Source organism: Octopus sinensis, linkage group LG1 (assembly GCF_006345805.1).
Source record: "Octopus sinensis linkage group LG1, ASM634580v1, whole genome shotgun sequence".
In the NCBI taxonomy this organism is placed as follows: Eukaryota; Metazoa; Mollusca; class Cephalopoda; order Octopoda; family Octopodidae; genus Octopus; species Octopus sinensis.
Window position 1 is genome coordinate 41,366,480 of NC_042997.1, and position 72,089 is coordinate 41,438,568.

Consider the following 72,089-nt stretch of genomic DNA (forward strand, 5'->3'; position numbering starts at 1 on the left):
TATAAAGAATGCTTTATTCCAAAATTGCAACTTGTATTATCTGCAGTAAAACCTGAAACTCTTTCCCAGTCAAGTTGCAAATTGCCCAAAATCTTTCTCAAACGTCTAAACATGCCATCTACACTTTCATCAGCATTCTCAAAAAAGTCAATAATGTTATTATTCTCTGCACCATGTTCCATATTGAAATATTGAACACAAATGGGAAACATTTCCCTGGGTTTTTTTTTGTGGCTAGAAATATCAATTTGAAGGCAAAACTATAGAGGAGAATCATGTTGTTTCGAATCTTTCAATGCTACCTCTAATGCTTTTTTGATGTAACACATTCGTAACTATGGCCTCCGATTTGGTCCGACCACAAGATATCTTTCCAGGTACTTTGGAATCCTGGTAAAATTTTGAATTTAATTTCAAGCTACAATCAAGAGAGTTGTAGGAATGATTGTGTTTAACTGCATGATATATATTTGAGCTACTTCTCAAGCAATTACATTATCTTCTTCTTTTGTATTGGTTTTCACGAAAAATTTATCAATTAAAGATTTGGAAAGTGAAGCACTGCGGTTACTTTTATGCCTATCAGAAGTCTTGTGTTGTTTGATAGCTACAACAGCCATACAGCCAATTTTAAAGGTCCTATTACGAGTAATGCATTTTGCCTCTTGTTGATTAATAAGTTGCTGCCAACCATTCATACTCCTTTTCCAGTTTTTGTTATACGAGCACAATCTCTTCTTTATCGCTGAGGGTTCCCCGTCACTACAAAATATTAAGCAGTCGCTGCTGTCCCGCCTTACTAATGCATTAAAACCTTATGAAAGAAAATAGTTGATTTAGCATTGAAATAAAATATATGTTCCAAAGCAAGGTCGAGAGTCGATGATGAATCATATACGCACACAGACGCCATTAGAAGATATTTAAAATATGTGACTATAGCTTAGGCTATGGTAGGTCTATTTAGCTTCTGAAAAAAGCAAATTCTGCTAGCGCATAAACCCCAGAATTTCTTATAACTTCAAACTCCTATATTCTCTAGCCTACTTCTTTGCCATTTAATGGGTGTGTGTGTGTGTGTGTGTGTGCAAGAGAGCTAGCATCCAACTGAATGAGCGACAAGCACTGGGCCTCACAGGCTTGCGATGATGTCACTAGCTATATTGAATTTGAAAATAATAATTACTCATTGTAATTTTTCACCAACCATGACTATATGAAGTTAAAAGATAGTATGTGGCCCGACAAACATGTATGTAAAGTGTGCACAACTTGGAATGTGAACTGAAACTGAAATGGTAGCACTTGAAAAGTTGGTACATTCTTGTAACAGTGTCAAAATGATCATGTCTGGAAAACACACTTTCAATTAATATTGTAAGAATCCTGTAAAACTTTTAGTCCATGGTGTCCTAGCATCACTCTTCCCACAAGAACACTGCATTTGTATATTCTCTTTATTCCGTGACGGTCAGGAGTAGAATAGGTATCATTTGCAGAATAATGGATGTCACTGGCAAAATAAACACCTTCACCATATGCTGTGGCTAAGAAGAGAAAAAAAGATATATATGTGTGTGTGTGTATATATATATATATGCTAATATTTATATAAAATGAATGGTAGAACTGAAAGTCCTAAAAGTTTATGATTACATAAATATCATCATTTCATGTCTGTTTTTGGACGGTTTGACTGAAAACTGGTAAGCTGGGGAGCTGCACCAGGTTCCAATCTGATCTGACATGGTTCATACAGCTGGATGCCCTTACTAACGCCGACCAGTCTAAAAGTATAGTGGGTGCTTTTTATGTGCCACCGGTACAGGTGCCAATTATGACACACTGGCATTGGCCACAACTACGATCTTACTTGGATGACAGATCTTCTCAAGCATGGTATATTGCCAAAGGTATCGGTCACTTCTCACTGCCTCCCTGAGGCAAAATGTAATTGACAAGGATGAGATTTGAACTCATGGGCGGAGACCCCAATGGATTAGCAGCCAATTACCTTCACTGCTCAACCAAGGCACTGGTATTTATAATAACAAAGGTTCCAGTTGATCTGATCAATGGAACAGCCTGCCAGTGAAATTAATCTGCAAGTGGCTGAGCACTCCACAGACATGTGTGCCCTTAACACAGTTCTCAGGGAGATTCAACATAACACAATCAATATTTATATATATATCTCAAGGACAGGTCATTAAGAATGAAATGTCTGGTTTTCTTATGCACCAAGTTTGACAGTCATTAACTCTAATGTTTTATCCTGACAATTCTCTGTTTTGCAACATTGAAGAGTTACTTATTCACTTTCTGAAATGCAGTTCATGGTGTTTGATTATATTGTAAGTTTTCTCTTGTAAATCAATTTTTGTGAAGCCATGGACAGATTAAAAATTTGAGTTGTTTATGAATACGAGTTCTGTCATGGAACCAAATTATCTCAGACAGCTTGAAACATCAATGGAGTGTTTGGTAAAGATGTGGCAAATGAGTGCACTGTACATTTGAGAAGTTCCGGTCTGGTGACTTTACCCTTGAAAATCAGCCCCATGGTAGACCGGAGACCAAGGTGGATAATGATGAGCTGGAAACCAGTGGAAATGGATACATCTCAAACTACGCGTGAGTTAGTAGCAAGGTTTGATGTTTCAATTCCAACTGCTTTGGTCCATTTGAAACAAATTGGCAAGGTAAATAAGCTGGACAAGTGGGTAACACACAAACTGAATGAGCATCAAATGACACGTCGTCTTGAAACTTGCTGTTCTTTACTGTTCACGGCATAAAAGCAAACCATTTTTGCATTGTATTGTTACGTGTGATGAAAAATGGATTCTTTTGAACAATAGCAATGTTCTGCATGGTGGTGGTATAGAGACGAGGTGCCAAAACACAACCCAAGAAAGAAATATTCACCAAAAATAGGTAATGGAATCTGTTTGGTGGTCCAGCGCTGGTGTCATCCACTACAGCTTCATGAGTCAATTACAGTGGATGTATACAATATTGCCAATATTTACCATTGAACTTGTTTGGATGGCATTTTGTGGAACATCACTCTTCTACTCTCCCCATATTCATATTCACCATACACATTAAAATCTAATTCCAAATGATGATAAAATAGTTAGTGAGAGAAGATCATTTGAGATATCTAAATGGAGTGACCACTGCTGGTTTATCAGATTTCTATACAGTTATTAAATGTCCCTTAACCAATTTCTAGGCCGTAGCAGACATTGAATATTTCAATGAGAGTTAACAACACTGTATTGATTATCTCAGTATATCTATAATTGACACACTCAGAATGGTGATTGCTAGGCCTGGTGTTCGCTTGTTGATATTTCTGTCCAGTTCTGCCGACCTACCACTACACCTAGTCCTTCTTCCCCAAAACATTACCCCTCTGGAATTCTGCCCCTTCTCTTATCTTTCCTGCAATATTTTCATTTACAAAGGTTCAAGAGGACCATTAATGGATGGGGACAGACCCTTCCTCCCAATCCAAATAAAAGTGTTGGTTCCACAATAATAAAATACACCTGGTTTACTCTAGAGCAGAAGATGTTAGGAAGGGGACCTGGCAGTAGAAACGATGCCAAACATGGAATGTGTGGGCAACATGGCATCCTCTCTGTGTGAGAAAGGATTCTAAACAGCAATCAATGTGGAGAGTGACTGCCCAGCTCAAGACAATAGGAAGGGCGGGTAGATGATGATGATGATGTTGATTATAATATACTTACCATTTTTACCACAATAGCTACGGTTGAATCCTGATTTATTTATTCCATCAACAGATCCTTCAGCAGTACCATGCCAAAGGCCATCAACTTCATTTGTAATCTTTGGATTTTCTACCTCAAACTTTCTTTTCAATGCTTGGTATCCATGGTATAATGTTTTATTTTGAATTCTCTCAATCTGTAGAAAGGAAAATTCACTTCTTTGACAAGGAAATAACGTTTGTGGTGAAAAACCCTGACCCTATCTGCTTTTATTTTCTTTTTTATTTGATACCAATTTTGATTCAACTGTAAATTTTGGTAAGGCACAATAGTTTAGCTGCAAAATGGTGTTGCATGTACAATTCAATGCAAGAAGTTAAAGCAGAGGTATTTTTGTTGAGCAAAGATTTCTTGTGAATATCCAAAAACACTTAGAACAATCCCAAAATAAGTTCATACATCTTCATCATCATCGTTTAATATCCACCTTCTATGCTGGCATGGGTGGGATGGTTTGACAGGATCTGGCCAGCCAGAGGCCTGCACCAGACTTCTGTGTCTGTTTTAGCAGGCTTTTTACAGCTGGATGCCCTTCCAAATGCCAACCACTTTACAGTGTGGAGTGATGCTTTTTAAATGGCACCAGCACAGACAGGGTCACCAAGTAACTTGCAAAACAAGGATCCTTTGAGAAGGGAGGGGGCATTGGAGGAGGAGATCTTGTGTCAGATGTTGAAAAGTTATAGTGAGACAAGACAGAGAGAGGTAAAGGTTGAGGACAGAAGCAGGTATGCTGCCGCAAAGAAGATGCAACGAGAATTAAATCTTTTATACAAACAAAATGTCTCTTAACATTTTGTTTTAACAATAAACCATCAAATATTATTTATAAACAGAAATAAAAATACAAACTTTGATTATACGATACGAAGGCAAATCCTGATGGAAAGTGGCCTTGATGTCATCATATTCTGGTCCATTTTTGACTGGAACAATTTTAATTAATTCCTCGTTTTCCATTGTTGACCATGTATTAGGGATCAATTCTAGAGTCCAAACAGAAATCAAATATTTCAGAACAAAATTAAAATTATGAACCCTTTTTCTATTGAAAGTTTTAAAAAAATAAACAGGAATATTTTGATTAATTTTCAGGTTTAGACAAGAAATACTGCCAACCAGGATGGTGTGAATCAGCCCTGCTTTACCTGCTAGAAATAATAACACAAATACTTTTAAATCAGATCTCAATGTTGGATGTTCAAGAACCAAATAAAGGGCAGATTTTCAATCCTGAGATCATTCTGATTCCAAAAGGATATAATATTTCTATGTTGAGCATTTGTAGACTGAAGTATAGAGGTTCCAGACATTCAGACAGAATATCACTTTTATTATAATAGCTAAAAAAAAAAGCCCACCAAAAAATAAACGAGAATGTCTTTATAGTAAAAATATGCACGTACCGTCCTTTAGGTTCTGTTTTCTCTTCATTTTAAAATCACTCCCTCTGAGTTGAAAACTCATTTTCTGAAAATCGTATCTTCTGTTGTTCCAATCAAGGAATTTCTTTTGCAGTGAGTATGCTTTCTCAAGCTTGGCATTTTCTTTGTCACTAAACATTCTTACGTTTTCTGGATTATTTTCATCAAAGTAAGACCATTGTACCATTGCTTTAAGAAGAGTTTCCTCGTCAGTTTCTTTGAATTCCATTAATAATGATTGGACAGAGATTTTAGCATCTTTTACATGAGAATGTCTGCCATAAATTGTAATTGTTTCACTGATAGAAATCTGGATTTTATGTATTCTACTAATATTCCTTAAACTCAGCTTCTGAAAAAAAAAATATATATGTATATAAATAGAGAGAGAGAGAGAGAGCTCACCACTGCCGCTAACACCTGTTACTAAGAATCACTATCACAGTGGGTTCCACTTCATTTGTTAATTTTCCTTTTGAAGGTTTTTGCAGTTCTAATGTGAAAAATAATTTAATGTCCACACTCGACTCTGAGTAAGTCTATGTGAAAATAAGTACGTATGTACTAACTTGTGTTCACAATTACTAATGCTAGGGTGCCACTCCCCCCACGCCATACACATTTATGCACATGAATTTCAAAATCCAACTGAAGAACTAGGAAGGAATTCAATATGAAAAGGGACTTCACCCAAGAGCCAGAGTAGCAAGATTTTACTTACTTAGAAGGGAAGGTGAAAGATGGCTAATATGAGTAGAAGACTGTGTGGAGTAACCTGGGGTAGATATAGTCTCTTGTGTAGGTAATAGTGAAGTGAGTTTATTAAGAGCTGCCAGAGACACAGCAGAACATAGGGAAACCAAAAAGCTAAATGATATCAAAAACTAGAAAAAGAAGAAAGATTATTTGACAGCCAATGGAAGGCTTAGCATGGTGACTCCCAAGGATAGTTGCAAGAAGTAATAATAGTGAGACATAATTATGGTTGAAGAAATGAAGGCTGAAAAGGAATGTATTAGAGAGCTGAAGAGAATGGAAAGCATGGTACCATTGGCTGAGGGTAATAAGCTCACTATGCATGCAAGACTGCAGGAGCTCCAATGAATCCTGTGATAAAAAATGGTGTAGACCCAAAGTGCTGATACTGCAACAATGGGATTGAAACAGTGGACCACCTAATCTCTGGGTGTAATGATTTAGCACCTGTAGAGTATAAATCAAGACATGACAGTGTCGACCAATATCTACTTTGGATAATGTATCAGTATCATAAAATCAAAATTGCTGACAAATGGTACAAGCACCACCCTGAGGCTGTTAGAGAGGGAGAAAATGTAACGATTCTTTGGGACTTCCCAGTATGTACAGATGTGACCATCAAAGCTAATAAACCAGAAATTATTGTGAAAGACCAAAACAATAAAGTCTGTTTATTGATTGATGTGAGCGTACTTTGTGACTATGATATCTCAGCAAAAGAATTTGATAAGCTCAGAAAATATAACGATCTGCTGATTGAAATCAAAAAGATGTGGCATCTCAAGATGTCTACAACACCAGTGATTGTAGGAGCACTTGGAATGATCAAAAAAGGAACTGAAAATTATTTAAGAATGATCCGTGGATTACCATCCATGCAGGAAGTTCAAAGGATTGTCTTAACTGGTAACTGGTCACACGTATTGAGAAGAGCATCGTTGCTGTGAATTTTCTTTCCTTTTTCCCTTTTATTTTCTTTGTTTATTTTTTCCTTTTTTCTGTCTTTCTTCTCTTTTTTTCTCTATCACATGACTTTGTAAATGAACAATCTGCTGTGTTTATTTTAATGGCCTACCAATGTATACAGTACATTTCTCTGCCCTAGGTGTCAGGAAGACACTTAGCAAGAAATAGAAACAGAACTGAAAGATGATAATGAAAATAACGATAACAATAATAAGAGGACTAATAATAAAAAGAGAGCTAATATCGGTAGAAGACTGCATGGAGTTAGAATAGATATAGACTACTATGTAAGTTGTAGTAAAGAAAGTTTGGAAACCAACCAAAATACCAAACGAACTTAAAAATCAGAAAAAAGGAACAGAAATTATCTGACTGGCAGGAGAAGGCATTGCATGGTAGATTTCCAAAGATAGTTTCAGTAAATAGTAGTAGTGAGACATGGTTATGTTTGCTTAAAGGATGGCTGTATAGGGAGACAGAAAGTTTGTTAGTAGCAGCACAAAATCATGCATTAAGGACTAATTGGATAAAGGCCAAGATAGACAATAACCAAGTAGATTCCCAGTGTAGGTTATGCAAATCAAAAGAGAAAAGTGTTACTCATATAGTAAGTGAATGTAACATGATGGCAAAGAAAGAATACAAGAAAAGACAACCCAGAGAGAGCAATCCACAGGGTGTTATGTAGAAAGCTGAAATTTGACCATACTAATAAATCATATGTTCACGAACCTAGTAGAGTGCTAGATATAAAAAATATAAGATGTGAGACATTAACATTCAGATTGACAGAGGAACAGAATTTAGGCCTGATTCAGTAGTTATAGACAAAGAGAACAGAAAGTGCTATATAACTGATTTTATAGTCCCAAATGATGAAAAAATTAATATGAAAAGTATAGAAAAAATAGCAAAGTACTAGGACCTAGCCACTGAATTACAGAGACTATAGAAAGTGAGTGTAAAAGGTATACCAGTAGTTATACGTGCATTAGGAACTATCCCTAAAGATCTGAACAGATGGATAGAGGAAATAGACATAAAACCCTGTTTAGTACAGTGGCAGAAAACAGTGTTATTAGGGACAGCTAGGATACTTAGGAGGGTTCTTGGCATCTAAGGTTACTCTGTTGTAGCCTGATGTTAGGAATTTTTCTTTTCAACAGTCTAATCTGTTGTACGTATATGAATCATCATCATCATCGTTTAATGTCTGTTTTCCATGCTAGCATGGGTTGGATGGTTTGACTGGGGTCTGGGAAGCCAGAAGGCTGCGCCAGGCTCCAGTCTGATCTGGCAGTGTTTCTACAGCTGGATGCCCTTCCTAATGCCAACCACTCCGTGAGTGTAGTGGGTGCTTTTTACGTGCCACCAGCACAGATGCAGGCGGTTCTTCCTGTCCTTCCAAGCCTGTTTCTTTTCTCTAATAGCCCTGTCAACCACATTGTTCCACCACCTCGTCACCTTGGGTCGAGAGGGGACTTTGCACCAGCCACAGATCTGATCAGTGGCTCTCAGCAAGTTGTCCCGTAGAAACCTCCATTTGTTTTCCACATTATGTGATGCTATATCCCCTTCTATTTCATCAAAGGCCTTGAGTAATATGTCTCTAAATCTCTGCTCATTTACAGGATGTTTAAGTTTCCAGACCCTTCTCCTCGAGGCTGGTCTTTTTCTGGGCATCCATTAGCCCTAATCCTGAAGTCGCTAACTACTAATCTATGTTGAGGGGTACATTCTTTGTCTGGGAAGGTTTTGGCATTTATAAGCAGCCATCTTTCCCTTTTTCTGGCGAGGATATAGTTAATTTGGCTTGTGTGTCTGCCAGAACGATAGGTGACTAGGTGATGGGCAAGTTTCCTTAAGTTGGTATTGCAAACCATAAGAGCATTTGCATTGCAGAACTCCAGCAGCCTGGTTGCCTCTTCATTGTGGGAACCAAAACCATAGCCTCCATGTATGGCATGGAAGCCCCCTGCACATTGTCCAACATGTCCATTGAAATCACCAGCCACAAAGAGAAGGTCCCTGTCATTTGTCAACAAGGTAGTCTGCAATAGGGTGTCATAGAATCGGTCTTTCTGCCCCTCTGGTAGCCTCGGTTGAGGGGAATAGGCCGAGATTATGGTAGCTGACATATGGTGAAGCACTAATCTAATCTTAAGTAGTCTGTCACATACTTTGACCACCACGATTACCTTATCAACCCATTTCTCCGCAAGAAGTATACTCATGCCCCCAACCCCGTCAGTATTCCCTGCCCAGAAAATCTAATAATAGTAATATAAAGATTTTCTCATTGAAATTGGAAAATGTGTTATATCAATGTGGTTAGAATGACCCCAGCACAAGAAGTACAAATGTTTGTTTTAACTGATATGTTACATTTTGAGTAGAAAATTGTTGATGTGACAATGATAACCATCCGTGTAAATTTTGTTTTCCACATAATTTCATCTGATTTTGTAAATGAACAACCTGGTGTGTTTATTTTAATTGCCTATCAATGTACAAAGTGAGTTTTTTGCTCTAGGTGTCAAGAAGGCACTCAGCAAGAAATGGTAACAAAATTGAAAGAAAAGCAAATAATAATAATAAATAAATAACATGACCTGATGCTGTACCAGGCAGTGGCCCTCATGGCTTCTGATCTTAACTGATTCGAAGTGTTATCAGTACATTGTTTTGTCTTGGTATAAAAGATGGGCTACAGCAAATATTCTGCTCAATATCAGATTTACTTGTCAGTTGCTTGACCTTAACCAGTTGAGCTGGTCCCTTAGTGGCTGACGATATGTACATCTCTGATCATGAGCATAAGTAGTAGGGGAGCATCATAGCCATACGTTGAGCAGGATTCTTTAGAGTTTGAATAATTCATCCCTGAAAACATGGGTGTTTTGTTCATCATCCTTAACCCTTTCGTTACCAAACCGCCCAAAGCCGCCCGAAAAAATTTTGGTTAATGTGACCAAACCGCCCAAAGCCGCCTATATTTACCTATTCATATTTAAATGAGAATATCAGAGCAAATCTCTTTAGTACATTCGTGAAAACACGTATTATACTTCATAAACAATTCAACTACAGTTTTGTACAACAATCGAAGTGTAATTTTAATTCCCTGAATTTTGGGAGATTTTTTTCCGTAATTTGTTCCTATTGTGTTTTCAAAATTTGTAATTCTGACAAAAAATGGATACGAATTTCATTATATCAAGCAGCGAGTCAGAATTCGAAGGATTTTTTACTGAAGACCTTCATAAATCTAACTCTATGACTGAAAAAAAAAAGCATGTGGTATTTGATAATGAATCTGATGTTTCATTTTCCGAAAGTGGAAACAGTGAATCCGAGAGCTCCGACAGTGATAAAGAAAATGAATTGGCACCTGAATGGAGTGAAAATTTAAAAACTGTTTCTTTCGGTGATTTTTCTGAAGAAACTGGACCAAGCCACAGACTTTCCCAGAAGAGTAAAGCCTTAGACTATTTCTTTTTACTTTTTCGAATGAGCCTATTTGAAATCATTACGGCGGAAACAAACCGTTACGCTAAATGTAAACAAAGCGAAAGAAAGGATAGTTAGTGGTTTCCCATAACCTTAAATGAAATTAAGACTATTTTGCCATAAATATTATTATGGGTATCAGAAAGTTACCCAGAATAACAAATTCTATTGTAAAATTTTGTTGTATACCCAATTGAATATTAGCTAATAACCCATTTTCTATAGCGATGTTTGAACAAAATTTTAATAATTTTATATTTTGAATTTACCTGTATCTACCTGCAATTAGTCACTTTGTGACAAAAATTATAGTATAGAATTGGTTGAGAACATTTCATTAGATTATCTTCCAAAATTCACATTAATATATTGATAAATAAAAAAGTTATAGTTGTTTAATGAAACCAGACTAAATTTATGATTATGTTAGAAATTAATTGAAACACATAAGGGGTGTATTTTGGTCAGAAATATAGTAACGAAAGGGTTAAACAACCTTTATTCAGGAACCTTTTGAGCAGGATGGTCTACTCTAACTGAAGAAAAATCTAACTGGGGCCTGCTTGCAAGGTCATGCACTTTCTTACTATAAGATTGCCATGTTGCACACATGGTTGTGATGCTTGTGCCTAGTGTACCCTTATCAGATGGGCAGTCATGATGGGTATATTTGGATTTGTGTATTTGGTTCCCAGTGTCACTTTGATGGCATGCATTGCTCTCTCATCCAATAATAATATTTGTACTGAAAAACAAGATCGAGTGAGCTTCTGCCCTTTTGCTCATTGTGTGGTTTCCGTCCAAGCTGAGAAACCAACAATTTATGAGTCTCAATTGTGTTGACATCAACTGCCCACATTTTCAGGAGGTTTCTCTCCATCAAATATTGTTATATCCTTATGCCTCCAATATCGTTGTACAGTTGATATTGTCGATGATAGGTAAAGAATACACTGTAACAGTGTTATAACAATACAAAATAGAAACACTTAAGGAACCAACAATCAATATTTCCAACACACCAACTCAAACTCTAAACTGTATCTGGACTTTGAAGACCAAACTATGAACTCCTGACTATGTCAGACCACTACTATTAATATGTAGTGGTCCCATCTATTCTTGTCACTCGGTCTTTTACATTTGCCACAACATCCCCCCTTTTGAGATTTCGGGTTCCAAAGAAATAAAGAAATTTTATTTATTATTATTGTTTAGTATTTTTTTGCTTGGGCCTTATCTCAAGGTGTTTGGTCTGCTTCCATTTTCTCATGCTGGTTCTATGGGACTTGATTACTTTTGGTGCTGGGACATCGAATACATCAAAAAATATTTCTATAGGAATTTCTCTTCTTTAGCTGAATTACATGTCTCTTATGTTCCCAGCATGATCCTTTAATTAGATACATCATACTTCCTATTTATTTGGTTACAAGGCCATCCTTCCAGCCTTCTTTACCATTTCTGTAGGTTCTAAAATGCCATTTACCTCCTACTTCAAAATATTTTGTTGCATCTTTCATATTTCCTTTACATCTTATTTTCTCTGGGAAATAACTTATCAAAAATCGATTTTACTCTTCTTGTAAACATCAATTCTGTGGGTGACTTTCCTGAATTTGAACTTGGATTGGTGCTTACACTATATACCCTTAAGAATTTTGTTAGTGATTTGTCATTACTTAATTTGTTCCTAGCTTTTCTTAACGCACTTTTAAATGAGCCCACGAACCTTTCTATCTGTCCATTTGACCTGGAATGCAAGTATGCTTTATCGCATGCATTTTACAGAAGTTCTTGAATTCATACCTGAGATTTGCTTTCAATTATCAGAAACTAATGTGTCTAGAATACTGTATCATGCAAACAATTCATATAGGAACTTTATAGTTGTCTTAGTAGTTGGTTTATTGCCCCTGCATGCCTCTGGCCACTTTGTACAGTTGCCTACCACGATTTGATAGTAAGCACTGTTCTCCAGTCTGGCATAGTTGATATGTAACCCAGACCATGGGTTCTCAGTCTCTGGCCATGATTGGCATTTTATTGGCGACAAGTTCTCGCCAACTTTTTGGTATCTCAGTCCATAGTTGGCCAACAGACGTAGTTTTTTTGTCCTCGACATTACTGGGTGTCAGCTGTGGAATTGCTGCAATACACGTTTTTGTAATGCAGTTGGTACTACAACTCTTTACTATCGTTGCATATTGAGAAACTACTTGAATTTGTATTTTTATTCTGCTTCTATTTTAAAGCTTCTTTCATTTCTGTAATATACTCATTGTTTACTGATTTCATTCTTATATTCTGTGCAGTTGTTGGCAGTTCTTGGATAACATATATCAGTCATAATACTTGTAGGCACAGTTACGTCTCCTGATGATAGGTGTCTAAATAGCTCACCACTAGGTGGCACAGCATGTAACTCTGAGGTTCCGGCACTTAGTCCTTCCTCTTTCTCATTGAGATAGCAGAATGCGAGGATGTGACTACCTTTAGCTCTTGCATAAGGTACACAACAGCTAACAGACATTGAGAAGATCTGACGCTCAATGTCTAAATACACAGAAGATGAACATGGCCTTTCACTTGTAAACACCTTTCATGATTTATTCAACTTGTATATATTTGTGACCCGGAGTAAAAGTATTCAAAAGCTACACCTTGGTTCTGTGGATATTCATTGTACAGTTTTCTTTCTTTGAATGACATCTTCTATTCGAGCTTTCTGAACGGAGTCGTTATTAGATGAATACTTTCTATTTCATTTTCTGCCTGCGGTGTGGCTATTACAGTATCTTCTACTGGTTCCGTAATTTAGGGAATTAGTCTTGATAAACAGTGTGCAAGACTAATTTATTTTGATGGAACATACTGCATTTTGAAATTGCAGTTTAGTAATATTATACCCTAATGTTGTAGCCAGGTTGCTGTATGGGTAGGTAACCCTTTCATTGATCCATAAATTGATAGCAATGGTTGATGGTCTGTTTGTAAGGGGAAAACTTTTACCATGTAGAAACCTGCAAAATGTTTCCACAGTAAAAGTAATCGTTAGGGCTTCTTTTTCTAGTGGACTGTATTTTTTCTCTGCTGCTATCAGCTAACATGAAACAGGAATCACTGGTTTCCTAATTCCATCTTCATACTCATGTAGCAAATCTGCTCCAATTCCATACTCCAAAGCATTAGATGCTACAACAATGTCTATTTCAGGATGAAAATACAGTAGACACAATATCTGCGATTAGAATTTTTCAAATTTTTTCAATTGCATTTTGGTATTTTTAACCAACCAATTCCACTTTACTTCCTTTTTAATAAGTCATTCAATTGAGCTCTTAATCTGTGCATGTTAAGAATGTAGTTTTGGTAGTAGTTTGCCAGCCCAACAAACACTTATAACGTTGGTATATTTGTCGGAACAGGCACATTCTTTATTGCATCTGCCCTCGATGGATCAGGCCATCTACCATTTTTATCAATCCTTTGCCCTAAGTACTTAATTTGAGGCAAAAAGAATTTGCATTTTACTTCACTCAAATTGAACCTGTACTCTTTAATTTTCTTGAACACAGCTTTTATATGCTCAATATGCTGTTCACATGAATTACTTTTAATCAATATTTTGTCTAAATAAGGGACTGTAAATTCACAATCATATAACATAGCATCCATGATTTGCTGAAATATTGCCGGTGTAACCTTTAATCCAAAAGCTTACCAGGTATGTCTGTACAATCCTCTGTGTACATTTATTTTCAGATACTTTGAGCATTTGTCATTTACTTTAATATGTAAATAAGCGTCAGACAGATCCAATTTAGAGAAATTTTTTCCACCATTTAATTTTTGCGAAAATGTCCTCTGGTATCAAGAGTGGATGGTGGCATATCTTTAAGCAGTCCTTTAATCCTGTAGAGATAATTGGCACACAGTCTAATATTATCATTTTTCTTCTTAATGTACAACATGGGTGCTGCCCACTTAGAGTAATCCACTTTTTAGATGATTCCACTCTTTTCCAGTCTGTCTAACTCTTTATTTATGATTTCACTTGCTGCAGATGGTACTTTTCTGTTAGATTTAAATATAGGCACAGCGTTTTAACTTATTTAAAAGCAGGCTTTGGTCTTTTTATATAGACCTATGTCCACTGATAGTACTTGGGGAAACATCAATTCCTCACACGATTTATTTCTAACAGGACAACCATTTATGTTTTTGCAGTAGAGACTTATGGGAGGTACCATAGGTCAAATAACTCCAACCAATCTTTACCAAACTGATTGATTGTATTCTCCACAAAGAATATTTTGGCTTTGCATGTTTCTCCTTGAAATGTGATGCCTGTACACATTTCACCCATGAAATGTAGTTTATCGCCGTTTACTCAACCTCAGTTTCCCAATTTTTGCCCATGTATCCGCATTAATGATAGAAATATCCCTACCCGTATCCAGCTGTTGTTTAATGCTTATTTTTGTTTGTATGAATATTCTTGTTTTTGTGTTGCATTCACTTAAAACATTTTGCATCCAACTCTTGTAATCTTGTCCTACAGTGTGAGCTCTTGCCACCAAGTTTCTGACACCTACAGCATTTTTGGTTTTTAAACGGACACGCTTCCCTGAAGTGTAGGCCTTCACATCAGTAACATGGATTGGGGCCTGGCACTATTTTTTGGTTGTACTTTCCGGGTTGACACATCTGTATTTTTGCAGAATCTTTTCTTGAATTATTTTCATGCAGTGCTTCAGGTTTACCATTGTTTGACATTCTTCTGCAATGGTCTGTAGACCATTGCAGCCTTGGTTCGCTTGCTCCATTTTAGAAAACCTTGCCTGAATTCTCTATCTTCATTTGCCATAAGGCTTTCTATGAAGATAAGCGATTTAAACATATCCTCAGTGAGTTCCTAAAGTTTAGAATTTTCACACATATGGTTAACTTCTCTGGCATATGTAATAAAGTCATCACTTTTCATTAAGTTCCAACATTCCATTTGAGTGATAAATAATGATCTTTGATTATTACATGCAACCCTTGTTAAAATTTTCCTTGTACCTTCTATGGTATGCAGAAAACATAATACCCTCCTCTGGATTATAAGTGAATTCAGAAATTGAGTTTGCCATGATGTCTGCTGTAAACGAACTTACCGAATTTTAAACTTCCTTCACTGTAACTCAGTTAACCGTTGTTGTTGTTGTAATATTTGCTTCTGTAACTCCTGTAGTTGTTTTGGTTGCTTCTCTTGAAGCTGTATTACTGCTGCTAATAGCTTCTCCATAATTTAACAATTTGTATGATGCTCAAATTGACAAATAACCTCTGTGAGCTTTGAAAAATCCTCGTTGTGAGATGTTATATCTTTACGCCTCCAATATTGTTGATGATAGATAAAGACTACACCGTAACAGTGTTATAACAATACAAAATAGAAACAGCAGCAGTAAAAAAAACACAACGAACCAACAATCAGTATTTCCAACACACCAACTCAAACTCTAAACTGTATCTGGACTTCAAAGACCAAACTGTGAACTCCCGACTACGTCAGACAGATTCTATTTATATGAAGTGGTGCCATCTACTCTCGTCAGGGGTGTTGTACAACAAATATATATATGTACCTTAGGACTCTGGTTGAGACCCAGTTGGAAAATGAAAATAAAATTCAATCAGAAAATGATAACAACAATAATAATTAAATAAGAACCCTGTATTGTTGTGGACAACTTACTCGAGGTTCTGTCAAGTCCACATCAAATGGTATTTTCTCAGTTGTTAATAGAGAATTGTACTCCTTTTTAACAGTTTCTATAGCATTGTCAAGATTTTGGTATTTAGCTAAGAATTTCAATGTGACACCAACATCTTTTTGACCAGCAAAGACATTATCTTCTATTTCTTCATCTTCATCATCTGAAATAGAAGAAATATTCATTTTGTCAATGAAAAATAACCAAACAAGCAGCAGAAGATTTCTTATGGTGCAGCTTCAAGATTAAATAATAATTGTAGTGTTTCCTGTTTTTCTGTTCAGTGAAGAGCTATCGGTTCTTGAAATAATGAAGTTAACCTGAAAAAGATTATCACCTTATCCCTGTGGGGAATGATATCAACTGCTCTTTAATTATTGCTATATATTACTATCTAGTACATGTTTACAATATGACTATTTCAGACCACTGCTACCATCCTGAGACTCTGCGTAGTGAATGATGTCAAGTGTTGTTAAAATTATTTCTTCTTTTTTTGTATTCAAGTTTAAATTCTCTCTAATTCATCATCATCATCATTCGAAATCCAATGTCCATGCTGGCATGGATTAAATAGTTTGACCAGGGATGGTAAGCTGAGGGGCTGCACCAGAATCCAGTCTCATTTGGCATGGTTTCTACAGCTGGATGTCCTTCCTAACGCCAACCACTCCAAGAATTTGCATGACTCTGGTATCTACCACAACTGCAATTTTTCTCGGCTTGATGGGTCTTCTTTTCAATTATGACATAATGCCAAAGATCTCAGTCATTGCCTCCGTGAGGCCCAACACTTGAAAGGAGCTTTTCATATGCCTCAGGCCCCAGCCATTTTGTGTCCATAAGGCCCAATGTTTCAAAGGCGTTTTTTACATGTCACCAGCACGGGTGCCAGTTACAACTATGATTTTACTTGGCTTGAAGGGTCTTCTCAAGCAAAGCATATCGTCAAAGGTCTCAGTCACTAGTCATTGCCTCTGTCATTGCCTACATCTGAAGATCATGCTTCACCACCTTGTCCCATGTCTTCCTGAGTCTACCTCTTCCACAGGTTCCATCCACAGTTAGAGATCGGCACCTCTTTACACAGCTGTCTTTGTCCACATGCATCACATGACCATACCTGAGCAGGCATATATATGTCATCAACATCATTATCATCATTGCCGTTTGATGTCCACTTTCGGTGCTGGCATGGGTTAGATGGTTTGACTGACAACTGGCAAGCTGGGAGGCTGCACCAGGCACCAATCTGATTTGGTAAGGATTTTACAGCTGGATGCCCTTCCTAATGCCACCCACTGAGAATGTAGTACATGCTTTTTATGTGCCAGTCAGGTGGCACTGGTATGGGCCACATTTGGTTCATGCTTTTTACATGCCACTGGTACAGGTGGCACTGGTATCGGCCACGCAAAAGCTGATACAAGAATCTTCATTCATCACAATAATCATTTTGACCTATCTAGCATCAATCCCTCATGGGTGGGATACTGTACAACTGGTTTAGGTATATCCCTTGGTATAGATGTGTCTAAGGTGTCTGCAAGAGGTATCTCATTACAATAAACTCTGGTTCCATCCTTCTCTAGCAACCAGCACTTCTTTATACAGCTACCCTCATCCATACATTTCCCATGTGCATACAACTGCTGCGTTCTCTCTTGCATGTCATATCTGATGCCTCTTTTGCCAGTCTCTCTCAACATATACTTTGTTCACACATGCACACTGACATTGCACATAAAATGGAGTATATTGGCCTTCATTTCCCTCTAGTTTTCACATGTCCTCTGATTCAGGGCTATTGTTTCACTTTCATGTAGCATTACTGTTCACACACAAGCATTATACAATCTACCTTTGGTTCTGAGAAGAAGAGGACTTTTGTTACCAACAGAAGTAGAAGGTCTCTGAACATTCTCATGCTGGTTTTTTTTCTAGCAACTATACTTTCAGTACATCCACCTCCACTGCTAATTAATCTACCTAAAGAGCAGAAGCAATCTGCTACCTCTAGGTACACTGTATGGAATTTCTACATACACCTTTTCTATATATTGAAGCGACTACAGTCCTGTCTGTTTGCCTACTTTGGTCTTTGCTAAGTTGACTCAGAGGCCCTTTCACATTATGCAACAAACACAATAACAATTCAACATAAACAAGGAATAATATATAAACATATATGAAACACAATAATTTAAGCAAAATATAATTTAATTCAAAGACCTGGAAAGCATTTAAGGAAAGCAACCCATGTAGAGGGAGAAATCAACTTAGCTAAGTCGAACCAGAAAGTTGAACCAGAATATCCCATCAATATTGACTTTCTGCCACTCATTCAAACTGCTATATTCAAAGGTGCTGGACAAAAAGATAAGGTGGTGTGCTGGCAAAATGCGTAGCCGTATTTCGTCTGCCGTTACATTCTGAGTTCAAATTCAGCCGAGGTCGACTTTGCCTGTCATCCTTTCGGGGCTGATAAATTAAGTACCAGTTACACACTGGGGTTGATGTAATCGACTTAAACCATTTGTCTGTCCTTGTTTGTCCTCTCTGTGTTTAGCCCCTTGTGGGTAGTAAAGAAACATATATTCAAAGGTGCAACTGGACAAATTTACTATTATCCCAAGGATGAAATATTCCACATCCTCTACAAAATTGCACATTAGTGGTTCATGGATAGCTCATGTGATTCTTTTGCTAGTGTTCTCTTGTATGGGTGTTGCACAAAATCAGAGCAGAGTCCATCTCCTCTTCATTCAACTTGCGGATGCTTAATTTTGTCTTCTTTTGGTGCACATGATGGTTCCATCAGTTCTTCTTTTGTTTCACAAAGAACTGTGAACTTCAATTGAGTGAATCTGGGGTGTGAGGGTGGTGGTGGTGGTTGTGGTGGATTCTCCTTATATGTTTCTCTTGTCTGTACTGTGTCTCCTTGTCACATCTCTTCTGGAAACTTGGTGCATCCAAAGGCACCCACAAGTATTTCTAAGGTTGTATGTGACATGTCGTACCCCACATCATTTGGGTAATTAGTTTTAAGTTGTCGCAGTTAATTATTGTAGTCTTTACGGTTAAGCGTGACATGAGGCTCTGCCCTGCTGCACTAGAATTACTGCTTTGGGTTCTGAACTCATCGTGGGTCACAGCCCTAGAGTGGACTTGGGGTTTTCATTGATGGTTAAGATATATAAATCTATAATGGCCCTTCCTGAGTAAGGTTACCTTTGTGCTGTCCACTTACCCTATAAAGGTGACAACCGACGAGGGACCAATGTCACTGCTGATGGTGTCATTGCTGTCACTTTTGTGTCCCACTTGACAATGCAGTGCATTATGTATAGACCCAGGTGTAGGACTTGTGTGAAGAACAAGTTGAACAAAACAGGGTGAGCACACAGCCATGTTTTAGGCCATTGAAGATGTCAAAAGAGTTGGTGCAGTGAGTATTGCAAAAAACATATCCGGTTATGTTGTCGTGAAAGAGTCTTGTCAGTGGTCCTATCACCTCGCACCTGTCATCAAGGCTGGACTGGAACTACTGCTGGTACTTGGCTGATAGGAGTCTGGCCATGCTGAAGGCTGGTCTAATGAGCTCTCAGCCATTGTGGTGTTCGGGAACTACACAGATGTTGAGCTTGGCTCTTATTAGTTTGTGGTCAGTCGAGCACTCTGTCCCATGCATTCTCCTGGTGATGAGGATGTCACTGCTATCACGCTGTTTTGAATGCAGATGTGTCCGTGATGTTTTATACTTATCAGCCAGCAGGAAGATGATGTTGGTAATCAGCAGGTTGTGCTCGGCGAATTTGCTCGGCAACTGAAGACCATTGCTATTCATTTACACAACTCCATACTTCCATCTAACCCTTCTCCACCACTCTTTATCCTTGCCAACAACAGCATTGAAGTACCCTAGTATTATAAGCTTGTCAGTAGCAGGCATGTGATGTAGCACAGTGTCCCAGTCAGCACAGAACTGCTCTTTGATCTCTTCTGAGCATGAGATTGTAGGGTCATACCCACTCATGACAGGCACGAAGTGTTTGTGGCTGATAGGGAAGTAGAGTTTCATAGGCTTTTCATTTACACCTGTATGAAGGTTGGGAGACTGTTTCAGGAGACAGGACTTAATGGTTTCTCCAAATACATATATTCTCTTCTCATGTACAGTCTTTCCTTTCCAGAAGAAAGTGTAGCTGCTGCCTGATTCTGTCAGGGACCATTCCTCAGTCTAGATTGCTGCTAGGTCGATATTGTATCACCACAATTCTTTGGCTAAGAATGATCCTTGTAGCAATGGTTAGGTCTTTCTTTCTCCGTTTGAATTGACTGCAAATGGCTAAGTCTGTCAGCTGCGAGTAGTTGACCAGATCTGTTCAGGGAAAGCTTTCTTTAAGGCACTTTTTCTAGACCCTTATCTTACTAGGGTGTGCAGTGTGGTCCTAATAACGCTGCTCAGTCACTTAGGTTGCTGTTAAATTTTCTGATGTGTAATGCAATGACAGCGACCACTGGTCTGCTGGTCTCCTATGTGCAGGCTTGTGACTAGAACTCCGAGCACTTATCTCCACCTGCAGTCTTCATCAATGGTCTACCTCACCACAGGGTATGAGATTGACTGTTGGAAGGTTGAGAAGCACAGACACCTGTGCATGAAATTGTTGTAAGTTTGGAAGCCATTACACAAAGATAATTGCACTCTCTCATCAAGAAAAAAATACTTGAGTCAGTGGCATGGAACATCGCTATGGTTGGAGACCGTTTCTGCAGCAGGGGATGACCAGAGGCCCATAGTGATTCATCATGCAGCATGCACCCTACAAAACCTGCTGGTACTGTCAGTCCTATGGAATGTGATTAACCACCTCCCACAAGAGTTACTAACCCTCCCTGATATAAAGAAATTACACATATGTAAATACAAAAATATACAAATACAAAAATATAACAATATAATAGAATATGAAATAAGAATACAAAAATATCAAAAAGAAAAATGCTAAAACTATCAAAATATAAAAGGGGTGCATAAAAATATAAATATAAATGTATAAATATAGAAATATGAAAAAGAAGTTTTGAAAATACGCAATTCAGATATACTTTCATGCACGTGCACACACACACAAACCAGACATACATATATACACATTATTGAATGGCCATTGTCTACTCATGAGATCCTTCACCTTTTCGCAGGTTGAATTTCCCATCCTACAGGGTATCCAACAAATACCCAGCAAGCTCAGTGTAGTGGCCAGTTTAGTCACTGACCATCCGACCATGTGATACGTTGTACTGCGTTACATGTTACCAGTAGCAATTAAGTGTGACATGACATAATTTGAATATACATTTAAGATAAATAAAAAGAAAGTATTTACCTGATGATGCAGCTGAACTACCTGTTGTGTTTCCTTGGAAATATTCATCAAATTTCTGTTAGAAGTAAACAAATAATTTATCATCACTCAATCAAAAACATAATTTCATAATTAATTTCTGTTAATTTCAATGCAATGCTTTTATTCATTGCTTCTATCATGAATGTTGTTTTAAATTTACATTTCTATTCACTGTATTATAAAATAAACTCCTACGATGGACAGGGTTTGGAATATTCTGTCGTTCGGTGAGGAATTGTTACTTAAAGAATAAGAAAACATTATTCATGGAATTGTAATTGCTTTCGAGACTCCATGTTATGTCCAAGCTTCAGCTTAAGTCTTCATTATTTTCAAAACTGATTAAAACCAAAAGAAGAACATTTCTGTTGAAACAGACTGGCTTTGAGTAAATTCCAGTGAATTACTGGTATGTCAACAGTGCTTTACTTCAATGCTATATATACTGTCCTACAGAGTATATCTGCAGATGTGTACCCAACACTGGAGAAAGAAGAAAAGGAACTGGTCCAGCCAAACAATTTTTTCTGTCCCCAACACATATTGTATACAGAAAGTGTATGTATGACCCTCAGTTTATACACACCCGTCTTACTATACATACAGAATATAGTTGTATACAAACAACGTACTTACATTAGTCTATATGTACAAATATAGTCTATAGATGTTTACATTAGTCTGTATATACAGATGCTGTATATCAACACTAGACATTTCAAATAACAACTCTGACTATTACACACTTCTATGCACAATGAAAAGATATGAGAGATAAACTATTATGATTTGTTTCTTTGCTTTAATTTTTGCATTATTCTATTCATCTCCTGCTTGTGTTTGTATCATGTTGAAACAAACCCATCTTTAATTTAATTTAATTTAATCCACCATCATCAAAGTTTCTCTCCTAATGCCTCATTTCCTCATTTAATTATTAACGTCAATGTAAATATATATCTCTGTTATTGTAAATATATCTCACCTCTCCTCTATCTCCATTACTTCATCAGCTGTGGAAATGTGCAAATCCCATCATTTCATCTTTTCCTTACTCATGATGTGCCCATCCGCTCATGCTCTCATTACCTACATTTCTTCTGTACTGGAACCCCTCCCAACAATCCTTCTTCTGCCCTCCCCACTTCCTTCCCTTCATAGTTGCCTCTCATCCATATCACTGCAACACTAATGTCGTACTTTCTATACTTTGCACCAAAATGCAGAACCTATCAGTCCGTTAATTGATTAACTAATTAGTTATTTTCATATGTTCATTATTGTATTAACAATGCTTTTATAGCCCTCACTTGAGGCAGATGCAGCAAGTATAAGATAAATGAATAATGGCAGATAAAATGCATAGACAATTGATATGGCATGCCTGGTGGAAAACATTTGCTGAATCCTTCCTCCCAGATGCTGAATGTCATTCTCTTTCTCCCTCTTACCCCCTGCCCCAACCTCCTGAAGTTCCCTACAATTGGCTTTGTCAATGTAGACACATTGAAAGCTAGGTCTGTTGAGATGTTCTAACAGAGGTGTTTCGATGTGTGCTGCCTTCAAGAAGTAAGGTGGAGAGGAGCTTCGTCCATATACCTCACAGGCAAAATACATATCTATAAAATTCTCTGGGAAAGCATCAGCGATGGGGTAGGTGGAGTAGTCATACTTCTAGCTGAGAAATGGGTGGATAATGTAGCTGAGATAGTCAGAGTGTGTGTTTGGGTACTTGAGCTCGGAGTAGAGTTGTATGGCAACAGTTATTTCTGCCTATGCCATTCAAATTGGTCTGCCAAATGAACAGAAGGATTGCTTTTATGATATTCTTTGGCAGATCATCAACAACTTTGAATGATCGGATATTTAGAGATGTCCTAATTGAAACTTTTAACATGAACCAGGAAGAGATAGAGACATGTAAAATAGAGGACAGCTAGAAGTTCTTACGAGACAACTGGAAATGAAGGATCCAACACTTAACAATTGTAAGGAAGTTCAGGAGAGTGGAGTAGGGTGTAAGATGGAGAAGGAGAATGACATGCAGCATCTGGGAGGAAGGATTTGGCAAGCATTTCCCATCAGGCATGCCATATCAGTTGTCTATGCATTTTCAGTGAAGCATTTAATGAAAAGAAGGGGAGTTACAGACGTGTAACACAGAAGATACAGGGAAGTTCCCATGAATCAATTTACTGAGATCTGCAGACCAAGTTTTGTGGGTGGTGTCAAATCTGAATTAGACCTATGGTAGCATGGTGTTGGAACAGTGTAGTAGACAGGGCCATTAGAGTGAAGAAAGAGGCCTGGAAGTGTGATGGTAATATAGAGAAACATATGAGCAGGGAAACAAGGAGACAGGTATACTCAGCAGGAAGTAGAGAGTTTGTCAGTTCTTTCTATTGCGTGAGGGCTTGAGGTGTTTTGTATGTGAGGAAAAACCGTGATGTTGTAGGAGAGAATTATATTTGGAACAAGGGCAGTAAATGATCAGTTCTATTTCTTTTCTTTATTGTGGAATATTGGTTTTGGTAAATTCCAAGAATATCAACATCAAACAACAAATAAATCAACCAACCTTTACTATTTCTGTGTCTTGAGGATAAACCATGAAGTAAACATCTTTGATCTGGCTTGAATTTTGGTTTGAGTAGTTTTTCACTGCTTCAGACATTGTTCTGGGTAGATTTTCAATGGGGTACTTCAATGTTCCAGCTCCTAATATAGGAAATGCAAGGCTTTTTGCTCCCATTCTCTCAGCAGTTTCCAGACAAGTCGTTATTATTTGAGTCATGTTTGCCAAAATCTAAAAAAAATAATTGTTTAGTAATTGATAATGAACATTTTATGGAACTATTTCCAAATTCTTCTTACAGGGAGAAATCATTAAGTTGTAATAAATATATTCTTTGATTAAGAAATTTCCCACATATTCCGATATGAGCCTCGAAAGGAGAGTAAAAGGACTCGGGGGCAGTTTCTGAAGGACCCGTACGGTTTTACTAAGAAGCTGTTCACTGAACCGAAGAGTGGTAATTTATCGTGCACTAAAGAAGAATTGGATGCTCATATTAAGGAAACCTACAGTGATCCGCACCGTAACCAGCCGCTGCCACCTCTACATGGGCTAAATCATCTCTCAGGACCTGATATTGAATTCCAGATTGGGGACATCAGGGACAGAGAGGTGAATGACTTCGTAAGAAAGACTAGAGCAAAGAGTGCCCCAGGAGGTGATGGCTTCTCATATAAAGTCTCACAAGTACTGCAATCTTCTGAGAAAGAAGCTCTTTGTCCTACTCCGACAACTGTGGCGCGAGGAGACTATAGTAGAGGATTGGTGTAAGGCAGAAGGTATATACCTGCTGAAAGAGGCCAATGCAAAGACCATAAAACAGTTTAGGCCGATATCCTTATTGAATGTGGAAGGCAAGATCTTTATGGGAATTCTGTCGAGGAGAACAGTGACATATTTACAGAGTAATGGATATGTTGATGAATCTGTTCAAAAGGCCGGGATCCCTGGATGTGTTGAACACTGTTTTTCGATTTGGAAAGCGATCCAGGACGCCAAACAAAACAAGAAAAGTCTGAACGTGGTATGGTTCAGTGCCACATGAATTACTAATAACAGCCATGGACCACTTCCACATTCCTAACAAAGTGATCAAAATAATGAGGATGTACTATGACAGTTTCGAAATGAGGTTTACAACTGGAAATTTTACAACAGATTGGCACCGATTGGAGGTTGGCATTGCTGCTGGCTGTACAATATCTGTCACGTGGTTTATCTTAGTCATGGAGTTGATTTTGAAAGGTGTAGATTTTTCGTAACAAATCGCCCATGTACAATCGCCTAAGAAAGCCTTCATGGATGACGTGACACTTTAGCTACAGATAAACAAATCATGCAGAATGCCCTCTTGAGATTAGACGAACTTGTAAGGTGGTCAACGATGCGATTTAGAGCAAAAAAGTCACGTAGTCTGACATATGTTAAGGGAGAGGAGAAAGAATTTAAGTATCGAATATCTGAAGGAAGCATTCCAACAGTCAAGGAAGAGCCCGTCAAGAGCTTGGGACGAGTATACGCTGGAACATTGTCAGACAGAAGTCGTGGGATTGAAATTATGAAACAGGCCGAGGCTGGGTTATCAGCGATTGATAATTCGAAGTTACCAGGTAAATATAAAATTTGGTGCTTGCAGTTCGGCTTGTACCCGCAACTTGCATGGCCACTTTTAATATACGAGGTAGCATTGTCACGAGTTGAAATCATTGAACAAAAATGTAATGTGTTCATTAGAAAGTGGCTAGGCCTACCTTGTATGTTGAACAGTTCAGCTCTTTATCTTAAAAGAGGTTCGTTGCAGCTACCAATAGCATCAATAGTTGAAATATATAAGCTGGGGAAGATACGGACGGTCATAATGCTGAGAGGATTGAAGGATATGGAAATCAGGCGTAACCCACCAGAGGTGAAAACAGCCAGGAAGTGGAAAGCAGAGGCAGAAACTGACAACATCTTTTCTTCTCTTATACCCAGAGATATGGTGGAAGCAACGCAGAACCATCGGAAAGGATTTGGTTTTGGCGCAGATCAGTTCAGACTGTTTGCAAGCATGATGCGGAGTGAACGCAGATCTGTTGTTAGCAACAGCGTCAAAACAAGAGAAGCAGAGAGAAGAGAGCTTCATTTGATCCGATGTTTTCATCAAGGTCAAATGACGAGATGGGAAGAACATGTTGTTGAGAGGAAGGTAAGTTGGGATGAGATGTGGAAGTGGACAACATCTCAGCTGAGTTTTCTGTTTCATTCATCTTATGATGTTTTGCCATCAACTACGAATCTAGTAAGATGGAACGTCTCAGAGAATGACATCTGCAAATGTGGAAAGGTCGGTACACTAAAACATATTCTTTCCAACTGTTCATTAGCATTGAACAGGTATACATGGAGGCACAACTTGGTCCTTAAGGTTATCTTAAATGCTATAAAGAACCAAATTCATCTCAACAACACTGAGAAAAAACCGTTGAAAGTACCATCTAGAGATTTCATTACCTAAGTGCGACCAGGTCAGTGGATCTGTTTCAAGAAGATCATGAAACTTCCTGAGAGAAATGGAAAGTGGAACGGCTAGTGGGAGGTAACTGCAGATTTACCTGGGTGCCAGTTTTTCTTTCCCATCCCAGTTACGAAAAAACCAGATATTTTGATGTGGTGTGAAAGAAAGTTGTAAATATAGTCGAGCTAACGGTTCCTCATGAAGATAATATGGACGCCGCTCGGGCTCAAAAATTGAACCGTTATGTAAACATCCTCGAGGAATGTGAAGACGCAGGCTGGAAAGCAGAACATTTTCCAATGAAAGTCAGTTGTAGAGGGTTTGTTGGACACAGCGTGAGATGACTGTTATTATCGTTAGGCCTAACTCATCATAAAGTCAATGCCACCATGACTGATATCCAATCTACAGTGGAGAAGGCTAGCCACTGGATTTGGTTTAAAAAGAGACGATGAGCGATGGCTAGAAGGATATTAAGTTTAACTTTATAACCAGCTGATCTAGCAATCGGTGTGCATTGATGCCGTCGAGAGGTAGGCCCCGAAACAGCGTGCATTCTCTCCTGATGACCCCATACACTTGCTGGCTTCCGATATACGGAGCTTTTGACTGGTAGCACTTGCATGTGCAAGTTGTTTGCAAGACATATTTAGTTGTTGCAAACTGAAATGGTCTATGATTTACAGATTAGAATAACATTTAAACAACATCAAGTGATTACTAGATTCATAGACGACGTGATCATTGGATTAACATAGATCATGTGACAGAAGGATCAACATAGATCATGTGATAGAAGGAAGCCTGTCTGAATGAACATATGGATGCCATGAATAGAAAGAGAAATGTTGTAAGATTAGGTGGATACACAGTGTAATTGAAGTAGGCTCTTGTAATTAATGGAAACAACAACAGGTAATAAGAGAGATTAATGATTCTTTACAAGAGGGAAATCTGAGTGAGAACACATTGTAAAATGCAGCAATAGAGCCCACAAGGTAGGACAACACAGAGAACCGCCTGGGATGCAGTGTTTGGGATACAACATCCTCTACACTGCACACAAGAGACTGTATTTTAATGTAATAGTTTGTTCAAGGAATATCTACAATACAATGTATATCAATCAATTTCGAACTGGATGTTAGCAAGCATTAGGAACAATTAGAATGGTTGGTGAGGACAAAACTGTCTCATGGAATATGCTCCTAACATTGGCTATTTGATTCGTAATCAGTTGCCTATCGTCCATCACCATGTGGAGGAAAAGGTCAGTTTTCCTCAATGGTGGCAGTTGCCTATCTTTCCAGTGGCCATTCCGAGAATTCATGATCTGGAAACTATAAGGAATGCTACAAGTCCAGACTGTCACACTGTAGCCCATACTGTACATCAGTGGACATCAACATACATGCTACTGTCTTGAAGCAGACGGAAGTGTTGTATGACTGGAAAAACACATCTGTGGATTGTGCATAGTTTTATGGACAATTCCGTTCATGCCACAGGGATGCTGGATCAATGATAATCTAGGGTTGTACAACAACTCTTTCAATAAATCGATATAATATGATTGATACTTACTGAATCAGATGAAGTTTCATCCCAGGGAGGTAATACCAGATGAAATACATTCTTACAGTTGAGGTTATATCCTTTAGTAATGACTATTTCAAATGTAGAAATACCTTGAGGATATTTCTGGTTACATTCAACTTGTATCTCTGGACCAGCAGCAAGGAGAATATATTTGGAGATAGCACCAATGTTAAGCTGGAGGTGTTTATTGGTGCTGTTAATGATGACATCAACCTACAAAAGAATTTAATGGTAAACAACTAAGGAACATTCAGTGGAGAGAAGAGAGATACATTGTTGCAGTTGATATTGTTGTTAAGAAAGGCTCTACAGAATGGTTGTAGTAAGTTTGAGGTTGTTAAAGTTAGCAAAAGATTTCTCAAGATATCAGATGTGAAGGAAATAAAATGTTTGAGTTAGATTGAGAAAATGTTTTAATTAACTGTAATGATTCCTCATTTGGAAATGAAATAATAATTAAATAAATAAGTTACATGAATCTATTTACTCACAGATGCATTAGAAATTGAATCAATCATTAGGTTTATTTTGATGCCAGGATTCTTTGTCAGGGCCACATTAGTTTTGGGTATCACAGAAGCTGCTTTCTGTTGTGGATGAAGAGGGGATGGGTTTGATGATGAGGTTCCTGAAAAGAAACAAGTATTAATTAACATGTGTGTGTGTGTGTATATATATCATCATCATCATCATCATCGTTTAACGTCCGTTTTCCGCGCTAGCACGGGTTGGACGGTTCGACCAGGGTCTGGGAAGCCAGGGGCTGCACCAGGCTCCAGTCTGATCTGGTAGAGTTTCTACAGCTGGATGCCCTTCCTAATGCCAATTACTCCGCGAGTGTAGTGGGTGCTTTTTACGTGCCACCTGCACAGGTGCCTGGGGGGGTCCGGCATCGGTCATAATCGGTTGGAGCTTTCAACGTGCCACCGGCACGGAAGCCAGCCAAGGTGGCGCTGGCAACGGCCATGTTCAGATAGTGCTTTTTATGTGCCACCGGTACAAGAGGCGGTGCTGGCATCGGCCACGTTTGGATGGTACTTTTTATGTGCCACCGGCACAGAAGCCAGTCGAGCCGGTGCTGGCTACGGCCACGTTCGGATGGTGCTTTTTATGTGTCACCGGCACAGGTATCACAACTACTATTTCCATTGATATTTATTTCGATGTTCATCTTCATGTACTTGACTCAACAGGTCTCCTCAAGCACAGTGGGACGTTCTGGGATCCAGGGTACTTTGAATGGGCAGGGGCTATGCGAAACTGGTGCATGAAGCAGCCCGGGTCTTTGCAGTCACAGCATATCTCCAGAGATCTCTGTCCTTCGCCATTGCCTCAGTGAGGCCCAACGCTCTGAGGTCATGCTTGACTACCTCATCTCATGTCTTCCTGGGTCTACCTCTCCCCCTGATACCGTCAACTGTTTTGGAGTGGCACTTCTTCACACATCTCTCCTCATCCATCCGCAGTACATGACCATACCATCGCAAGCGTCGCTCTTGCACACCACATCTGATGCTTCTTATGTCCAGCATTTCTCTCAAGGTGCTTACACTCTGTCGTGCGTGCACACTGACATTACACAACCAGCGGATCATGCTAGCTTCATTTCTTTCAAGTCTACGCATGTCCTCTGCAGTCACAGCCCATGTTTCACTACCGTGAAGCATGGCAGTTCGCCCACATGCATCATACAATCTACCTTTGGGCCATCCCTGTGACATTCTGTGTAGAGGCCCTTTGTCGCCAGTAGGGGTAGGAGCTTTCTGAACTTTGCCCAGGCTATTCGTATTCTAGTGGTGATACTCTCTGAGCATCCACCTCCACTACTAACTTAGTCACCCAGGTAGCGGAAACTGTCAACTACTTCTAGTTTCTTCCCCTGGAGTGAGATGGAATATGTTTTCTGTGTGTCTGTGGTGTCTATTGTCCCTGTGCATCTGCTGCATATGAAAGCTATCATATCAGTTAATTTCCCTTTAATGTTGCTGCACCTCTTATGCATCCATAGCTTACATTGGGTGCATCTTATGGAGTTTCTACCTACACCTTTCCTACAGATCGAGCAGGGTCACCTGCCCGAGGGTGTGTGTGCTGAGTTCGCCTTTCTGCTTACTATAACTTTGGTCTAATATATATATATACATGCTTATACATAAAATATTAGGAAAAATACACCTTTTATCGATTCAAATGAACAATTAAGTTACACCATCTAGAAAATTGCATACCATAGAAAAGTTAAAATTAAAATGACAATTAAAAAGTAAAAATTAAGTAAATTACAAAAATAATATAATGTATATAACAGGTAATATATATACACACACACACCCACACACACACACACATATATATATAATATATATATATACACACACAATATTAAATGTTCTACTATATTAAATTGTAAATTGAAAGATTTGTCCTTCAATGTATGATGAGTAAAATTTCATAAAGTCCATATTTGAAAAAGAGAGACTCTCCTGTGTTGAGGTTATAAATGACAGAATACAAACGGACAACTACTGAGTCTGTTGTCTGATCTTCAACTGATTAAGTCTAATATCTCACTGATTAAATAGATATTAAGTTTTATCATACAGGAGCAATTGGTTCCACAAATCAAAGTGAAATGGTTTCATTCAAATGTTGGAATATCCTTTGTTCAATGTTGTATTTTCCAAAAATCAAAGCATGTGTCAAACTCTGTGTGTGCGTGTGTGTGTGTGTGTGTGTGTGTGTGTGTGTGTGTTTTTAATACAGTCCATACTTGAAAAAGAGACTTTCTTGTGTTGAATTTATAAATGATAGAATACAAATTGACAACTACTGAGTCTGTTGCCTGATCTTCAATTGATTTAGTCTAATATCTCACTGATTGACAGTTAAATAAATATCAAGTTTTATCATACAGGAGCAACTGGTTCCACAAATTCAAGTGAAATTACTGGCCTTGTGCCAAAATTTGAAACCAAAATTCCAGTGATGTTTATGGTCAATAAAATAAGTACCAGTTAAGCACTGGGGTTGATATAATTGACTTAGCCACTCTCCTGAAATTGCTGGCCTTGTGCCAAAATTTGAAACCAAAATTCCAGCAACGTTTATGGTCAATAAAATAAGTACCAGTTGAGCACTGGGGTTAATGTAGTTGACTTAGCCACTCTCCTGAAATTGCTGGCCTTGTGCAAAAATTTGAAACCAAAATTCCAGCAACGTTTATGGTCAATAAAATAAGTACCAGTTGAGCACTGGGGTTGATGTAATTGACTTAGCCATTCTCCTGAAATTGCTGGCCTTGTGCCAAAATTTGAAACCAAAATTCCAGTGATGTTTATGGTCAATAAAATAAGTTCCAGCTGAGCACTGTGGTTGATGTAATTAACTTAGCCACTCTCCTGAAATTGCTGGCCTTGTGCCAAAATTTGAAACTAACATTCCAGTGATGTTTCTTGTATTTGTTATAATTAATAGAGATAGTCTTTACTTAGTATCAGTTAAATGTTGATTATATTTTTCTGTTTGCTAATGTATTATAATAATGACATTACTTTGTCTTCAAATACTTTTCTGTCTTTACCCACTGAACTCCCCAACTCACCCCTAATCCCTCACCAACGAAATGATTTTATCTGTTTACTTTTTCATAATTCAGTTGTGCTGGATGTTTGTAGAATGCAACATCAACTGGAAGGTGTGAAGTTAAATGTTCAACCATTCTGGGAACCATCTGAAGAAAACACCATTTCAAGACATCAAGTTCATGACTATTTACTACCTTCCAAGTTCCATCTGACTTTCTTAAAGAAACATACATATATATAAGCAATGTAACATATCTGGAATGGTACAACAATGCAGAGTGGACTATAATAACTGTTAGAAATAATTGAATTATTCATGGTCTATAATTTTGGATTATAAAAATTCCTACCTCAGAGATTGCTAGGAACTAACGGAGTCCCTATTATAGTTGGTTTTCTTATTCTTCTAATGGTTACTGAAATCGGTTGGAAGCGTTCTTGTAATAGTTTCATGAAGTTCTTTCTGGAATACCTCAGGAGAAGTGTGTGAGGATTGTCATGTCTTGAACTCGTGTGTGTTGGTACATTCATAGCACTGTTTTTCTTGTCAGTTGTTTGACCATAACCAGTTGAGCATGTCCCTTAGTGGCTGATGATATGTGCTTCTCTGATCATAAGCAGAAGTAGTGTGGGTGCATCATAGCTATGTGGTGAGAGGGATTCTTTGGGGTTTGAATAATTCACCCCTGGAGACAAGAGTGTTTCACTCAACATCCTTTAATAACCTTTATTCAGGGACCTTTTGGGTGCGATGGACTACTTGACCTGAAGAAAATTCTAACTGGGCCCCCACCTGATAGGCCATGCACTGTTTATCTTGATAAGAGATAACGATGTTGTGCACATATGGTTGTGATGCATGATCCTGGTGTACCCTTAACAGATGGGTAGAAATGATGTGGATACTGCGCTTTGTATATTTGTACCCCATTGTCACTTTGATGGCATTTGCTGCTCTCTCATTCAATAATAATAATAACAATAAAAATAATTGATGATGATGATGATAAGGAAAAAAAAACAAAAGAATTTACCTGATGATACATCTGAACCATCTACTGACATTTGTTGGAAATATTCTTTAAATCTCTGTTAAAAGTAAGCAAATAATTCATTATCACTCAATGAAAAAATAATTAATTTCTGCTAATTACAATGCAATGTTTTAACTCATTGTTTCTATCACAAATATTGTTTTAAATTAATATTTTCATTTATTGTATCATAGAATAACTTCCTATGAGGAAGAGGCTTTTGAATATTCTGTAGTTTGGGGAGGAATTTTTATTTACAGAATAAAAGGAAATGAAATTTGCTTGTTTAAGTGACTGTAAAAAATTATTCATGGAATTGAAACTGGTATCAAGATTCCATGTTATGCCCAAACACCAGCTTAATAATGACAAACCGATTTTACTTAATTCCTCATTACTTTCAAAACTGATTAAAACCAAAAGAAGAACATTTCTGTTGAAACAGACTGGCTTTGAGTAAATTCCAGTGAATTACTGGTATGTCAACAGTGCTTTACTTCAATGCTATATATACTGTCCTACAGAGTATATCTGCAGATGTGTACCCAACACTGGAGAAAGAAGAAAAGGAACTGGTCCAGCCAAACAATCTTTTCCCGTCCCCAACACATATTGTATACAGAAAGTGTATATATGACGCTCAGTTTATATACACCCATCTTGCTTACATCCATCTATGCATAGACAATATAGTTTACATTACTATAAAAATATATATATACTGATATTCTATATATATATATATATAGACAAGACATTTACATTAGTCTGTACACACACATCTTGTACATCTATTATATAGATATGAGTGTATATGGTTCTGTATGTGTGGTTAGCCCTGAAAGTCCCTGAAACGATGTATCCTCAAGAAAAAACGAATTTGATATTCAAAATCTGCATCCCAATGAATGGTCATCCATAAATAATAATATGAAAATATAATTTGCAACGAGAACTCAACTACAAATGTCTTTCTCTCTATTTGTTACCATGAATCTCTCTCTATTATTTTTCTCTCTGCCCCTCTCTCTCTCTCTCTCTCTCCCTATATATATATACACACACACACACACACACATGTATTATCTCTCACGTATTGCTTTCATACTGTTTAAAACAATGTCTTCTAAAGTTTACTTCCGTTGTATCACAGCTTCTATGCACAAACCCTGTTTTTTCATTGCTATTCTGACCTCGTCTGTAGAATTCATATTTTTTACATCCAAATCATTTTTGAAGACTGCAGAATGAATGATATAATCAGATGGAGCAATGTCTGATGAATATGGTGGGTGGGGCATCGTTTCCCATTCAAACTGCTCCAGCCTTTGGAATGTCATTCTTGCTGTATGTGGCCAAACATTATCCTGATGGAAGAACACCTTTCGTCTTCAAACCAAAGATGGTCGTTGTTCTTCTAGTGCTGACTTAAACTGCTCAAGCTGCTCACTGTAGATCTCCTTTGTTATTGTTTGGTTTGGGTTTAAAAGTTCAAAGTGGACTTAACCTTTCATATCTCACCAAACTGATAACAACACCTTATATGGATGAAGACCTTCTTTCTCCTGGTGTATCGGTCTTTCTCCTTTCCCTACACACTTCAGTACTTGACATTCTTATAGAGAACCCATTTCTTGTCACCAGTCGCTATTCAGTCCAAAAAAGATTCATTCATGAGATGTGACAGCAAAGAAGAGCACACCTTCACTCTCAGTGCATGATTAGACTCAGAAAGTTAGTGAGGAAATCATTGACACCATTTGCTGTTTGCTGACTTTGTCTGGTGGCATGCAGGTGTCGATGAATGGTTGAATGACCAAATACAAGCTTCTCTGTTAGTTCCTTAACAGTATGATGGGATTTTGTTCCACCAGGCTTTGCAGGACATCCTCATAGAGCTCTACAGATCTTCCAGAATGAGGGTTGTCTTCTAGGCTGTAGTTTCCAACACAGAATTTGTGGAACCACCATTGACACTGGCTTATACTTATTGTCCAATCCTCATATACTGTATTAATATTCCTCACACTTTCCATTGTCTTTATGCCGAATATGCTCCTTTGTAACTTCCATTGTAGCTTTGAAAAAATGACTGTTAAAATTGAACTACACTCTTCAAAATTTGAATTAAGAATAATTCAAAGGTAAAATTACTACCTGCTTTTATAGCAAGTTGATGCAGGTACTATTTTTTCCCATCCCCCTCCGACTTTCAGTTCATGCAATGGAAAAAATCACATTATTTATGGAAAAGAAATGTGTCTGCATGGGTAATGGCTCAATTGCATTTAATGATGCTGCAAAGAGAGAGACTTGGAGATACCACTATGAAAGGTTGTCAAATGAAGAGAATGAATGGGAGAATGAGAGTCTGCCAACAGAGAGACCAACTATCTAAATTTACAGTACCTTGGTAGATAAAGCAATTAAGGGTATGAAGACAGGGAAAGCCCAGACCCATCAGGAAACACTGCAGAGATGCTTAAAACATCTGGCAGTGTCGGCTATAGCCTAGTCACCCATATAGTCAAGCAGGTGATACATGAAGGAGTCATACCCGATGACTGGTGTAGCAGCATAATAATCAACTGCTACAAAGATAAAGGTGACACTTTAGATAGAAATAATTAGAGAGGTATCACGTTGTTGGATCAGGTAATGAAAGTCACATAGAGGGTTGTAGCCCAACTAATTAGGGAGAGAGTTAGTTTAGACAAGATACAGTTTGGGTTTGTGCCAGGGAAAAGCACCACTGATGCTATATTTCTGGTAAGACTGCTGCTGGAGAAATACCTAGCCAAAAATAAACCTCTGTACCTGACTTTCGTTGACATGGAGAAAGCCTTTGACAGGGTCCCCTGATCACTTATCTGGTGGTCAATGCGGAAACTGGGGATAGATGAATGGTTAGTGAAGGCTGTACAAGCCATGTGCAGGGATACTGTCAGTAAGGTGAGGGTTGTCAACAAGTATAGTGAAGAATTCTGAGTAGGGATCCACCAAGGACCAAGTCCCTAACTCCATTTTATTCATCATAGTCCTCCAGACAATAACAGAGGAATTCAAGATAGGATGCCCCTGGGAGATCCTTGATGCTGATGATCTTGCTCTTATAGCTGAGTTACTATCAGAACTAAAGAAGTTTCAGGTGTGGAAGTAGTGTCTAGAATCAAAGGGTCTTAGAGAGAATTTCGCAAAAACTAACGTCTTAATAAGTAGGAAGACAGACAAATCACAAATCCATTCAGGTAGATGTTCTGCTTGATCTGTAGAAAAGGCATCGGTAGAAATTCCATAAGATGTACCCAGTGCAAGCTATGGACACACAAGAGGTGCAGCAATATCAAAGAAGGCTAACTGGGAAGATAGTTTTTGTGTGTGCCAAATGCAGAGGGGCGATAAACACTGGAAATGTGCAGGAAACAGATTCCATCACATGCCAGGTGGAGAAACTAGAAGTAGTTCATAGCTTCTGTTACCAAGGTGACCAAGCCAGCATTGAGAGCAGAACTTCTTGAATGAGAATACCCCAGGCAAAGTGCAGAGAGCTCCTACCTCTGCTGGTAACAAAGGGCCTCTCACTCCAAGTGAAAGGTAGACTGTATGACACATGTGTGAGAACAGCCATGCTACATGGCAGTGAAACATAGGCTGTGACAGTTGAAGACATGCATAAGGTCACAAGGAATGAAACCAGTATGCTCCACTGGATGTGTAATGTCAGTGTGGATACACAACAGAGTTTAAGAACCCTGAGAAAAAAGTTGGACATAAGAATCATCAGATGTGGTGTGCAAGAGAGACGACTGCACTGGTATGGTCATGTGGTGCAAATGGATGAGGATAGCTGTGTGAAAAAGTGTCACACCCTAGCAGTGGAGGGTACTTGTAGAAGAGGTAGACCCAGGAAGACATGGGATGAGGTGGTGAAGCATGATCATAAAATGTTGGGCCTCACAGAGGTGATGACAAGCAACAGAAACCTTTGGAGATATGCTGTACTTGAGAAGACCTGGCAAGCCAAGTGAGACGATAACCATGACCTATGCCAGTGTAACATAACCAGCCCATTTAAGAGTACCCATCAATCATTGGCCAATAAACTGCACTTGAGGAGACCTGTTGAGTCAAGTGAAATCATTGTTATAGAGGATGCCAATGCTGCCTGATTGGCAGCTGTGCTGGTGGCATGTAAAAAGCACCATTCGAGTGAGGTTGTTGCCAGTGTTGCCTGATTGTTCCCATGCTGGTGGCATGTAAAAAGCACCATTTGAGCTTGGTTGTTGCCAGTGCCACATGACTGGCCCCCATGCCAGTGGTACATAAAAAGCATCCACTACAATCTCGGAGTGGCTGGTATTAGGAAGGGCATCCAGCTTCAGAAACCTTGCCAGATCAGGTTGGAGCCTGGTGCAGACTTCTGGTTTGCCAGTCCTCAGTGGAACCTTCCAACCCATGCCAGCATGGAAATGAGACATTAAACAATGATGATGGTGATGATGATGAAGCTGATATTCCACCCATCTCTGCTATTGATGCTCAAACACAGAGTAGGGTTTGCTGACCCCTGTTACTTTGTTGAACACTTGACCATATCAGATTTTATATTTTGGAGATATCTACACTCCAACAGGGGGTTGAGTTCCACTCAGTTACATTGATGTTCTTGGAAAAGACACAGAACAAGAAGCAGAGTAAAGGGGGAGGAGGCGGACAGAGATTATTGGTGTGGAATTGTGAAATGTGTCTTGATTGTGGCAGCTTGGAAGAGGAGGAGGAAGGGGAGGAGGAAAAGAGTGAAAGGAAGACAGACAGCACTGATTTCAAATCTGCTGAATCAGAACTGACTCGGGGTTAAATAAGAACAGTCAAACTGCAAAGAAGACCTTCAGTGTTACCAATTCTTGTTGAGTTGGTTTTGAATCCAATAACAACCAACAAGCAAAACATTCTTAGCTTCAAATGTTACAATGGAATATTTCAGAAGCAAGAATTTGGTGATGGGAAATAGTATAATGAAAGGATAAAGCACAAGATATAATGAACAGCCTTAAAGGTAGCATGAAGAAAGGTACCCAGGACATGCTGTGAAGTGGTTGGCATTAGGAATGGCATCCAGCCATAGAAACCATGCCAAAGCAGACACTGGGGTTTAATAAACCCTTCTGGCTCATTGGAGCCAGTCAAAATGTTGCACCCATGAAAGTATGGAACAAGGGCAGTAAATTATTATGAGGGTCATTTCTATTTTCTTTTCTTTATTGCGGAATATTGGTTTTTGGTAAATTCCAAGAATATCAACATAAAACAACAAACAATAAATACATCAACCAACCTTTGCTATTTCTCTGTCTTGAGGATAAACCATGAAGTAAACGTCTTGAATTTTGGTTTGAGTAGTTTTTCACGGCTTCATACATAGTTCTGGGTAGATTTTCAATGGGGTACTTCAATGTTCCAGCTCCTAATATAGGAAATGCAATACTTTTCACTCCCATTCCCTCAGTATTTTTCAGACAAATGGTTATTATTTGAGTCAAGTTTGCCAGAATCTAAAAAAAATAATTGTTTAGTAATTGATAATGAATATTTTATTAGAGGAAGGAATTGTTAAGTTGTAATTAATATATTCTTTGATTAACAAATTCCACACAAAATTTGTTGTTCTAAACAGAAATGTTTTACAGATTTGAATAGTATTAAACAACTTCTAGTGATTATTGGATTAACAGATCATGTGGTCATTGGATTAACACATCATTTGACAGAAGGATCAACACAGATCATGTGATAGCAGGAAGTCTGGTCTGAGTGAAGATATGGATGCCGTGAATGGAAAGAGAAATGTTCCAAGATTTGGTGGTTGCACAGTGTAATTCAGGTGGAATTTTGTAATTAACAAAAAAAATAATAGGGAAGAGGAGAGATTAATTATTATTTACAAGAGGGAAATCTGGGTGAGAACATACTGCAAGAAGCAACAAAACCACCCACAAGGCAGGGCGCCACAGGCACAAAAGATTCTACACTGCACACAAGAGACTATGGTTGAGTCAAAATGTTCAGGGAATATCTACAATAGAGTCTACATCAATTTCAAACAACCAGAATCCATGCTTTGGAAATTGTACAGAATACCACAACACCAGACTGTCACACTGTAGCCCATACTGTACATCAGTGGACATCAAAATACATGCTACTCTCTTGAAGCAGACGGAAGTGTTGTATGACTGGAAAAACACATCTGTGGATTGTGCATAGTTTTATGGACAATTCCGTTCATGCCACAGGGATGCTGGATCAATGATAACCTAGGGTTGTACAACAACTCTTTCAATAAATCGATATAATATGATTGATACTTACTGAATCAGATGAATTTTCATCCCAGGGAGGTAATACCAGGTGAAATACATTCTTACAGTTGAGGTTATATCCTTTAGTGATGGCTATTTTAAATGTAGAAATACCTTGAGGATATTTCTGGTTACATTCAACTTGTATCTCTGGACCAGCAGCAAGGAGAATATATTTGGAGATAACACCAATGTCAAGACAGAGATGTTCATTGGTGCTGTTAATGATGACATCAACCTACAAAGGAATTTAATGGTAAACAACTAAGGAACATTCCATGGAGAGAAGAGAGATACATTGTTGCAGTTGATATTGTTGTTAAGAAAGGCTCTACAGAATGGCTGTAGCAAGTTTGAGGTTGTTAAAGGAAATAAAATGTGAAGGAAATAAAATGTTTGAGTTTGATTGAGAAAATGTTTTAATTAACTGTAATGATTCCTTATTTGGAAATGAAATAACAATTAAATATAAATAAGTTACATGAATCTATTTACTCACAGATGCATTAGAAATTGAATCAATCAATAGTTGTATTTTGATGTCAGCATTTTCTCCGGATGCCACATTAGTTCTGGGTGTCATAGGGGCTGCTTTCTGTTGTGGACCAAGAAGGGAAGCGTTGAATGATGTGGTTCCTGAAAATAAACAATTAAACATTTTTCTCTCTCTCTTAAAAGAACTACTTTATTCCATATAAACAGTAATGATATTCCTTTCTGAAAATAGGATTTAGCAAGAGAATACATGCTAACTTGTAGTCACCCCCCCCTCCACACACCTTTTATATAGCGACAAGGCTATATAACGTTATTTCCATCTATTTCTTCTACCAAATGGACTAAAAATACATTGAAGAACATACTTGAAACTTTCAAAGTCTGAAAACAGTGAAACTGATTAGTAAAATGTGATCTTCCACCTCTTATGAAACGTTTTTGCTTAAAGACTATGTTGCAAATTACGGAAGTGCATGACCTAGGGTTTAAGACGAAAAGACATCGACAGTAAGACGGAAAGACAGAATAGGGAGAAAATAATAAGGGTCTATGATGATAATACTCGCAAAAATACAATGAAACGAGGAGCAAGTTGAAAGCTTAAAATCTCTTATCTGAAATTTTTCATCCTCTGAGAATCGTGTTTACAGCCAGGGTTAATCAATATATATATATATGTATATATATATATAAATATGTATATATATATGGTGCATTTTAAAACCTTTCTTGTAATTTTTGTTTCATGTATATATCACTCATATGGCAGTGTTGTCTGCTTCACACAATTTACCTGCTTACCACATCACATGACTCAGGCTGATGGTCATGTGAGCAGTAATTTCTAACAGGGTAACCTGTTCAAGGAAAGAAACTTGGTTATTCAGTTGAAGAAGGCTTCCAGAGCTAAATGGCCTCTCGTAAATACTTTAGAGTCAGCCAACGCTATAACTCTTGGTTCGACATTATTGGACATAAGAAAATAAAACAGTTATTTCAAGAAATTTCTCTTTAAAGAATGATAAGTAGAAAAATGTAAATCATCATAATCATCGTCATTTAACATCCACTTTCCATGCTGGCATGGGTTGGATGGCTTGACTGAAAGTGATAGGCTGGAGAGCTGCACCAGGTTCCAGTCAGATTTGACACAGATTCTACAGCTGGATGCCTTTCCATATGCCAACCACTCCAAGAGTGAAATGGGTGCTTTTTATGTGACACCAGCATCGTCTACGATTTCATTTGGTTTGATGAGTCTTCTCAAGCATGGTAAATTGCCAGAGGTCTCAGCAACTTATCATCTCTGTGTGGATCAAAGTTTGTAAGGTACTTTTTGTGTAACACTGGCATAAGCCACAACTACAATTTCACTTGGCTTGATGGGTCTTCTTAAGCACAGAATATTGCCAAAGGTCTCAGTCAATAGTCATAGCCTCCATGAAGCTCAATGTTCGAGGATCATGCTTCACTACCTCGTCCCTTGTCTATCTTGGGTCTATCTCTTCCACATGTCCCCTCCAAAGTGCAGTCTTCTCTCTTGCACACCACATCTGATGCCTCTTGTGCACCATTTTTCTTTCCAGATGCTTACACTCTGCCATACATGCACACTGACATTGCACATCCAGTGAAGCAGAGTGCCTTTATTTCTTTCAAGCATTTACATGTCCTCTGCAGCCACAGCCCATGTTTCACTGCCGTATAGCATGGCTGTTTGCACACAGGTATCATACAGTCTACCTTTCACTCTGAGGGAGAGGCCCATCATTATCAACAAAGGTAAAAGCTCTCTGAACTTTGCCCAACCTAATCTTATTCTTACAGCTATGCACTTGGAGCTTCCACTTCCACTACTAATTTGTTCACCTAGATAGCAGAAGCTGTCAACTACTTCTAGGTCTCCCTCACAGGCATTTGATGGAGTTTATTTTCTGTACATTTCTAGTGCTTATTGTACCTACACACAACAACTATCTTCCTGGTTAACCTTCCTTTGATATTGCTGCACCTTTTATGTGTCCATAGCTTGCACTGGGTTCATCTTATGGAGTTTCTACCTACACCTTTTCTGCAGATCAAGCAGGGCCATTTACCTGAAGGGATTCGTGATTTGTCAACCTTCCTACTTGCTAAAACTTTGTTTTTTCAAGATCAACTCTAAGGCCCTTCGATTCTAGACCTTGCTTCAATGCCTGAAACTTCTTTAGTTCTGGTAGTCAATCAGCTAATAGAGGAAAGTCATCAGCTTAGAGGAGCTCCCAGGGACAGCCTATCTTGATTTCCTCAGTTACTGCCTGGAGGACTATGATGAATAAGAGGGGGCTGAGGTGAACCTCTACTTCTACCTGGAATTTTTCACTATACTTGTTGCCAACCTTTAACTTGCTGACAGCATCCCTGTACATGGCTTGAACAGCTCTCACCAACTACTCATTTATCCCTAGTTTCTGCAGTGACCTCCAGATAAGGGATTGGGGGACTCTGTCAAAAGCTTTCTTTATGTCAATGAAGGCCAAGTACAGAGGTTTATCTTTGGCTAGGTACAGAGGTTTATTTCCCGCAGCTGTCTTACCAGAAATATAACGTCAGTGGTGCTACTCCCTGGCACAAACCTAAACTGCATCTCGTCTAAACTTACTCTCTCCCTAACTATTTGGGCTATGACCCTCTCCATGACTTTCATCACCTGATCCAACAATTTGCTAACTCTCCAATGTCTGTTTTTTTTGTGGGGGTGGGGACACTTTATACCTTCATATTAATTAGAATATGAACAAAAGTCATGTTTACAATGTATCAGATAAATAATTATAATTATCCTTTGTTAGGGAATCACAGAATGAGACAAGAATATTTTATCAACAGCCATAAATTAAACATCATCATCATCCTTGATTTCACATCCATTGTTCCCTGCTTGCATGGGTCAGATTAGTTTATTGAGGCAGACTTTCTATAGCTGGATGCTCTTCCTGATGCTGACTCTCACCTGTTTCCAAGCAAGGTAATATTTCCCCCTGGCCACACGAGGTTTCCACAGAAGACAGGAAACAAACAACCTCACTTGTATGCTGGAGATGCTTGTTTACAGCCATCACGTGATGTGAAGACAAGAGTACAAACACACACACACAAACACAATACATATATGAGGGGCTCTTGTATCAGTTTCTATCTTCTAAACCAGTTGACAAGACTTTGGTCAGCTCAGGGCCATATTAGAAGATATTTTCTTGAGTTCCCTTACATTAGGAATCACCATGGTTAGAAATGAATCTTTTTAACCACAAATCCATGGCTGTGCCCATAAACCAATTATAGGAATCAGATAAAAGTTGACTGAAGGAGGAAAAATCTTAATTAACACCTGAAATAAATCATTTAAGTTTTCACTAAAATATCAAACAAATAACAAGTCCTACCTCTGCTTTTACTGATTCCAAACACCGTTTCTAGATGATGCCTAAAAGCTCTGATTACATCCTTCTGTTCATCAATCAAACAAATATGTTTTATTTTAGAATTTGAGTAAGCATCAAGATAAATCTTTATAGTTGTTACTATACATTCAGTTCCTTCTTCTATGGGTATACCAAAAGTACCTGTAATAAATAAAGTATACAACATATTTAATCCAACAATTGTTCTTACTCAAAATATATATAATTAACCTGTGATATAATTTCAGTAATTTATCAGCTGCAATGCCAAGAAACAATACAATTCCATCATTTAGAAGATTCTTTAATAGACAGGGGGCAAATTTCTAGGTGCAATACCATGGCCATTCATGACCGAGGTGGGGTGGGGTGGGGGTCTTTAGCCCCCATTAATATATAATGGTATTTAATAAGAACTTTGTTTCTCTCTTGTTGAACACATTTCTTTTCTTTCTTGTTTGTTCAGTTAAATAATAATAATAATAATGATAATAATAATAATAACAATAATAATAATAATAATAATAATCGTTTTAATGTTTCCTTTTCCATGTTTCAGGTGGAATTGGTTGAGGCAAATTTTCTATGTCTAGGTGACATTCCTATCACCCACCCCCACACCAAGGAAGCTAATATTGCCCCATGGCCAGACATGTTTTCATTGTAGACTGCAAATGGATGACACTGCTTGTATGATGGTGATCCTTGTTTACAAATATCATGTGATTAAAAGACAAACAGGTACTAACACAGTCACACACACACCCACCCACCCATATATATATATATATATATATATATATATATATATATATATATATATAATATGTGACAATTAGTTGGTTGTCATAATAAAACTCAGAGTTCTGTATGTCAGGGCTTAAATCTGCTCTGGCATCTCATCAGTTATTAAGACAAAACAAAAATGCTATGAAAAAAACTGTTGAAGAAAGGAAAATTACTCTAATAAGCATAGGGAAAGTAAAACTTTTTCTCAGAATCTGCATATGCACACACACATATATATATATATATATATACATACAGTTGTGCACACACACACGAACACGTGTGTGTGTGTATATATATGTAGTGAATCTTGCATGCATGAAGTAGATTTGATCCACCATAGCCAAATTTAAATTAACACTATTACAGAACTCTTCCCACGATGGAACAATGGTGTTTCTCTGACAGCAGTTTTACATTTTTCTGATGCCTTTAGCTAGGCCGAAATAATGTCTTCACCGCTTGACCCTTTCTAACCTCTTCTACTTCAGCAAAAGCTAGAATAGAGATAACAAGACCACCAACTGAATCTGTTGTTCTCAATGATATATCTATCCTTCTGGATCTTTATAAAGCAAGCATACCCCAAGCAAAAGTGAGTTCATCACAGTCATGACGACTTAACGGAGTTAGTCACGGTTGGTGACGATTCAACGTGGTCTGGCTGACCAACGTTGGTCAGAGGGAGAAAGCAACTGTGAGACAACACCCTACAATTCTCTCTAGCTCTAATTCTGTCCCTTACAATGTCATTCTATCTCTCTGTAATTACTACTACTAAACAATGAAGAGGACACATAGACAAACTTTACTTCACATGCCTTTGGATCTATCACAACATGCCCGTCGAGGCAAGTTATTTTAACGTAACAGTAAATAAACATTTCCTCTAAACTTCATGCAGTGTCTATCTTTCACATCCTACAGTATGCTGTCATAACAACAAATAATCATCGTCGCAACTGCTGACTCTGACAATTTCAATATCAACCAAACTAAATCCGTTACATATATATATAGTCAGAATTTACAAAAAATAAAAGATGAAGACAGATCTGTAAACAACAAGCAGATGTATTAGTTTAACACTCCGGAAGTGAGAAAGTCTTTAACGTTTTGAGCCTACGCGCAGAAAGAAACACAGAAATAAACAGGAAGAGAAAATAAAAAATGTTGACTAGCGATCTATCATGGCAAATGCTAGACAGAGGAGTCACACAGGAAAGCTAGGAAGAATGGGAAATAATAAAGTAGTTGTGATCCCAAAACGAATGTGCTCATATGTGTGAGAATGTGTATGTGCATGTGGATGAGGGTTGGTGACCTTGACACATGTGTGTGCATGTGTAGATGTATGGATGATGCTGTGGGTTCTGGGAAGTGGTTAGTGCTAGTGTGTGCAGGGTGGTATGATGTGGTGTTAGGGGGTATGTGGGAGTGGGATGGGATTGGATGAACAGGGAGGGTGGGGTTGGATTGTGTAGGGGTGGGGGTTACAGCGAAGGGAGAAGGTGGGTTGGAGAGAAGAGAGGAAGTAGGTGTCAGAGCAAGAGGAGAGGTGCGTGGGAGGAAATAGATATGAGAGGAAGAGAGGAGGGTTTCATGAAGAGGGAAAGAGAGTTGAGCCCATGTGGTGCAAAGGAGCGAAGAGAGAAGGTTAATCCCTGTTCACAGGAAAACGGAAGCCTGGATGGCCCCTGTGCAACGACATTCTGAACACAGACAGGTGCTGTAAAGAATGACTGGTAGAGCAGAAATGGCATGAGACTGGGGTGTCGTTGCCAAGTCTGATGTCTCGGAGGTGTTCCGTGAACTGGTCAGCCAAGCGGCTTCCCATTTGACTGATGTACAGAGAAGGACAAAGAGAGCAGGAGATGCAGTAGATGATGTTGCTAAAAGTGCAGGTGAAGGAGTCAGTGATATATTAGGGTTGATGATGGATGCCTGTGGGGCGGGGATGTTAGAGAGGTAAGGGCAAGTGCAGCCGTGTGGGAAGGAGCCGGAGAATAGGCCGGGTTGGGTTAGGGCTGTGGACCAAGAAGTCACGTAGGTTGTGGGTTCTTTTGAAGGAGGGGAGAGGTCCATTAAGGAAGATGTGCAATGGGTAGGGGTCAGACTGGAGTCGCCAGAAGGCTCGTAGAATGGTGTGTTGGATAGAGTGGTGGGGTGGAAGGTGAGGGTAAACAGGAGACGGCGGGGGAGAGACTAGACGCACAGTCCACCAAACGTGGTCTGGCAAGGGCAGTGTGGATAGTGGTGAGCGGATATCTACGTAGGAAGAAGTGGCAAGCCATGAGTTGAGACTCAGTCTCAAACTCATGGTCGTCACTGCAGAGCCTGTGTAGATGAAGGAATTGAGAATAGGGGATGGAGAGCTTGGTGTGTTTAGGGTGGGAGGAGGAGAAGTTGAGGTATGAGTGTGAGTCTATGTTTATATTGGAGGTGCTGAGAGTGGTGTGATGAATGCTGACCGTGGAAATAGTGCAGGAGAAGTGGGGGGCAGGATGGGAAGATTTGACAAAAGAGAGGAAGGCGTCTAGGTATTCGTGGTAGAGTGCACCAATACAGTCATCAAAATATCGACCATATGATGATGATGATAGTTCAGGAGTGGGACCAGTGCATCTTGAGAATATTTGGGCCTCAAAGTTCCAACAAATAGGTGCACATTGTTCCCATATACATACTGACACATGCGTGTACATATACATACAAACACACACACACACACACACACACACACACACACACACACATATATATATATATATATATATATATATACATATGTAAACATAAATACATATAAAACATGCATACACACACATATTCCAATATAAAGAGTGAAAAATAATATACAGAAAAAATATATAAAGGAATAAAATATAAGAAATGGGAAGACATGAAACGCTTGCATGTGGACATAATATAAAAAGCAGGATCTATCTGTGCTCTGGGGGGACGGGGGGCAAAAACATAACAAATGTTTCGCTATATTTGGACATGACCCAAAAAGTTCAGTTCTTGAATTTAGACATGTAGTAGGGTCTAAAGAACTTTTCCAAACGAGCCATCTTTCCATATCGCAAAGACTGCACTTTCCACTGCCATTAGTGTAAGGCTTACATTTGGCCAAGATCTTCCAGTGGATCTTCTAACTGACACCTTTTTCTTTTAAGGACCATATATAACTGGATTAATTGGTTGTTTTCCTTTTATCCCAGTGTCTGAAGCTTAAGGTCTGATTGCCAGAGTGGCTATCCGGGCATTTGAGGGCATAACTGAGAGGGCCACTATAAAATGCAGTGGTCCCAAGACAGTGCCCTGTGGAAAACCGCTCACTATTTGTGTGTTCATAGAGGTGGCTCCATTAGCCACTACTGCCTGACTCCTATCTTTCAGGAAGTCATGTAACCACTCTCCAAGTTTTCCAGCTATGCCGAAGTCACACAGTTTGTGGCATATCATACCATGATCCACCTTGGCAAAAGCTTTTGCAAAATCAAGGTATATTATGTCCCCATTTGATCTGTTAGTAACTGCCTCAACACCTCATCATAATGTTGTAAGAGCTGGGTCAGGCAGCTCCTACCTGGTCGCAAACCATGTTGGGTATCACTTAGCAAGTTATTTTTCAAGGAATGTGAATAGTTTCCCTCTGATTATCCTTTCCATGACTTTGCTGATGTGTGAAGTCAGAGAGATAGGCCTATAGTTTTTGGCATCTGTTCTACTTCCCCTTTTATGTATTGGGCATATTATTCCCTCCTTCAGCTTGCTTGGCAGTTTGCCATTTGTAAGAAAGCTCTGGAAGAGAATCTTGAGGGGTTTTGCCAGGGCATGCTTACACACTTTGAGGAGGATGGCTGGGAAACCGTCTGGACCAGCAGCTGAGTTTGTGTCCACTTCATCTATGGCTAGTAGGACATCTTTTTCGCTAATGTCAATACATTCTATTGTAACCGCCTCGCTATTTATAGGTGAGGCGGCAAAGAAGTCCACTGGTTCGTTCACTTGTCTGTGTTCCAGCGGGGTGGTAAAGACACTTTTGAACTGGTCATTCAGCATCTCACTGATCATAGTTGGACTGTCTGTGAGGGAGCCATCCTTTTGGAGGAGGGGTCCTATCTTGTAGTGCACTGAGACTGTTTCTTTCGCGTAATGAAAGAAGGGCTTTGGGTTTGATTTAATGTTTTTTATAACCCAGGCTTCTTTGTCTGCTTTCTCCTTCACATAGGATTGTTGTAGCCTTTTTTCGATCTCCATCAGTGTTGTTTTTAGGCGAGACGTTTCGCTACTTTTGGGATGTTGGTTGAGACGATTTTCAACCTTCGTCTGTCATCTCATGAGGATCTTCCTGTCTCTTGGAATCTTGCTCCTATTTGTTTTGGCCTTGTGCTCTGGGACATATTTCTGGCATACGGCTTGCACAGAAGACATGAAACAACATTCTAGTTTCATTCAATGTCTGGTGTGGAGAGACATTCCGGCCAGTCCTCTCTGAGGATCTCTTTTTGGATCGATTTCCAATCTGCTTTGTGGAAGTTCAGATTGGAGAGATTTCGGGTGCTTTCTTTAGGCTGTATATCTCTGGTTACTTTCGGCCCAATATATGTATTTATATACATATATATATATTTATACATATATATATATTTATACATATGTGAAGCCATAACCCATGGCCCCTACCTGGCACGTAGTCAGTCCACCTGTGCATACCTTCCTTCTTGTGACACTTGTGAAGACCTGTTGAGGCAAGTGAAAATCAATCAAATCAAATCAAACCAAATCAAAATAGATGAACATCAATGGAATTTGTATCCGTGTGGTACCAGTGCCGGTGGCACATAAGAAAACAATCCGAGCGTGACCGTAGCCAGTACCGCATCGACTGGCCTCCGTGCTGAGGGCACGTAACAAACACCATCCGAGCGTGGCCGTTCGCCAGCCTCGTCTGGCACGTAAAAAACACCATCCGAGCGTGGCCGTCTGCCAGCCTCGCCTGGCACCTGTGTCGGTGGCACATAAAATCACCCACTACACTCTCGGAGTGGTTGGCGTTAGGAAGAGCATCCAGCTGTAGAAACACTGCCAGATCTGACTGGCCTGGTGCAGCCTTCGAGCTTGCCAGACCCCAGTTGAACCGTCCAACCCATGCTAGCATGGAAAGTGGACGTTAAACGATGATGATGATGATGATGATATTTATACATATATATATATATTTATACATATATATATTTTATATTTATACATATATATATATATTTATACATATATATATATATATATTTATACATATATATATATTTATACATATATATATATTTATACATATATATATATATTTATACATATATATATATTTATACAAATATATATATATTTATACATATATATATATTTATATATATATATATATTTATTTATTTATATATATATATCATCATCATCGTTTAACGTCCGCTTTCCGCACTAGCATGGGTTGGACGGTTCGACTGGGGTCTGGGAAGCCAGGGGCTGCACCAGGCTCCAGTCTGATCTGGCAGTGTTTCTACAGCTGGATGCCCTTCCTAACGCCAATCACTCTGCGAGTGTAGTGGGTGCTCTTTACATGCCACCTGCACAGGTGCCAGCGGGGGGTCTGGCATCGGCCACGATCGGTTGGAGCTTTTAATGTGCCACCGGCACGGAAGCCAGCCAAGGCAGCGCTGGCATCGGCCACGTTCGGATGGTGCTTTTTATGTGCCACCGGCACAGAAGCCAGTCGAGGCGGCGCTGGTAACGGCCACATTCGGATGGTGCTTTTTATGTGCCACCGGCACAGGTATCACAACTACTATTTCCATTGATATTTGTTTCGATGTTCATGTACATGCACTTGACTCAACAGGTCTCCTCAAGCACAGCGAGATGGTCTGGGACCCATGGTACTTTCAATGGCCAGGGGCTATTGGAACTGGTGCCGGAAGCATCCCGGGTCTTTGCAGTCACAGCACATCTCCTGAGATCTCGGTCCTTCGCCATTGCCTCAGTGAAGCCCAACGCTCTGAGGTCATGCTTGACTACCTCATCCCATGTCTTCCTGGGTCTACCTCTCCCCCTGATTCCTTCAACTGTTTGGGAGCGGCACTTCTTCACACATCTCTCCTCATCCATCCGCAGTACATGACCATACCATCGCAAGCGTCGCTCTTGCACACCACATCTGATGCTTCTTATGTCTAGCAGTTCTCTCAGGGTGCTTACACTCTGTCGTGTATTAACACTGACATTACACATCCAGCGGATCATGCTAGCTTCATTTCTTTCAAGTCTACGCATGTCCTCTGCAGTCACGACCCATGTTTCACTACCGTGAAGCATGGCAGTTCGCACACATGCATCATACAATCTACCTTTCACTCTGAGTGAGAGACCCTTTGTCGCCAGTAGGGGTAGGAGCTTTCTGAACCTTGCCCAGGCTATTCGTATTCTAGTGGTGACACTCTCTTAGCATCCACCTCCACTACTAACTTGGTCACCTAGGTAGCGGAAACTATCAACTACTTCTAGTTTCTCCCCCTGGAGTGTGATGGAATCTGTTTTCTGAGTATTTGTGGTGTCTATTGTCCCTGTGCATCTGCCACACATGAAAACTATCTTATCAGTTAATTTCCCTTTGATGTTGCTGCACCTCTTATGCGTCCATAGCTTACATTGGGTGCATCTTATGGAGTTTCTACATACACTTTTCCTACAGATTGAGCGGGGCCACTTGCCCGATGGGGTGTGTGCTGAGTTCGCTTTTCTGCTTACTATAACTTTGGTCTTTGCTACATTTACTCTAAGGCCCTTTGATTCTAACCCTTGTTTCCACACCCAAAATTTCTTTTCTAGTTTTGGTAGTGATTCTGATATGAGAGCCAGGTCATCAGCATAGAGGAGCTCCCAGGGACAACCTGTTTTGAATTCCTCTGTTGTTGCCTGGAGGACTATGATGAATAAAAGGGGACTGAGGGCTGAGCCTTGGTGTACACCTACTTCTACCCGGAATTCTTCACTATATTCGTTGCCAATCCTAACCTTGCTGACAGCCTCTCTGTATAGGGCCTGTACAGCCCTTATTAGCCATTTGTCAATCTCCAGTTTCCACATAGACCACCAGATAAGGGATCAGGGGAACCTGTCAAAGGCTTTCTCCAAGTCCACAAAAGCTATGTAGAGGGGTTTATCTTTAGCTAGGTACTTCTCCTGCAGTTGTCGGACCAGGAATATAGCATCAGTGGTGCTTCTACCCGGCACAAAACCGAACTGCATCTCATCTAAGCAAATTCTCTCCCTAATGAGATGGGTTATGACCCTCTCTGTGACCTTCATCACCTGATCCAACAGTTTAATATCCCTGTAGTTATTTCTATCTAGAGCGTCACCTTTACTCTTGTAGCAGTTGACTATATGGTGCTGCTACGCTAGTCATTGGGTATAGCTCCGTTATGTACTACCTGGTTTACAATGCAGGTGACTAAGCCATACCCCACACCACCAGATGCTTTAAGCATCTCAGCAGTGATTCCTGATGGCCCAGGGGTTTTTCCTAGCTTCATATCCTTAATTGCTTTAACTACTAGGGAGCTGTCGATTTGGATAGTTGGTCCCTCTTCTGGGTCAACATTTGGAAGTCTCTTCTCCTCCGATTCATTCTCCACATTCGGCAGTCTTTCATAATGGCTTTTCCAAGCCTCTTTCTTTTCAGAATCACTAAAAGCAAGTGCACCATCATCCATTCGAACACATTTCTCTCCTGTGGCATCACAATTTTCTCTCACACACTGTCTTGCAATCCGAAATACCTCAGTTCTTTGGTCCTCATGTCTCTGGACATTGGCAAACTTCTTCTTTTCTGCTTCACTCTTGGCTATGTATACCTGCCACCCAGCCTCCTTTCTGGCTACATGTTACTGTTCCTTGCTACCACCATCCTTCAAGGCTTTCTAGGCCTGTTTCTTTGCTCTAATGGCTTTGTCTACTGTTCTATTCCACCACCATGTAATTCTGGGCCTGGAAGAGACTTTGCACCATCCACAGACTTGGTCTGTGGCACTCAGTAAGCTGTCCCATAGGAATTTCCAGCTACCTTCTATGTCCGACATCTGTAACTCCTCCTCCCTGTCATCAAATTTCTTGCTGAGAATGTCCCTAAATCTTTGACCATGTGAAGGCTTCTTTAGCTTCCATATTCTTTTTTTCTGGATTGGTCTGCTTCTAGGTATCCTTCTGGCCTCAAGCCTAAAGTCACTAATATGCTAGGGAGTACATTCTTCACCCGGGAGGGTCTTTGTATTGAAGAGCAACCATGCGTCCCGCTGTCTGGTGAGGATGAAATCAATCTGGCTTACAGAGTTTCCTCATTGATAGGTTGTAAGGTGGCTGTCTGGCTTCCTGAAGTTAGAGTTGCAGATTAAAAGGTTACATGCATCACAGAATTCCAGTGGCCTAGTCCCCTCATTGTTTCGGGTGCCAATACTATGGCTACCATGTACCCCAGTGAAGATACCAGATTCCCACCCAACATACATATATATATATATATACAGATAGATAGATAGATAGATAGATAGATATTTTAAAGAATATATTTCTATTTTAAAAGATTCTTTACGTATATATATTAATTAATTATTTTATTATTGTAGTTATTTTTAACCTGATGAGTGGCTATATTTATATTGAAATGATTTTACTACTAATACTATTTTTACTATAATCATTTCTTAAATATAACCACGAAACATGTGTCGTCATTCTACCAAATATATACATTTTATTTATCATTTTGCACCTTATTTAATCATCGGTATATCAGTTCGATCTGATATCCTGAAGAAGTTGGAGTGCTTCCTGTTCCTATAAACGAACGTCTAATGACTGTAAGATTGCACCTGAAAGGTGGGTGGTTTGCTACTCTAGTAAGTGCCTAAGCACTCGCTTTGACTAGTTGCAATGAAGATAAAGCTATTTTTATACCCAGCTGAGAGCCATACTTAGGAAAATCCTCAATTCTGAGTCATTCTATTGGGAGATTTCAAAGCCAGGGTTGGAACAGACCGGCAAACATGGAACTCTCTAGAGCATTTTGGAGTAGGGAAAATGAATAGCAATGGTCTCATGCTGCTGGAGCTTTGCAATAAACATGGACTTTACATCGCAGGCACTCACTTTATGCACAAAGGAGATCACACAACAACGTGGATGCATCCAAGGTCTAAAGTTTGGCACCGATAGGATTTTTCATCACCTGCAAGCATTAGGGTTTTAGGTATAATGATAACACTTGAGTATAAGTGACGTTGAATCATTATATTCTCCCTTACTCAGAGAAAAGCCAAAATAAATAATAGAACCTAAGAGAAAGCTTAAGGTTTAAAACCGAAAACCGCCATAATATATACATATGCAAACTTTACTTCCAACTTAATGTAGAGGTCATGTTAGAACAGAGAGTACTCCATTATTTGCCTCAAAAGGACCTCCCACAGGGCCTTGGGTGCATAAAATTACTCATATTTATATTTTTAAGAGACGAGAACCATCTGCTATAATCACTATTACTGCTAGATGACATTATTTCATCTTGCCTGGATTCTTCAGTAGGAGACATCTAGTTGTGACATAACAGCCAAATCTTTTGACCATATATAGAATTTCAGTATCTGTTAAGGCACTGATTTTGCAAATAGCCAGCAAGTCTATGAAAAAGGTAATTAACAGCAACAGAAGCAATAGTAATACCAACAGGCAATTTTTATATCCAACTAAATGTGGATGTTGTGTTTGAGCACCAAATACTGCGTTATTTACCATGAGAGGATGTCTCATATGGATGTCTGGTGCATAAAAGCACTCATATATTGTTGGCAGACAAGACTCGTCTGCTTAGGTGCTAGGACTGCCACACACTCACACAACAACAACAAATACTGTTCTTCTAGAATGTCAGCTGTGCCACAACAGGCCTCTTTTCAATTCCCGTCCACCAAATCCACTGGAAGGTTTGGGCCAAACCCAGGTCTATAATGAATGACTTGCCCAAAATACCTTGCCAGGGAACTGAACCAGAAATCATGTGGAACATCAACCTTTTAACCATAACCAACCACATCTTCTACAATAATATATATATATATATAATATCATCATTGTCATCATTTCACCTCTGTTTTTGATGCTGGCAAGGCCGGAGAGCTGTCCAAGTACCAATTTTCTCTTTTGGTATAGTTTCTATGGCTGGATTCCCTTCCTTTCCAGAATGCCAACCACTTTAGAGAATGCACTGGGTGCTTTTTCTGGGACACCGTCACAGGAGCTGGTGCCACGTAAAAAGTGGGGTTGCCAAGTTACTTGCAAGACAAAGACTTTTAGTTGAGACGGAGAGTGAAACCAAGGGAAGTGGATGGATGCCAGAGGAGAGGTTAGAGCATGAGAGAGGGACAGGATAGTTGCCTTGCTATACACTAAATAGTGTAATTACTCTTTCTGTGCCAATTAATTTGAACAGAAACAAAATGGTAAATTCTTACCTGTACTGATGGCAGGAATTGCAATTGATGTATAAGACATTTCTTCAAGACCTGCCAAACAATTTCGAACAGCTCTTGAAAGGTGAAAAATTTCCTCAGTTTGTCCATCATTCCAAACGGGTCCAACAACATGAAGGATAGCCTTGCATTTGAGTTTACCAGCTTTAGTTGACACTACTTCTCCAGGTGTCAGTTCACTCTTTCTTTCTTTCATAATTCTGTTAGATTCAGCTTGAATTCCAAACCCACCTGCAAAGATATTTGCATTCTTATGTTCCTGTTTAATACATGTTAATATGTGTTAATATGTGTAATATATTAATATATTATTTCAATACCTCAGCGAAAAAATATGAATCTCAGAAGATGCTCAGATAAGAAGTTTTGTCTTTTCAACCTCGTCACTTACTCTTCTATTTCTGCACAAATCATAAACCCCTTGTTAGTTCTTTTCATTATTCTACCTATTTCATTACCATGTAGACATGTAAATATAGTTTCAATAGTTTCGTCTTCCCTGTTTTTGCCTTTAATATAACCTTAGCTCAAGCAATTCCTTAACCGCAACATATTCATTCATTCATCTATGAAAGTCTATCACACAGTCACTTTATTTCTCTAATTTTGTCTTAGACTGGCTCTCAGATTCTTCAATTCTATTTTACTCTTATCAACATTTGCTGTCTCGTTAAATTAACTATGCCACACAAATCCCAAAAGAATATTTTTCTACCTCGTGTTCTGAACATCTCTACCCACCCTCTCTCTCTGTCTTTGTCTCGCTCTCACTCTGACTGTGTGTCTCTCTCTTTTTCGATTACCACTCGCCTCGCCAAGACTTCCTCCTCTTCCACCAACACCACCACCCTATATATACTAGTGCATGCACTCGGATTCCCCAATTCGATTTTTAATAAGATGGTGGTGGAACAATGTTGTTGACAGGGCTATTAGAGAAAAGAAACAGGCTTGGAAAGACTGGAAGAACGGTGGTAGCAGGGAAGTGTATCAGACTCCCAGAAGGGAAGCTAGGTGGCAGGTTTATTTAGTCAGAAGGGAAGCAGATAAGGAAAAATTTGCCAATGTTCTGCGCCGTGAGGATCAAAGACTTGAGGTATTTCGTGTTGCAAGACAGTGTGTGAGAGAGAATCGTGATGTTGTAGGAGAGAAATGTGTTCGCATGGATGATGGTTCTCTTGCACTAAATGAGGCCGCAAAGAGAGAGATTTGTAGATGCCACAATGAAAGGTTGCTGAATAAAGAAAATGAATGGGAGAAAGAGGGTCTGCTGAATGTTGACCTCACAGAGCGACCAGCTATCCGAGTTGACAGTACCTTGGTAGATAAAGCAATTAAGAGTATGAAGACCGGGAAAGCCACTGGCCCATCAGGCAGGCAAACCACAAATCCCTTCAGGTAGATGGCCCTGCTCGATCTGTAGAAATGGCGTAGGTAGAAACTCTATAAGATGTACCCAGCGTAAGCTATGGACACATAAGAGGTGCAACAATATCGAAAGAAGGCTAAGTGGGAAGATAGTTTTTGTATGTGGCAGATGCTCAGGAGCAATAAATACTGAAAATGTGCAGAGAAGAACTTCTGCCACATTCCAGGGAGAAAAACTAGTAATTGATAGCTTCCGTTACCTAGGTGACCATGTCAGTAGCTGTAGGTGGGAATGCACTGAAAGTGTAGCTGCTAGAATAAGAATAGCCTGGGCAAAGTTCAGAGAACTCTTACCTCTGCTGGTGAGTAAAAGGTAGATTGTATGACGCATGTGTATCAACAGCCATGCTACTTGGCAGTGAAACATAGGCTATGACTGCTCACGATTTGCGTAGGCTCACAAGGAATAAAGCCAATATGATCCGCTGGATGTGTAATGTCAGTGTGCATACTCGACAGAGTGTAACTACCTTGAGAGAAAAGTTGGACCTAAGAAGCATCAGATTGGGGTGCAAGAGAGATGACAGTACTGGTATAGTCATGTGGCGAGAATGGATGAGGACAGCAGTGTGAAAAAGTGCCACACCCTAGCATTTAAGGGAACCTGTGGAAGAGGTAGACCCAGGAAGACCTGGTTCGAAGTGGTGAAGCATGACCTTCGAACATTAGGCATCACCGAGGCAATGACTGGTGACCGAGACTTTTGGAAATATGCTGTGCTTGAGAAGACCTTGCAAGCCAAATGAGACCATAACTTTGCGTCCTATGCCAGGGGTGTAACCAGCCCACTTATGTGTACCTTTCCTTCTTTGGACACTAAACTCTGCTTGCAAAGACCTGTTGAGGCAAGTGAAATCGAAATCAGATTTGATGACTGGCATCCCTGCTAGTGGAGCACTATGAGCACCATCCATGAGTGATCGTTGCCAGAGCAGCTAACTGGTTTCCATGGCGGTGGCACATAAAAAGCACCATTCGAGCGTGATTGTTACCAGCGTTGTCTTAGTGGCACTTGTGCTGGTGGCATGTGAAAAAACATTTGAGTGAGGTCGTTGCGAGTGCCACTGGATTGGCACATAACAAACACCATTTGAGCGTGGCTGTTGCCTCAAGCTAACTAGGTTCTGTGTTGGCGGCATGTAAACGCACCCACTACACTCTCAGAGTGGTTGGCGTTAGGAAGGGCATCCAGCTGCAGAAACTCTGCAAGATCAAGATTGGAGTCTGGTGCAGCCATCTGGTTTGCCAGTCCTCAGTCAAATTGTCCAACCCATGCTAGCATGGAAAGCAGATCTTAAACGATGATTATTATTATTTTTATTATAAATATATTTTGTTATATATATCAATATATATATTACATTTTAATTCTATTTTACTTGTATACACACACACACACACGTATATGTATATATTTTTTTTCTTCACAAACCCTTTTGATTGGAATTTGACCCACTTCTTTTTTTTGGTTTCTTCTCTACTTCCTTCCAAAAAGAAAAGCTCTACTTTGTATTTTGTCCCTTCTGTATTCAGCCTCGTGTGGCCAATAAAGAAACACATATATACAACAGACTGTTAGTGTATTGAGAGAGAAGTTTGGCAGAAGAAGAATTGGATGCAGTCTGTGAGAGAAGACAGTGCTGGTTTGGCCATGTGATGTGGATGGATGCTGACAGCTCCACAAAAAGTGCCGTACATTCAAAGTGGATGGAACTTGTGTAAGAGGGAGACCCAGTAAAACAGAGGACGAAGTTCTGAAGGAGAACCTCCGAACGGTGAACCTTGTGGATGAGATGACAAAGGACTGAGATATCTGGTGCCTTGCTGTGCTCAAGAAGACCTGACCTCCACAGCAGAAGTGTATCAACTTTATGCTTAGAGAAAATTGGAAGTGTCTAACATTTTGAGCCTACTCTTTGACAGAAAGAATAGAAGAAGAGAGAGAGAAGAGAAGAAACCCATGTCAGAGTGTCACTACAAGCTGAAATGATGGGAGGAGGAAGAGGTTGCTGAAGGTGTCAGTGGCTCTGGCAACCAAGGGAGACATCTATGAGAGCTGATTTTAAGTACGAATAACAAGGGAGACAACAATGAACTTGGCACGTGTATGTGAGCACACATGTGTATGAGACTACTGTGTATAAGTATCTATGCATGAGTGTATGTATGTCCATGCTTTTGGTTTATGTGTGTGTGTATAAGGCTATGCGATGTAACTGTGTGTGCAAGCAAGTGGATGTATATAAAGCTATTGTGTGCATGTATACTGTGTGTGTGTGTTCATGCGTGTTGGTACGTACATGTGTATGTATATGTGTGTGTGTGTGTCTGTGCACCATAATTTAGTGTCCATGGCTGGGTGTCCTTCCTGTAGCCAAGTGTCACATGTTTCCAAATGAGGGAATATTTCTCCATGGTCAGACATGTTTTTCATGGAAGACTGGAAATGACACAACATCACTTGTGTGATGGTGATGTTCATTTACAACCATCGTGTGCTGTCAACACCTGGCTACTCACCCTCACACACACACACACATATATATATGTATGTATTACAAAATATAAAGTTATATCTTGAGTGACAACAACACTCAAGATATACAACGGACTGGAAATAGAAGTGCTCCAATGAGCTGTATACACCTTTTATAAAAAAGTATATATGTATGTATAAATGATGAGCTTCTTTCAGTTTCTATCAACGAAATCCACTCCCAAGGCTTTGGCCAACCACTGACCTATAACAGAAGACACTTGTCCAAAATGCTGTGAGTGGAATTGAACCTGAAACCACGTGATCAGGAAGTTAGCTTCTCAACCACACTTGGATCTATGTTTGTTCTAGCGGTGTCACCCATAATTATGACCCTAGTATCGATCTATTGTCTTTCAATCTGTTTTAGGGTTAGGGTTAGGGGTGGGGGAAGGGTATCTTTTTTTCTTCACAAATGTAAATAAACCCAATGTGTTTCTTAAACAAGGGACATATTCATATGGCATAGAATGCTTTTTAACTCAACAGATGCCAGTGATTGGTTGAAATTGCAGAAATTGAAGAAATTAAAGATCAAATATCTTACAAACCATAGAATTTTCTCAATAAAGCCAAGAGAAAAAGATGTTTTATAAACACATTCTACCAGTATACGAAGTTTAACATTTTTTAGTTAACTAGAAACTATGTTAAAAACTGCCATTCAAACTGAAAAGATCCAAATAATGTTTTCTTTTGACACATTCTACCAGTATACGAAGTTTTAGAGTGTTTAGTTAACTAGAAACTGTGTTGAAAACTGCCGTTCAAAAGGAAAAGACCCCCTTTATGTTTGTCCCCTCTGTGGGTAGTAAAGAAAAAGAAAAGAAAAAAAAAAGAATGAGATGGCATTTGGTAAATTCCATAAATTCACTGAACGTACACATGGCAGAGACATAAAGGGACCCGTCTGCCCCTTTAGATAAAAAAAAATTGTTTTTATGGAATCCCACGTTTTCGGCTATGGAGATTTCCGATTTTGAAAAGAATAACTGTTTGTAAAATTTCAATTAAAGAAGACCAAAAAAAAAAAACCCAGAGATTACCGCAACCCCCCGAATCAGAAGATAGTCGAAGTATATCGCTGGGTCATTTGGGCGATATGAAGTGGTCTGGCATTGACGGATCTATGTTTCGAGAAATTTATGGATTTACAGCGAAGAAAAGATTCCCAGAATTTCTTATAACATTTCTCAAACCCTTTTGCCCAAGTTTATTCCCAACGGCCGTCATGAAAACAAAAACACTTTCATTTCACTTTGTCACATATTACTCTGAGGAAATTACTCTGAAAGAAACCTTTCACAGATATATTTACCAAAATTACATAAAAATATCTTGAAATACTAAAGAGTAAATAAATTCAATAAAATCGCCATTGGCTTCAACCATGGCCTCCAGATGACTTCGGAATCTCCTGCAACTCTTTTGGACGGTCTCCTTGTTTAAGTTGGCGAATGCTGCCATAATCCTTGCCTTCAGTTCATACTTGGTAATACAATTGTTTGGCAGCCTCATGAGGCTGCCAGACAATTCTTGCGACCACATCACTCCTAAAGTCTGGTCACCTAGCTCCCCAGATTGCCATCCACTTGGCTATTATGTGTGGGACGCAGTTGAGCGAGAAGCCAATAAAAATCCTTGTATTACCAAGTATGAACTGAAGGCAAGGATTATAGCAGCATTCGCCAACTTATACAAGGAGACCGTAGAGAAGAGTTGCAGAAGATTCCGAAGTCATTTGGAGGCTGTGGTTGAAGCCAATGGCGATTTTATTGAGTAAATTTACTCTTTATTATTTCAAGATATTTTTATGTAATTTTGGTAAATATGTCTGTTAAAATGAGATGACAGTGTTATTTTCATTTTTGAGTAATTTAGATGACAGTTTATTTACTACACAGTTTTCTACAGTTTTCTTTATATTGCTCTTGATGCATCATCATCATCATCATCATTCCTTCTTTCTTCAAATTTTCTTCTGTTTCTCGGCAAGTGTTTTCCGTACACCTAGGGCAGAGAAGCTCATTGTATGCATTCCCAGATTACACACGCAAATTCACAGGTAAAATATGTATTTAAAAAATTAATAAATAAATAAATTCCTGAATGGATGTTGTTTTCACAGCGATAGTGCTCTTCTCAGTACATGAGCCGTTCCAGTTAACACGATTTTTTGCACTTCCTGTAGGGATGGTAAGCCTGGTATCATTTTCAAATAGGTTTCAGTACCTTTTTTTAAATCATTCCTAGAGATCCCACAATCACTGGAAATGTAGTCACCTTGAGATGCCACATTTTTTCAATTTCTATTAGCAAGTCTATTTATATTTACTAATCATGTCAAATATCTTTCGCTGCTATATTGTGATCGCAAGGAATACTCATGTCAATTAATAAACACATCCTTTTTGTTTGATCTTTTATGATAATATGCGGTTTATTAGCTTTTATAGTCTTGTCGGTCTGCACGGGGAAGTCCCATAGAATCGACACATTTTCTTCTTCAGTCACAGCTTCAGGATGGTGTTTATACCATTTGCCAGCGGTTTTGATTTTCTAATGCCGACATATTGTTCAGTGTAAATACCGGCTGACTCTATCATGTCTTGCTTTATATTCTACAGGTGCTAAGACTCTACACCCTGAGATTAGGTGGTCTATTGTTTCAATCTCATCGTTACAGAATCAGCATTTTGGGTCAGCTCCATTTTTTATCACATTGGCTTGGTAGTTCCGGGTTAATATGCATTGGTCTTGAGCAGCTAATATGAAACCTTCACTCTCTGCTTTTAGCCCTGAGCTTCGTAACCATTGGTGCGTGTGTTTCTGGTCGACATCAGCTTGTTTGCTACGGGCCACATACTTGCCATGGAGAGGTTTCTGTTCCCATCTGCTAGCTAATTTTTCATGCGCTTTTGTCTTTGCAATTAATTTTATTTTCTTTGCAGCAGCAGTTGGCGCATTTCCTTCAGCCTGATCAATCTGGTAGGTATCTAAGAGATCAGTAGCGAATTTTTTGCTCTCTTTGAGAATAGAGTGAATTTTTTTCGGTCTTTCATGTTTTTCAACAAGTTTTAGCATCCAATCGTTGGTTGCTTCAAGGTATTTGGCCAGTTCGATTGTGGTGGTTTTGTATGTAAGTTCAAGCTGGATCAAACCTCGTCCTCCCTGAGCTCTGGGAAGGTAAAGGCGATCCACGTCTGCCTTTGGATGGTGCATCTTATTACAAGTCAGTAGCTTGCGGATTCTTCTTTCAATTTTCATTATTTCACTGGTATTCCAGTTAAGCACATTATTATTATTATTATTATTATTATTATTATTTGGATCCGGCTATCAGCTGAATCCATTGTGAAGATTGCCCCGCCGCTCTCTTTTGATTGGGAGAGGAAGGCAATTTTTATTTGTCTAGTGGCTGTAGCGAAAGAGGTAGTATGGTGGATCCGTTTGAAAGGGATAAAGACAGGTGCCTTTCTCTTTAGCCAAGTCCACATCAACTTTTTCAAGTTTCATTTGAAAAGGAAATTGAGGGTGGAGAGGGAAGTGTTGCCTTGTAGCAAGTTTGTTGAAAGGTGGGTGAATGGTGGAATAATGACCAGTGTGAAAGGACCAATTCTGAGCGTGGACCTGTAAACAAAAGAAGGGTTCTTTCCTTGTCGTTCAGGTACCTGTGGCTTGTATGGTTTTTTTTCACAAGGCCCTTCATGCGCTTCCCCTATTGGGAGTTTTAAATTGTTGCAAAACCCATTGTATCGTCTTTTATGTTGTATATGTTTAATGTAATTTTATGTAAGCCCTTGTGGCCAATAAACGAATTTATTATTATTATTATTATTATTTCCTTTGCACAGCTTTAACACGGGAGATGTACCACGGTGTCACATGTTCACTACCTGTGAACTAAGGTAACACCTCTTATTTTTCGAGCACCTTCCAGAGTATTCAAGCGGTTCCAAGAAGTGCTGTTTTCTGCAAGTGCTCCACCGTTATTGCAGCCCCTATTTGTTCCATGTACTTCTCAAGATTTTTACTCACTATTTCCAGGGCTCCAACAATTATTATTACTACTACCACCTTTTTCATCAACCACAACTGCTTAACCTCCCAAGTTAACCTCATATCTATCGACTTTTCTTTTTTCCTTGTCACATACCTTATTGTCTGCTGGGCATACTGTATCTATGATCCAGCATCGTTTGCTTTCTTTCTCAATTAAGACTATGTTTGGCTTCCTATTCTTTATCTCATGGTCGCACTGAATCATAAAATCCCACAGGATCTTTACATTATCATTTTCGATGATGATGCAAAGAACCTGTGGGAATTTATGTTTCAGTGCTATCATGAGATAGTGAATAATAATAATAATAATAATAATAATAATAATATATTATTATTATTATTATTATTATTATTCCATGTTTGACTTTTGCTTTATATTTGTACAAGTTGGCTCCAAGTCTCACCCAGAGACCTCAAGAGACAACAGGTTGGAAGTTCACGTTGTTGTTATGCCTAGTGTGCCATATATTTGGTTGTTTTTTTTGGTGTTGTACTAGTGGATGTCTAAAAAAAATGTTTGTTTTAAACCTTGAGATTACATAGAAAGTATTTTGCGTAGGATATGAGCAGTTCCCATGAGCACTATCTTTTGAATTTCTGCCATTTTGGGGTTTCCTGGTATCTGAGTTAGGTAGCAATCAGCCCCTTTTGCTATCATTCCCAGGGCACCTATGACAACAGGTATTGTTTTAGTCTTCAGGTTCCACATTTTGCTGATTTCTATTTCAAGATCTTTATATTTGCTCAGTTTTTGGTAGGTTTTGACAGATACGTTTATATCGATTGGGACAGTCATATCAATGGGGAGGCATGTTCTTTGTCTGAAGTCTTTCAATATGATGTCTGGCCTATTTGCATCTATCTTTCTGTCAGTTTGAATGGGGAAGTTCCAGTGGAGTGAGATGTGGTCATTTTTAAGCACTGGGGGTGGTTTGTGCTCCCACCAGTTTTTTCATGGGGCAAATCCAGGTTTTTGCAGATTACCCAGTGAATATATTATGCAGGTCTATCATGCCTGTTGTTGACATACACGGCATGTTGGGCTACTGCTGTTCTTTAATATGTTGGCCTGGTAGTTTCTTGTTGGTAGGCATTGATCTTGAGCTGCTATGATAAACCCCTCTGTTTCAGATTTTAAGCCAGAGGCCATTAGCCATTGATGGGTCAGGGCTTTGTCAACATCTGCATTATTCGCTCTCTTTGGGTATTTGCCATAGAGAGATTTTTCTTGCCATTTATCATTCAGAATATCTAAGGCCGCAGTTTCAGCACGGGTTTTCATGCGCTTAGCTTTTTCTGTGCCCGTTTCTTGTATGTCTATGTCTAATTCCAAAATTTGTTGTATTCGGAATTCACTTAGATATTCCTTTGCCTGTTTTGTTACTGAGTATGATGCTTTCTTGTTTTCATGTTTTGAGACAAGTTTTAACATCCAGTCCTCAGAGTTTTTCAGGTAGGTGTCTAGGCCAATTGTAGCAATCTTCATTGTTATTGCCAATTGTAAAAGTCCACAGCCTCCCTCTTTTCTTGGCAGATAAAGTCGTTCTGTATCTGCCTTAGGGTGGTGCATTCTATGCATTGTCAACAGTTTTCGTATTTTTCTGTCAAGATTACATATTTCAGTAATTGACCAGTTAACGATATTGAAACTGTAAGTCACGACTGGTATGGCTAATGTATTGATCGCTTAGATCCTGTTTCTCGCATTCAGCTCTGTCTTGAGTATTGCTCTTAATCTGTGATAGCATTCTCTCCTGATCCTTTCCTTCATCTCTGAATGCCTTATTCCGTCCCCTTCAAATACCACTAGGTACTTGTATTTCTCTGCTGGGTCTAATTTTCTTTTATAACATTCTGCTGGTCAAGGTTAACGTTAGATGTTTCTGTCATTTTTCCTTTGATAAAGGTAGCTTTTGCACATTTATCGAGGCCAAATTGCATTCTGATGTCATCACTGAATTGTTTGACAATCGCCAGTAAGCCCTATTATTATTATTATCGCTTTATCACAGGTTTTGTTTGAGATCCTGGAGTATTGCATGCGTAGCGGGCTTACTACCTGCAGCCTACAGTGCCTGTTATTCGTTCTTTTCACCTATCTAATACTTTCCTGATTATTCTGGCCGAGACAAGGAAGCAGACCTTATTTAACAATTCCACTGGGCAGTCTATTCCAATTTCCTTTATATTCTTCTTGATGCCTCCTGATACTGTTCCGAAGGACTAAACAATATTATTATCATATTATATAACTGTTCAATATTTAGTAGACTGGAAGGAAATTTCTATTGCATCACTTGTAACACCTCCGAGTTGCTGGGGTCTGTGTAGTATTGCATGTTCTTTTCTGCTGCTGGGAGTGTGCGAATTCTTCCGGTACAGTATTGCGTTAGCTTTTTCTTTCCTTGAGGTATGGTGCTGTCTTTTATTGTGTTACTGCTTGTATTGTGTGTTGAGTGTGCAATGCGTTGGTTCCCGAGGTTGCTGGTGGGAGTTTATTTCCCTGGGTAAATGCTGTATAGAGTGTGTCTTGTACCTGTGAGTTGTTTTGTTTAGGTTTCATTATTGGATTGATAGTGTGTTGCATAGGATGTGGCCTGTTCCTAGCAGGGCTATTTTTGGGACAGTTTGTAGTGTTGAGGATCCAGATAAAGCTTTTACATTTTTATTCTTATGATTTTTTTTTATCATGCCCAATGATATTATTATTATTAGTATTGTTTTTGCGTTTATGCCCCATATTTTGAATACTTCAATTTAGAGCTTTTCTCTGTTTCTTTTTTGACACTATTTTGAAGGAACTGCAATGTCTATCAGTAAGCAGGTGTTTTTTTCCCCAATCCTTGACTATTATGTTTGGGCGATTAGCTTATATTTCTTTGTCAGTTAAAACAGCATATCCCAGATGACTGTGGCCTGATCGTTGTCTTGGACGTTGCTTGGCACATGCTTATACCACCTGTTGTCAATTTTGATGTAATGTTGGCCTATTGTCCTGTGGATATAATTGCTTACTTTGTCATGTCTGTATATATATTCAGACATGGCAAGGACTGGGCAATCCGTATCTGTGTTGATTGCACATTCAGCATTTGGTTGAGGCCTGTTTTCAGTATTTTGTTTTATAATTGTTTGGAGTTAGGCATTGGTCTTCTGCAATGAGAATCAGTCCTACCGTTTCGGCTTTTAGTCCAGAGCTTTTGAGCCATTGTTGGATTTTACTTAGGCTCACTTCCTCTCTGTCAAGCCTTGCAGGGTATTGGCCATGAAGTCATTTTTCTCTCCATTTCTCTCCATGGACAATCCTTACCACATTGTCATGATGTCTCTTATATTCTTTCTGGGCTAGTGGCGTACATTGATTGATAATATACCATATGGTTTCACCATTTTTTCCACAAATTCTGCACTTATCATTTTCTGATGTGTTGTCTATTCTATATTTGATATAATTGGTTATTAATGCTTGATCTTAGGCAGCACAGATTAGAGCCTTCGTTTCCGGTTTTAAATCACATTTAGTCATCCATAGCCATCGTTTTTCTCTGTCTGTCTTATCTTCAACATCCCCATGAAATTGTCCATGCATTGTTTTCTTTACTCACCTATTTTCAATTACATTCATTCTCAATTGCTTGTACAATGCTTTATCTTTGCAATCTTCCATCCTAATGGAGAATTTGTGGAAAAAATGGTGAAACCATATGGTATATTATCAATCAATGTACGCCACTAGCCCAGAAAGAATATAAGAGACATCATGACAATGTGGTAAGGATTGTCCATGGAGAGAAATGGAGAGAAAAATGACTTCATGGCCAATACCCTGCAAGGCTTGACAGAGAGGAAGTGAGCCTAAGTAAAATCCAACAATGGTTCAAAAGCTCTGGACTAAAAGCCGAAACGGTAGGACTGATTCTCATTGCAGAAGACCAATGCCTAACTCCAAACAATTATAAAACAGGCCTCAACCAAATGCTGAATGTGCAATCAACACAGATACGGATTGCCCAGTCCTTGCCATGTCTGAATATATATACAGACATGACAAAGTAAGCAATTATATCCACTGGACAATACTCCATCGCTCCTAACTGTCGCTATGAAGGTTTCCTTACTTTGGGCTTAATATCTCATTAAGCTCTCGAGTTCGATACGCACACAGTCTTCCATAACAATCCGTCCTCTTCCTCCATTTGTTCTCTTCGTGTATAGATGATCAATGTCTGCACGTTGATGATGGGCTCCATGCATCATCAGGAGCTTTCTTGACTTCCTGTCCATCAACTTTACTTCCTCCTCTGCTCACTTCAGGATTCCAGCGACATACTGAACTACTGTGACTGCGGGCAAGTTTATTTTTCTACCTGTCCGACGCGTTGGGTTTTTCTTCCTGAACGAAAATAACACCCGATGGAGGCCTCACTTCCACTCATGTTCATTTCTTCAACTCTACTCACTTTTTTGTCCCACATGCACACAACACACACAAACAAGCACAAACATATTATATATATATATATATATATATATATATATATATATATATATATATTGGTGAATTATATATATATATATATATATTGGTGAATTGAGTTTCGCCATGGGCTCTTAGGAGCACAGTTCGATTGTTTTTTGCTCTGCCTCTGTTCTGTTTTTGTTTTCCAACGGATTTCCTTTTTTCTTCCTGAAGAGAAAGACACAATATGGTCCCATTATTCTATCGGATTTTGGTAATTTGTGCCTTTCGAAACACGTGTAGAATGAAATAAAACGATTTCTGTTCAATCTGCGTTCAGCTCCAATTCTTCAATTCACCAATAATGTTTTAATTTTAATTTCAATTATCCGCACCAACGCACGGTTGCAACGCCAGATGGTTGTACCTCCAACCGTGCTGTTCACTGCTGTGATTTTTGCTACTAAGGTATCGGTTAAACTTTTGATTAATCTACTACAAGATTATTCATCTTTCTATTTCACATATATATATATATATATATATATGCAAATGCGCATATATGTTATTTTGAAATGTATATGTATGTATGTGTATATATATATATATATATATATATATATATATATATATATATATATGTATATATGTATGTATGTATGTATGTATCCATGTATATGTGTGTGTGTATGTATGTATATATTTATACCTTGAAGACAGCTGCTGCTCGTGAAGTGAGAGATGCCACGCTGAGTTATCTATGGACTAATGCTGCTCCGTTTGTGCTTGCTTTTCAGAGTGTCCTTATACTTCAGTTAAGGCCTTCTTTGTTTGTGTGAACTGTACGTGAGCTCGCCATATACAATTCGTTTTTTTACAATAGGACAATTTATATTATTTAATCTCAGCCGAAGCAATTAATCTGATAACATGGCCAGTGCAGTGTAATATGGACTCAAAGCTTCATGAGCGAGTTCCTTGCAGCACTTCGTGGTCTGCCATCCTGTCTTATCAGCAAATGCCTATGGTCCTTGTGCGAAAATGTCCTGGCTGTTTGATGTGCCGGCGGCATGGGTTCTATGCTTCTCACCAAAAGAGCAGTTTAGAGACAACTACAGCCTTGTAGACCTTAAACTTTGTTGACAGTCTGATGCCTTTCTGCTGGAGTACTTTCACTTTCAGTCTTCTAAATACCTGGCTGGCCTCGTGGATTTTGGGTGAAATTTCTATGTCAAGTGATCCATTGGGGGAGATTGTGCTGCCAAGGTACTCGTAATTATCCACACACTTCAGCTGAACTCCCGATATGGCCGAGCCTGTATGATTCTTTATAGGTATTTATATCCGTTTTTTGTATAGACTAATGCAGATCACTATTATTAAAATTATACAATGTGATTAAATAATTCAAACAAATTACTAAAAAGGTTTAAACAGTTTTATTTTACCACAAATATTAGTAAATTAACACACTGGTCTGTGGCGCATTCTCATCTTCGAATATATTAATTGTATCAATAAGTTTGTCTGAGAGAGAAATGGCAAAATCAAATTTAATATTAATTATTGACAATAATTTAGGTATCATAGAAGTCATCAATATCAAAGTAATCTTTGTGAAAACTGATAAGTCAAGATCATTTCGATTTATTATATTGTTGCAAGCAAAGAAGAAAGATACGATTAGAAACAGTTTCACAATGGATTTACCAATCTCGTATCTCAAAGGAAAATGATGGCTAACAATTGTCTTGAGCAATTTAGCATTTATGAATTCCTCTCCGTATTTTTCCTGAACTAAATTTGGACGGAACATTTTAGTGAATTTTATAGACTGAAATATTATTGACTGATACCGCTTTAGAAAGGCGTTCACAATTGCAATACCATAAACGAAAAACATGGCAAGAAACCATATGTAACCTACACAATCGGGTTTAGCAAGTACTACGATAGCTATGGTGAATATGTAGTTGCTTAAGATTTGAAAACTTACAAGAAATATGTAGATTGAACAAATCGCCCATGATATATAAAATGGCAACGATAGAAATGTTAAAGGTACAGCAACTATCTTGAAAATATAATTGGGACTCAGATAGAGTGGGAAAATATAAACTTTGGAATAACTTAATGGTAAAGTTAAAATCCAATAAACAATTGGGATTCCGTAATAAACGAGGCACAGAAATAATTCACAGACAGAAAATATAGCAAATAAAATTGTGATCGCAATAAAAAACCAAAGCAATAGGAATTTCCAGAAAATATTTCTGTTGTAGTAATATAACCAAATTTTCTTTATACGGTTAATCCAAGTATAAACTATTAAATGCCAGAAATTTGGGTTTAAAGCAGTAGAAATATTAGCTTTCATTATTGCATAAAGTAGATCATAATCCTGTTCTGTAGAAATATTTAAGCTGCCATATTTCTCTAATAATCTGATATTTTGAATGAGAAACGTGCAAGTGGATCTTTGATGTAATGTATAATATGCGAGAGTCTCACTTAAACGACTGGGAAGAACGAAGAGAATACAGTTGAAAAATATGTAGCCGATGAACCACAAAAAGGGACCCCCGAGGAAGCCACCTGTATTTTCATAACTTTCTGGAATTCCTAATATTAGGGCGCGAAAACCTAATGGTATGCGGTCTTGTATAAATATTTTTGTTGTTTCATATAAAAAGAAGTAATACATCAAAAGATCCAGGAGAATTACTGAAAGAAAAAACATAATGCAAAAGAATCTTCTTAGTCTTGAGGCAAAGAAAGAAGAATAATGGAAACAAAATAAGCAAGACAGAAAATGAGAGAAACTGTAAATACTATGTTTTCCATTGATCCATTCTGATTCGTATGGCATTGTGTTTCGATAGTAATATGAAGGTAATTTGGCTTTTGAAACAAAACTAATAAGCAATGGGAAAAATATCCACAAAACTGTTCCAACAATATTTTCATAATTGACAAACATACTATTTTCAATATTATTTCCTAAACAAATAGATTTGGGGTGATAAAGATTACTTTCGTTTTTATAGAGTTTACAGCAATAGTTCTTCACTATCTCCCGATTTATACCAATTCTACTGCAAGCTTCATATGCGTGAGGGCTGTTCTTCTTCATGTCTTGAGACAAATTTACAAAAAAACACATGTATCCTGATTTTCCCATTTGCAATTTATCGATAAATACGAGTTTCTTCAATTCCTTGAAAATCAAATATATTATATCGCGTCTGTGAATATTTTGTTTTCTACATTTTATATCGATATTAATTCTTGGATAAGCAATATAGACATCTAACAAATTCAAAGAGTAAATTGAAAAATCATAGTAGAAATTTTTATATGCTATTAAACCGTCTGGTTCGTCTGGAATCCAGGTAAATTGTCTCGCGTTTGCAAAATAATCCAATGGTACAGGATTAAGAAGGTCATCAAGTGTCTTGTTTGATAAATGGAATTCAAAATTGAAAACCTTTTTTTCCAATTTTACTAAACGAGATAAAATCTCACTGACATTGGGAGGGATTTTAATTTCACAAGCATTGTCGAGTTCCTTCGCATCGATGTTTAGTGATGTCAGTGTGATAATAAGAATGATTGAAAGAATAAGAGAACTGGTTGCTGTTATTGTCGTCTGCATGGCAGCCATATTTCGTTATCTGTAATAAAAAGAAAATAGAATACATAAAACAATGAAGATTCATTTTAGGTTCATTACTCCATAGATATTTCAAACAGAAAATATCTCTCTCTATATAAACGGCAGTTTGTCTGTGCGTGTTTCTGGTGTCTGTTTGCTTGTACCTTCACCTGACCACGGCTTTCAACCGATTCTGATGAAACTTGACACACACATAGCCCAATGTCATAATTCAAAACTAACGCAGCGAAAATTTTGAAAAGTTCCCCAGTTCTGAAAAAAATCGATAAATTCGACATGGGGTCGAGAATAAAAAAAAAACAAACCACAGACTGTCTAGGGGACGCAACTCAACCTTTTTTTACTCTCAAAAAAAATTTACCATCATTTGTTTCCATTTTTTGCTATTTTTTGGCTATAACTCTCTAAAAATGCTTTATAGTTATTTCCTTACAAACCTGAGCAACGCCGGGTGATACTGCTAGTTCATTATAAAACTGAAAGTAAATTTTTTTTTTTTTTCAATTTTAAATATAAATATTAATGTCTGGATATTTTAGTTGTATTTTGCATTTTCCACACCCCTAATTATCTATCTTTAACATTTCCAGGTTTGTTGATTATTTAAATTTATTGGAGCACAAGAAATGACAGATCTTGTATGGAATGTGTTGTTTCCTAGTTCAAGAATTATATAATTTTAATCAAAAGAGCAAAATTAACATCACTGCTGAATCAAGTGATATGATATTTGAAATGAAAATATAAATGTATGAATATAAAATAAATAAATAGTTATAAAAATTTTAGACGAAAGGCAATGTTAAAAAGCGCGAAACTGTTAGGACATGCCGGCCATTGACGGAAGAGGAAATCAGCTGCGACTATTGCATGTGTCTTGATCTGGTCCAGTTTCCCATTTGTTATGTTTTCGTCTAGTTTTCCGTATGTTGTGTTTTTGTTGGTTTTTTGCTTGCTGTGTGTTATACATATACATATCTATTTATACATATATATATATATATATATATATATATATATATATATATATGGGGAGAGTTTGCAAAAAAAACAAAAAAAACAAAGACAGGTGGTGTACAAAACAAACAAATGTATTAATATAACGGTTAGGAATAGAAAAAGATTTGTATGTTTCGAGCCTACGCTCTTCTACAGAAAAGGATACACAAAAAACAAGGAGAGAAAAAAATGTGTGCAGTGGCTAACGATCTATTTATATATATATATATATATGTGTGTGTGTGTAAGTATATATTTGAATAATGTGGGAAAACGAATTTCCAAATTGACCAGGTACACACTCTTTAACATTATATGCATTTTAAT

At 38.6% G+C, this 72,089-nt stretch overlaps 2 protein-coding genes across 2 annotated transcripts in view; both read right to left on the minus strand.

The window, feature by feature from the left end:
• Positions 1-1,365: 1,365 nt before the first annotated feature.
• On the minus strand, positions 1,366-60,111 carry LOC115208901 (protein mono-ADP-ribosyltransferase PARP14-like). The gene is made up of 12 exons (XM_036503040.1): positions 60,040-60,111; positions 54,582-54,858; positions 43,213-43,392; positions 39,789-39,925; positions 39,300-39,527; positions 24,220-24,447; positions 21,621-21,675; positions 16,209-16,390; positions 5,210-5,579; positions 4,656-4,789; positions 3,762-3,939; positions 1,366-1,547 (listed from the first exon to the last, which is right to left on the minus strand). The coding sequence occupies exons 1-12, from the start codon at positions 60,109-60,111 to the stop codon at positions 1,366-1,368; spliced, it is 2,223 nt and encodes a 740-aa protein (XP_036358933.1).
• Positions 60,112-68,543: 8,432 nt separating this feature from the next.
• LOC115209057 overlaps positions 68,544-72,089 on the minus strand; it is an 8,328-nt gene continuing 4,782 nt past the window's right edge. The window contains exon 2 of the mRNA XM_036503458.1: positions 68,544-70,761. Within this exon, the coding sequence (XP_036359351.1) occupies positions 68,544-70,751 (2,208 nt within the window). The 5' untranslated portion in view covers positions 70,752-70,761. The remainder of the gene's footprint in view (positions 70,762-72,089) is intronic.

Excerpts from the sequence above, each read along its gene's own strand:
- LOC115208901 (XM_036503040.1), bottom strand. The coding sequence starts at position 60,111 with ATGTGGTCGCAAGAATTGTCTGGCAGCCTCATGAGGCTGCCAAACAAT. Across the intron at positions 3,940-4,655 it reads CTTCGTATCGTATAATCAAA|ATTGAGAGAATTCAAAATAA; the intron begins GTTTGTATTTTT and ends TCCTTTCTACAG. Across the intron at positions 1,548-3,761 it reads TAGCTATTGTGGTAAAAATG|CCACAGCATATGGTGAAGGT; the intron begins GTAAGTATATTA and ends TTCTCTTCTTAG.